Source organism: Heterodontus francisci, chromosome 9 (genome assembly GCF_036365525.1).
Source record: "Heterodontus francisci isolate sHetFra1 chromosome 9, sHetFra1.hap1, whole genome shotgun sequence".
NCBI classification, from domain to species: domain Eukaryota; kingdom Metazoa; phylum Chordata; class Chondrichthyes; order Heterodontiformes; family Heterodontidae; genus Heterodontus; species Heterodontus francisci.
The window spans coordinates 58,215,376-58,287,464 of NC_090379.1; the positions used below are offsets into that span (position 1 = coordinate 58,215,376).

Genomic DNA, 72,089 nt, shown 5'->3' on the forward strand with positions numbered 1-72,089 from the left:
AGCGTAGGGGGTTTTAACAGTTTCTAGCCCCTCATTATACTATAGCAGAAGGGCCTTACACAGTGGCCTTTCCCCATTGAGCCTTTGTGCCAGCTGCCCCAAGCTTTAGTCCTTCCTTCAGCATGTATTCCTGGACCTTGGAATGTGCCAGTCTGCAACACTCATTCGCCTGTCTCAATAATCGATAGGCACCTCACATGCATTGTGTTGGGAACTCCCTTGTATCTGGTGGTCCACAGGAATTGCCTGGCATCAGCTCTTTCCTCTGTTAGTGATTGCAGGTACATATAATAAGGACTAAAGCACACTAACAGTCAAGCTTTTAAACAGAAAGCTGTTAGGTAGGCTTTCATTCAGACTCAGAAGGTTAGCTGCAGAAGTGTAATTAGAAGTTGTTTTGTTTAAGTCAAACAAGATGGTGTGTAGCATGTACATTATTATGTATGATTACATGAAAGCAAATTGTAGAGCTTGAAATTGAGACTTGAAAAGTTAGGACTTTTTGCTCCAGAGCTTAGAAGGTTAAGGTGTGGCCCGATAACTTTCAAATTTAAGAAGGTTTATTTTAAGAAATGACGGATTGTTTCTATTAGTCCACAAGGTGTTAACAAGAGAGCACAAAATTTAAAGATAGTCACAAAAAGAATTAAAGGGGAAATTAGAAAATAATTATTCACAGAGTTCTTAGAATCATGGAATTGTTACAGAGCAGAAGGAGTCCATTCGCCCATCCTGTCTTCACAGGCTCTCCAAAAGAGCAAGTCACTTAGCGCCATTCTGCCGCCTTCTCCCTGTAATCCTGCACATTGCTCCTTTTCATATAACTGCCTAATTTCCTTTTGAATGCTTCAATTGAACCTACCTCCACCACACTCTCAGGCAGTGCATTCCAGACCTTAACCACTCGCTGCGTGAAAAAGTTTTTCCTCATGTCACTTTTGCTTCTCTTACCCATTACTTTAAATCTGTGCTCTCTCTTTCTCGATCCCTTCACGAGTGGGAACAGTTTCTCTCTATCTACTCTGTCCAGACACCTCATGATTTTGAATACCTCTATCAAATCACCTCTCAGCCTTCTCTTCTCCAAGGAAAACAGTCCCAACGTCTCCAATCTATCTTCATAACTGAAGTTCCTCGTCCCTGGAAACATTCTCATGAATCTTTTCTGCAATCTCTCTAATGCCCTCACATCTTTCCTAAAGTGCGGCGCCTATAACTGGACGCAATACTCCAGCTGAGGCCGAATTAGTGTCTTACACAAGTTCAGCATAACTTCCTTCCTCTTGTACTCTATGCCCCTATTAATAAAGCCCAGGATACTGTATGCTATATTAACTGTGCTCTCAACCTGTCCTGCCACCTTCAATGACTTATGCACATATACACCCAAGTCCCTCTGCTCCTGCACCCCCTTTTGCATTGTATTCTTTATTTTATATTGTCTCTCCATGTTCTTCCTACCAAAATGAATCACTTCACATTTCTCTGCATTGAACTTCATCTCACACCTGTCCGCCCATTCGACCAACCTTTCTATGTCCTTTTGAAGTTCTACACTATCCTCGTCACAGTTCACAATGCTTCCAAGTTTTGTATTACCTGCAACCTTTGAAATTGTGCCCTGTACACCAAGGTCTAGGTCATTAATACACATCAGGAAAAGCAAGGGTCCCAACACTGACCCCTGGGGAACTCCACTACAAACCTTCTTCCAACCCGAAAAACATCCATTAACCACTACTCTTTGTTTCCTGTCACTCAGCCAGTTCTGTACCCATGTTGCTACCGTCCCTTTTATTCCATGAACTATAACTTTGTTCACAGGTCTGTTGTGTGGCACTGTATCAAATGCCTTTTGATAGTCTATGTACACCATATTAACTGCATTGCCCTCATCAACCCTCTCTGTTATCTCCTCAAAAAACTCCAGCAAGTTAGTTAAAGATGATTTTCCCTTAACGAATCCATGCTGGCTTTCTTTAATTAACACACATTTGTCCATGTGACTATTAATTTTGTCCCGAATTATTCTTTCTAGAAGTTTCCCCGCCACCGAAGTTAAACTGACTGGCCTGTAGTTGCTGGGCTTATCTTTACACCCTTTTTTGAACAAGGGTGCAACATTTGCAATTCTCCAGTCCTCTGACACCACCCCCTAGCCTAAGGCAGACTGAAAAATTATGGCCAGTGCCTCTGCGATTCCCACCCTCACTTCCCTCAGTATCCTTGGATGCATCTCATCCGGTCCTGGTGTTTTATCCACTTTAAGTACAGTCTAATACCTCCTTATCAATTTTAAACCTTTCTGGTGTCTGAATTACCTCCTCTTTCACCATTGCCTGAGTTTCATCATCTTCTTTGGTAAAGACAGATGCAAAGAATGTGTAATCCCCTGCCACAATCTCTGAAGCAGAATTCATAAATCCTTTTCAAAAGGTGAATTAGGTATTTACTTGAAAATGAGGAATATTAAAGGTGATGGGAGCGAGCAACAGAATGGGATTAGACTTAGGGGCCCGTATGGCAAAAACAGTAGCACAAACTTAATGGACCAAATGATTTGTCTCTGTGCTGTGTTACGACTGACCACTCAAGTCAAAGCCCCCAATCAAAATATATGATTCTGATTATGGTGGGAGAAACATACCATTGATTCAGTCCTGTCCCTCCACAGATCGCCCAACATATAATTTTAAACTTTCCAAATTAAAGAAAGACCCAGTAAATTATACCATCTATTAACCCCTGAATGAGGCTAACCAAACCAGGTGTCTTTAGATCAACAAATTAACTGTTTAATTAGAAAAACTAAATTCTTAAACACTACTAAGATATAACAATATTTAAGATAGAAAAAAATAGGGTCCGTGAATATTTACACTCCTGCCAAAGTGAAACTTTTCAATGTGGAATAGTCCAAGGTTGCTTGAAGTCCACATAGCTGTCCAATGATGGGAAAAGGTGGTTCTTCAACAGTAGAACAGTCTGTGGTCTAATTCAGTGGTTGAATTGATGCTCTTCTTTTCCAGCAATGAATTTGAACAATTACAGTTCAGTAGTTAAAGGAATTTGGTTACTTTCTTTAAAGAAATTAATTTGGCTTAACATCCAAATTCTCAGAGTATAATAAATAGTATTTAGATAAACCAAGAGAGAGCTCTCATTCCCTTCAGTATATGCTGGTCCAGCTGTCTGTTTTCTCTGAGAGTTAGAACAGTCTATTTCCATTATAAGCCAGTTCAAAATTAAATTGTAACATTGTATCTCTTAATCTTCAGTCTCTAAGTTCCTGTATCCCAGGGCAACGAGAATGCATTCTTTGACTCAGTCTTTGGAGCTTGTTGCCTTAAAGCAGTACTGCTCATTTTCCAGCCTTAAAGGCACACCGCATTCTTCCCAAAAAAAACTACATGATCATAACAGCTGTAACATTCAATGCAGAGTCTAGGAGCGAAGGATAATTATTTTTTCTGCCATGCCGTCCGAACAAGTCTAAAACATTCTTGGTGTTGACTTTGTTAAACCAATGCAAAACAAATATTTATAAAATACTGATGGACGGAAACTGTATTGTTTGCGCCGGATGTTCATCTCCAATGTTAGATCGCAGCTTTCTTTGTAATATATAGCAACAGCACCCTCCCCCACCCGCAATAATTTTCTGGTCCAAGTTACAATCTTTACAAATTGTTGACATTTCCAGTTAACAATGAGAAATATGATTATGATTTATCAGGGGGTTATTTCACTCGGGCCAATACTAGCCCCACGATTCAAAGACGATTTTGTCGGGTTTATTTCTAAAATAAGTACATGTTGAAACTGAGTTCTGCAGCTCCACCCAGTTATTCTGCAGGGCAAATCGACGGAATGACTTTCAGAGGGTGTCGGCGGAGTTTTTTTAAAAAACTCGAGCAACTAAAATTGGTGCAGATCGCAAAGTTTAAACCAGGATTTCGGTCAGGTAATGGGGTCTGAATGGGGGAGGCACACATTTTTTCCACCGCAAACTCTCTAAACTGACGGAACCAATGCAGTTTCTGGATAATGAGTTTGAGTTGGGAAAGTTCAGTATCAACGGGTGCGGGTTATCCGGAGCTCAAGGTTTTACTCACTGGGAAACCAGTTTTGCTGGTTTTCCGGGGCGGGCTCTTCCTAACTTACTCACACCCTGCCTCTGTCGCCATTAATAAGCTCGTCACTTTCTCCTTGCAGAGTTTCTGCTCCGTCATCCTCAACTGAATCATGGTAAGAAACGTCAAAATTTTCCTGCTGTTAGTTTAGACTGATCTTCGTGTAGCTCAATAACTTTTGTTTTCAAACATTTAGCGAGAGTGAGCACTGTGACCAGCCGGGACTGGCGCTGAGCTGCAGCACTGTCTCTCCTTCCCTTTCTCTCCATCCCCCCATCCCTTTCTCTCCATCCCCCCATCCCTTTCTCTCCATCCCCCCATCCCTTTCTCTCCATCCCCCCATCCCTTTCTCTCCATCCCCCCATCCCTTTCTCTCCATCCCCCCACCCCTCTCTGGCACCCCCCCTCCCCTCTCCTTACCCCCACCCCCCGGTCCAGAAGTTGCCTCTATGTATAAAGACATGAATTTCACAGGCTCACCTTTCACAAGCTCAGGATGTCTCAAAGTGCTCTAAAGTCAGTGAAATTGTTTTAGAGTGTAGTCACTGTGGGCAACTGAAGATTGGGAAGGATGTGAATTTCCCTATAAGGTCGGGGAAGGCTACAGTTTGATTCTCGGTGCGAGTCAAATGCAAAACACTAACTATTGGAGATGTGAAATAAAAGTAGAAAATGCTGGCAACACCCAGGCAGCATTTGTAGGGAGAACAGACTAGTTAGTTCATGTTTCAAGCCTGATCCTGTTGTTAGAATATTTGGTTGAGTGTTTCTAGCAGTTTTATTTTCTTTTTAATTACCAGTCTTTTGGTTCTAAGCTGAAGGCTGTTCTATAGATCATTAACTTGAAGTACGAGAACTGCGTGTGTGGTCCGGGCCATTAGTTTTACAGGGATTTATCCCACGAGGTAGATTTTTAAAAAAAATTAACTCCGAGTAAGTTGCAGATGAATACTAATGTACTGAAAATACTCTCATCAACACATCTTTTCAGCACATGCTTTATTTTGTATCCAAGTAACTGCATACAACCAGAGCAAGAAACATTATAAAAAATTTGCACCTTTACCATCCATATGTCTGTGCTTGAACAAGTGCTGCAAAATGTCATTCTGATGCTACTTTTTCATACCACAGTGGCCATACTGCTGAAGCCATATGCAGTTGTGTGCCCTGTCCGTGCATAGGTTTTTTGGGGCGCGGTGAGCTTGTTATATTCAAGTTTTTGCACCTTGTTGATAATAGCTGCAGTTTCTGTTTCTATAGAACCCACATTGTTGTTGGGTGGTTTCTACAGTTGCTATTATGATATTTTTCTTTAGACAGTTGCTATCTTTAATAGCTGAGAAAGGTAACTACAAACCATCAGGAGCAATGCAATTGATCTGATAGGTATGGGTTGACATTTACAGTGATTCTTGTTACACCCATTCTAGTTATCTGGTCCTACCTACGTTCCAGCAAAGTTAAAGGCATGCAAAACTACCATAGAACTTTGCCTGAATAACTCTTTTTGGATAGTAGTTAGTCCAGCACTTCAAATTCTTCAGGAATGTTTGGTTCCTGATACTTATATTAAATCCAATTTTGTATCATCTTCCGCAACAGACTTATACTGTTGGAAATATAAATGTGTTTTATAATGCAAATGTTCATAGAATCATAGAAACTTAACAGCTCAGAAGGAAGCACTTTGACCCATCGTGCCTGTGCTGGCTCTTTGAAAGAGCAGTTGTGCTTAGTCCCAGATCCCTGCTTTTTGTCTGTAACCCTGCAAGTTCCTCACCCTGAGGTAGCTGTCCAACTCACTGTTAAAATTATTTGTGGAATCAGCTTCCACCACCTTTTTCAGGTACAGCATGCCAGATCCCAACAATGCTAAGTGAAAATAGTTCTCCTCATCTCCCCTCTAGATCTCTTTCCAATGATTTTGAATCCATAACCCCTAGTTATTGATCTATACACCAGAAAGAATTGTTTTTCCCTAATTTATGCTAGCCAAACCACTCCATCTTGAAAACCCCTATTATGTCACATCCTAACCTTCCCTGTTCCAAAGAGAACAGTCCTAACTTTTCCAACCTCTCACCCCTGGTAACATCCTAGTAAACCTCCTGTGTATGTAACACCTTTCCTGAACTGTCGTGCCCAGAATTTGTCCACAATTCTCCAGTGGAGACCTAACCAATTATTTGTAAAATTCTAGAATAATCTGTTTGCTTTTATATACTGTTCCTCTATTTGTAAACCCAAGTACCCCGTACGCTTGTTTTAACCACCTTATCAACTTGCCCTGCCACCTTTAAGGAAGTGTATATGGAACCTGATCATCTAAACTTTTCAAAATAGTGCCTTTTATTTTATACTGTCTTTCGAAGTTAGTTTTCCCAACGTCTTCACACTTATCTGCATTGAACTCCATCTGTCATACTTCAGCCCATTTCACTATCTTGTCTATGTCATCCTGAAGCCTATAACAATTCTCATTATGATCTACTACTTTGTTCAATTTCATTTCACATGTGCAAATGCTATAAATGCTGTTCTCTACATTGGAGTCCAGGTCCTTTTTTAAAATTGCCAAGAGCAATGGATCCAAAACTGACCCTTTGGGAACTCCACTGCAAACCACCTTTCAGTGTATAAAACTTCCATCCCCCACCATGTTTTGCTTCCTAAAACTGAGCCAGTTTTGTATCCATACTACTATTTTGCCCTTAATTCTATGCGCTTCCATCTTAATAATCTCCTGTGTGGCACTTTGTTGAATGCCTTCGGGAAGTCCATATATACCTTCTCTGTTACCTCAAAGAATTCAATCACATTAGTCAGGCATGATTTACCTTTAACAAATACTTAAATCATCATCTTCGTACTTCCCATATTTAGCAGTATTCTAGCAGAACAGAGTTGTAATCTGTGCTGTAATTTACCTGGAGTGCTTAACACTTCCTTTCTCTCGCTCTCTCTCCCTTTAACTAAATTCAAGATAATGGAATGCCCCCAGATAAGAAATGGTTGCTGATTGTTAAATTCCAGGAATTTTTCTTCTCTTGCCCTGCTCCCTTCAAAATGATCAGTTAAAACAAATCATGCCCTGGTAACTTCCATATTCATCCAATGTTTAGGTGTTGGTTCAGTTTTTCTGCACTTATGTCTTGTTATTTGTGTTTTAGTTCAATTCAAAAATGTAGAAATTTGTTCCTTAGTTGCAAAAATTCATTTTAATATGTCATCTCTTTGCTTTGTCTTTCAGGATGAATTATCTGTAAGTATATACATAATGATTTCTGCCAAGTCAAAGAACAAGTAAAACTTCAAAACACAAAGCCTAACTTTTACAGAAATTCTATTTTAGCAATGTTGAAACAAAATGTTTGCTGTTAATTAATGATTTAGTCTGAAGTTATGCACCTTTGTTTTTCCCTCCAATTTTTGTATCTTTTTTTGTCTGCCTTCCGTTTGTGCTCCATCGTGACCACTCCAGCTGTGAGTATTGGCAGGCTATCTCTTGCATGATGCTTTCTTACCGTCACTGCACCCCACCCTATCCCCAGTACTACCTTGCACAAAAAAGTTTGAGAAAAATCTGTGATTCACTGATAAGATGCCCTCTTGCTCAACAAGTGGGAAATTTGACAAAGAAAATCCTGCCAGATGATAGTGGGAGGTTGGAACTAACGAGAATCAAGCAGCATTGGATATTCTAGAATAGACAGGAATGTGGAGTGGGCCAGGAGCAGATGAGTGTGCTGACCAGAGTGAGCTACAGAGGAGTAGCAAACCAGATCTGTGTTACATGAGCAACTATGACTGCATATGATTTAATGTTGAGTCAAGAGGAGACCTTATAGTCACTGGATTGTTGTGACTAATTTTTTTTTGTCAAATTCTGCTTTGATTACCTGAGATTTTGAGATCTTTACCAGCATTTATCAGTTCCTATTGCTGATTCTCTCCATTTTTCTGTGAAAAATGTCAAACCGATCACCTTATTTGTAATTAAATATTACATTTAGTCCATGTTTGGAGTCATTGGAGCATAGGATTTCGATCTTTGCTCACATGTGCGTTCTCTCTTTTTCTTTCTTTCTCTGTCGGTGTCTGTCTATTAATCTCTCTCATACAAGCGTTATCCATCTCTCACGCACACATGGGGTCTCTTTTGCTCTTTTGGGTTGCTTCAATGTTGTCTGGTCATCCAATCCTTGAAGGTAGTCTTCCTTCCCACACTTGCCTGTGAGAAGTCAATTCCCCAGCCCAGCCCAATTCAAAACACTCTCAAGATTTCATTAGTTCTCAGGCCCTGACTAGAGTGAAAGGACAGAACCACAAGAGTTTTGGTGGGGCAGTGGATGGGTATGGGGGAAGATGGTGGTAAATGCCAATCCCCTAAGTTCCTGCTCTTGAGTGCTAGCTCAGGAGGTCTTTTTTTATTTTCAGACTGCGCATGAGCTTTTTACTGATGGTGGGCACTTCTTTAACTGAGGACTACTTAGTGGAGATTTTGAAATCATGAGGTGGCCAGATTCAACCAGGGGATTGTCTTGCACTAAGCTCCAGTGACATCCAAAGTTTGAGGGGGGAATAAAACTGTGATACACAAGCTTGTACGGTAACCACAAATGGAAGCTATGAACAAACCCTAATCCCATCCTTGCTATCCTCCCATCCTAGAATTAAACCTCGGAACTTGCTGGTCTGTGTGGCTCAGTGCGCTGATGGACATTGTCCTAAAACAGCTGAGCTATTGGGTCAGTTTCTTCCTTAATGGCACTCGTGGCTCTCAATTATGGGGAGACGGTGGCATAGTGGTAATGCCACTGAAGTAGTAGTCCAGAGGCTCAGGCAAATGCCACAGGACACAGGTTCAAATCCTGCCATGGCAGCTGGTGGAATTTGCATTTAATAATAAATTCAAGTCATTAATTAATAAAAATATGAAATGGTGCCATGAAACGATCATCAATTGTTATTAAATAAAACTCATCTGGTTCACTAATATCCTTTAGGGAAGGAAATCTGTTGTCCTTACCTTGTCTGGCCTGCATGTAACTCCAGATCCACAGCAATGTAGTTGACTCTTAACTACCTTTTGAACTGGCCTAGCAAGCCACTCAGTTGTTAAGCAACAAATGCTGGCTTTGCCAGTGGTGCCCACATCCCATGAAAGAATAAAAGAAATGTGGTCATAAATTTGCGCGAATATTAATACTATGAAAGTTGATTGCTTGTTTTCCTCCCCCACCACCAATAAAAGCTTCAACTATTTTTATGTATTTCTATTAACATTGATTATTTAAACATTTTCTAACCTATAGTTAGCTTTAAAACATGTATATATGTCTGTGTATATATATTTATGTATATATATATATATATATTTATATTTTAGTTGGAAGATGCATTGGATGTTGATTCCTCAAGTGCTGCCAAGTTGAATGCTGGTGGTACAAATCCACAGCCGGTATGGCCTGCCCCACAGCCTGGATCTTGGCCTGGATACAACCCCTATGCTCCACCTGGACAGCCAGGCCCCTATGCTCCACCTGGACAGCCAGGCCCCTATGCTCCACCTGGACAGCCAGGCCCCTATGCTCCACCTGGACAGCCAGGCCCCTATGCTCCACCTGGACAGCCAGGCCCCTATGCTCCACCTGGACAGCCAGGCCCCTATGCTCCACCTGGACAGCCAGGCCCCTATGCTCCACCTATGCCTGCTCCTTTTCGTTCCCCTGGAGCCCCTAATCAACCTGGTCAAAAAGATCCTGTGTTGGTAAGTATTGATCTTCTTTGAAATAAATGAATAATGTATGTTATGTATTCAATAAATGGTAGAACTTGTGTTCAGTGTGAGCTACATGTAACTGTAATTGAGAATCCTCAAATCTCCAATGATTCAGTCTTGTGCACTTTTGTAGCTGTCTTGTATGGATCAAGCTTCCATTCCGTTCCTTGTTCTGATTATAGTAAGAGTTATAGTGGCACTTACGGCCCATCGAGTCCATGCCAGCTCTCCACGGAGCTGTGCTGTCAATCCCAATCCCCAGCTCGATCCCTATAGCCCTGCAAGTCTTATTTCTCTCAGGTGGCCATCCAATTTCCTGTTGAAGTCATTGATTGTCTCCACTTCCACCACCCTTGTGGGCAGCGAGTTCCAGGTCATCACTACCAGCTGCATTTAAAAAGTGCTTCCTCACATTGCCTCTGCATCTTTTGCCCAAAATCTTCAATCTGTGACCCCTAGTCTTTGTACCATTAGTTAACGGAAACAGTTTTTCCTTGTTTAACTTATCTAAGCCTGTCATAATCTTGTACACTTCTACTAAATCTCCCCTCAATCGCCTTTGTTCTAAGGAGAACAAACCCAGCTTTTCTAACCTAACAATGTAACTAAAATTCCCTATCCCTGGAACCATTCTGGTAAATCTCCTCTGTACACTCTCTCAAGGACCCTCATATCCTTTCTGAAGTGTGGTGACCAGAACTGGATGCAGTAGTCTATTTGGGGCCTAACCAGAGCTTTATAAAGGTTCATAACCTCCCTGCTTTAGTACTCAATGCCTCTAATTATAAAGTCCAAGATCCCATATGCTTTACAAAGCAGTCTCTCAATATATCTTGCCACCTTCATATGTCTTACTGGAATTTATGTAGCACCATTAACATAGAAAACATTGTAAGAAACTTCAAACAGTGGTTGGGAGGAATTAAACAGATAAATAATTGTGATAGTAGAGTTAGGAAACGTAACTGAAAGCTGATCTGAAAATATGTATTTTGAGAAGATTTTAAGTTGAGATGGAGAGGCAGAAGGGAGATTTCCAGTTTAGGGCTGAGATAGCAGAGGGCAACGCCAGGAATGGTGGGGTGAAGAGTGCATGAGCTTCACAAAAGATCGGAGTGCAAGGATGAGAATGTGCAAGAGGGGAAAAGGCTGGTGGCGGTTGCAGAGAGAGGATGGACCAAAGAATGGAATGACCAGGATTTTAATTTCAGTATGCTGAGAGCAGGGAATTACTTTTAGGTCAGCAAAAACAAGGGTGCTGAGTGTGCAGAGAGGATACGGTGGCTGAGTTTTACATAAATTAATGAGTTGATGGAGATGGAAGGCCAGTAAGTTCGACATTGAAGAAATTGGACTGAGAGGTGACAGTCATGTGGATAAAGGTTTCAGGGTAAGGGTGGAAGTGGGCAGTGTTGCACAGATGGGAGTAAGCAGTCTTGGTGATAGATATGGTGTAGTTTTGGGTTGAATACAATGTCATGGCTTGCACAGTCAGATTTAGTCTGAGTGAATGGCTGTAGCAAGGTATTTTCAGAGTTCCTCATGTTCAGGTTGGAGGAAATTTTAACTAGTCTTCAAAGGTGGTCATGAGGTCAGGTAAAGTTGGGTGTCATCAGCATATATATAGAAGCTTACCTGGGGCTGAGGGACAGCATGTAGATGAGGAAGAATAAAGAGGGTGACCAAGGGTAAACCCGAGGGAGAATTAGATGTGACAGTACAGAGGCAAGAATAGAAATTATTAGAGAAGTAGGAGTGAAACCATAATGAGACCAATCCTGTGGAACTGGAGAGGAGAGGTAATTAAGGACTATGGCATGTTCACTGTATAAAATGCCGTTGGAAAGTTTCGAGACAGTCATGTTGTATGATCAATATCTGAGGATGCCATTTATGTCTTTGGCCAGGCAGTCTTGCTGCTGTATGGTTGAAGCTGGACTGAAGGATTTTCAAAAGAAAGTTTCGGAAGTGCTGGTTGTAAAGCTGAGATGCGACAACATATTTGAGGTGGTGAATGAACACTTGCAATTGCCACAATCTGTGGAATTTTTCACTGGAACTTATGTAACAATTCAGCGCAGCACCCTCTACAGGGAATCTGGGACCTGTGTGAACAGGGCAAGCAGCTGTGTTTCTCCTGACTGAAGAATATGCTACTCATTTAACCAGAGTCTGAACCAGGAATAGTCAGTTTAAAATATTGAATTCAATGTCAAATCAGGTGTAAAGCATAAAAGAGCGAGAGAGAAAGATTGGATGAAGAGACAGAAATAGAAAGTAAAAACATGTTTTTAAATCCAACAATAATTAAAATCTGAAAGAATGATACTCCGCTCTTGTAAAAGTTAATTTTCGGTACGAAAGAGAAAAGACTTGCATTTCTATAGCACCTTTCAAGACCACAGGATGTCCCAAAGCACTTTACAGCCAATTAAGTACTTTGAAGTGTAGTTGCTGTTGTAATAAATGTAATAAAGAGGATGTTCGGCAGTAGTTAAGACTTACCACACCTTACATATTTATTTACACTGAATAGACATGCCCTAAATTTTAAATTTTCTTGCGTGTTTAGTGGGTATATATCACACATGAATAGCAACTTCATGCTGTTCTATGTATTTCAGTGCCAATCTCTCAGTGAGATAGCAGTATGGTGCAGCTTCTGGAGGAGCAGGGATACTCTGAGAACAACTTTCTGATTTTCACATTTAACTGAGCATGTGCAGTCGCTGTTAGTTGCAGTCTGATTTACAGTTCAATAATAGTGAATGCTGTTAACCTCAAAGCTATGTTTACAGCAAAATTCAGCCTATTGAGAGTGCACAGCATAGGTTCACTCAGAATGCTGCTGGGAATGGAAACTATAGTTATGAGAAGCCTCTTGAGATAGTGGAAGTAATTTTATTGAACCTTCCTTGTGTTGGAAGTGCCAGTCTCTGCTGTACAACGCCCTCCTACACTTGATAGCTCTCTGGCTATTAAGGCTTAAACATAAATAATGGTCACATGGGTGTGGTACTGTAAGGTGACTATGACTGAAGCTATACACGAGGGATGAGTCAGTATCTTGCTGGGAAGGGAGGAAAGGAATTCTGCTTGCATCATGCAGTGTATTGTTCATTTATGTTTCATTTGATATGTAGTTTTTTGTTCATTTGAGACCACCATACATGGCTTGGTGTAGAGTGTGCCACTAAAGGGAGTCAATAATAAAGGTTCACTTTACAGCAGCAATCCAGAAGATAGTGCCATGTGTTTCTTCCAAAGATTTACAATAGCAGATCTACAATGTGAGATCTTAAACACCTGGAGTTACCATTTTATTCTGGATGAGTGACCTACTGAGACCACTTGTATGGTCCACCCATGGGAAGCTTTCTAATCCTAGCCAGTGCGTATGCACTTCCTTCAATATAAAGGAAATTGAGAAGCCAAACTGATAAAAGCTCCACCATGCATTGGCTTTTGTTGTTAGTGTCTGAATCTATCCTGGCATATAAACAAGATGAATTTGGCATGCTGTGAACCTAGTCCTAATTCAGAACTGTTTTCAGTGAACGTTCTGCAATGTAAATGAAATATTAATGGCACAACTACTGGCATATCTCTACATTTCCTATTCATAACCTTTTGTATTTATTTGGCATTTACAGCCAGTACCTTATGAACTTGCTATCCCAGGAGGTTGGACTCCACAGAAAATGATCAAGATAATAGGAACTGTCAAAAAGAACGTTGACAAGTAAGTTTTGATGTAGTCGTTTGGTAGTACAGAACTTGCATATTGCTGAAAATAGAGATATTTTGTCGAAGCTTTTCGTCTTGCTCTCATCAGGACAATTCACAAGAATACCAAATGTAAGGGAAACAACAAATTTATACTGTATGAGAAAAGAGTGCTGATTGGTTGGCAAGTGGACTCTGGTAGAGGCGTTGCCATGGAGAATGCACCAGTTTTTGATGACTGATAGTTAACTGCCAAACTTTGCTTAAAATTTAAACCATTTATTTGTTTAAAATTATTTAAATAAGTGACAGCCATTCGCTAGTTCATTCCTCAGCTCAATTCCTTGACCAGTCAGAGTCAAGCTGACTAGTTTCCATTCCTGGCAACATCTTCCTAAATCTCCTCTGTAGCCTCTCTAGTGCAAGCGTATCCTTCCTGTAATGCCGTGACCTGAACTGTATGCAGTACTCAAACTGTGGCCTAACTAGTATTTTATACAGTTCAGACATAACCTCACTGCTCATATTTAATGCATTGGCTAATAAAGGAAAGTATCCCCCATGCCATCTTAACCATCTTATCTGCCTGCTCTGCTACCTTCAGAGATCTTTGAACATGCAATCCAAGGTACCTCTCTGTTCCTCTACATATCCTACCATTTAATGTGTATTCCCTTGCCTTGTTTACCTTTCCCAAATACATTATTCCACACTTCTCCAGATAGAATTCCATTTGCCACTTTTCTGCCCACCTGACCAGGCCTGCAGTTTACAGTTTTCAGTATCTTCCTGCAGCCGTCAACTACACAGCCAATTTTTGTATTATCTGTAAGCTTCTGAAATGCAGGGGACATGATTAAGTCGAAGTCATCAATATATACCTAGTACTGAGCCCTGCAGAACCCCACTGGTAACGTTCACAAAAATACCTGTCAGTCATTACCCTTTGCTTCATGCTGCTGAGCTAATTATGGATCCAATTTGCCACTTGCCCTTGGATCTCATGGGCTTTTACTTTTCTGACCTGTCTGCTGCGTGGGACTTGTCAAAAGCCTTTCTAAAATCCATATCGACTACATCAAACACTATCTTCATCGACCCTCCTTGTTACCTCCTCAAAAAATTCCATCAATTTAGTCAGACATGACCTTCCTTTAATAAATGTATGTTGAGTGTCCCTGATTAATCAGTACATTTCCTCTCACTATGTTTATCCCATTCAATATTTCACACTCCCCCTCTTTTGTGAAGACTAAAGCAAAGTATTCATTGAGAACGTCTTCCCCCTCCATACACACTTACCTTTTTCGTCTTTCTTTAGTTGTCCTTTTTTTTTTGTATTTATAAAACATCTTTTGATTTTACTTGCCAGTACTTTTTCATACCCTCATGAAAGCTGTCCAGCTTCCACATTTTTAGCTGACAATTTTATTTTTATTGTTGAAATGTCAACTACTGTGATTTTGTAACAGAGGGGTTTGTTGCACTATTTTGCTGTTCGTCAGAAATGTGATCAATAGTAGTTTATCATTCACAAGTGAAAGATGCGTTCATTCATTAAATGGGCAAATGCAAAAGTGGCTGCATAAAGTAATTTAGTTTTATGTGAAGTGCTTTGAAACATTCCAGCAATAAAGTCCTGTGTAAATTTCACCTCACCCCAATCAGCTTGCTAAATAGACTGTGAAGACAGGTCAGTTGCAAACACGACTACTCATGTTGCTTGCAAGTAGCAATCATCAGATAGAAATTCTGACCGGTAAAATTCACAACATTTAACACAATGGTGCTGCATACGTGTTTGTACTATGTTACGGTTTATATTAGGATAGCATCTTGTGTAAATATAGCATAGCAAGAATTTGGTATGATTGTGTAGACCTTGGCTGATCAGAATTTCTACTCATGTTCATGGTACTTGCCTGGGGAATTACTGGCTTGTATGGGTGGCTGGAGAGCCTGAGAAACGACCATTTACAATATCAAGTATAACAGAAGTAGATCTTCTACAATCAGTGCTTTGATCCTGATGGTCTGGGGTAGGCTGCTGGGAAGTAAAATGGTGGCAAATTTCTGCTGCCAAGGATGGGACTAATTTCAACAATTTAAATGCAGTGTAAGTAATAAGAATAACTCAGTGCCATTATAATTACACCATACTGAAGTACATGTGTAGAAGTTGGCAATCACAGCCCTGGCCATCTCCTTCCATTGGTCCTGAGCAGCTCAGCCTGGGGGTGCGTGGGGTGGGGGAGGGCTCCATTCTAAACAGGGCCTCTCTCCTCTGACATCCAACAGTACCTGATGAGCAGGGGCTAGCGGGCTGTCTGTCCTGCAGCTGACCATGCAGTCTTTTATTTTGCAAAGCAAGTGTTTTTGTGCTGGGGAACTGGTAATGATACCTGGTCCTTAAATCTTGCAATAGCATGTTGTTTCTGGTCTTCACTGGGTGAGCTCCTCATCAGTGACATTCCTAATGCCTGGAGTTTGCCCTCCAAAATTGTGGTGGAGTCAATGTCCGTGATATCAGGGAAGGGGAGTAGGTTCATGAAACGCCCTCTTTCCAGGTAACTAAACCCCAACACCCTATGCACTCAATACCGATGAGAAAATTTGGGCTAGTTTTTCTGTTTGTTAAATGAAGAATAACAGAAGGTTATGCTGATCAGGTTAGGTGAAGTGGGATGGATGAAGGCTTGTGGCAAGGATAGACACTGGGATGGAGCTGGTTCAGCTGAATGACCTGTTTCCGTGCTGTACGTTCTACGTAATTAACAAAATTGCTTTTGTCTAATTTTATTTTCACAGGTTTGCCTTCGATATTCACTGCGGCCAGGATATTGCATTTCACTTTAATGTTCGTTTTAGGGAGGATGGCTATCAGCAAGTAATCGTTCGTAATTGCAAGATCAATAATGCTTGGGGTGGAGAAGAAAGGGCTGCACCAAAGTTTCCATTCAAACAAGAAGAAAGATTTGAAGTAAGTGAAATATTCCTGGTATCTTATCTCATGAGTTTGGCTGAAATTCATCAACCCTCTCTGTTATCTCCTCAAAAAACTCCAGCAAGTTAGTCAAACTTGATTTTCTCCTTAAGAAATCCATCCTTAATTAACTTGCATTTTTCCATGTGATTATTGACTTTGTCTCAAATTATTTTTTCCAGAAGTTTTTCCACCTCCAAAGTTAAACTTGTAATTGCTGGGCTTATCTTTACACCTTTTTTTTGAACAAGGGTGTAACGTTTGCAATTCTCCAGTCCTCTGACACCACCCCCGAGTCCAAGGAAGACTGAAAAATTATGGCTAGTGCCTCTGTGATTTCCACCCTCACTTCCAGCCTCATCTGGTCCTGGTGCTTTATTCACTTTAAGTACAGACAACCTATCTAATACTTCCTCTTTATCAATTTTAAACCACTCTAGTGTCTGACTTACCCCCTCTTTCAACATTGCCTGGGTTGCATCTTCTTCCTTGGTAAAGACAGATGCAAAGTATTAATTTTAATACCTCCGCTATGCCCTCTGCCTCCATGTGTAAATCCCCTTTCTAGTCCCTAATCGGCTCCTCCTTTTACCACCCTTTTTACTATTTATTTATCTATTTTAAAAAAACTTTGGCATTCCCTTTAATGTTATCTGCCAGCCAGACTGTTTTCATGCTCTCTTTGCTTTTCAAATTTGCTTTTACACTTCCCATCTGGACCTTCTATATTCAGCCTGGTTCTCAATAGTATTTTCTACCTGGCATCTGTCATTAGCATAGTTTTTCTTCTTTATCTTAATCTCTACCTCTTTTGTCATCCAGGGAGCTCTGGATTTGTTTACCTTACTTTTTCCCTTCAAGGGAACATACCTGGACTGTGCCTAAACGATCTCTTCTTCGTTCATCTACCGGTTTTCTTGCCAGCTTTTGACTCCAATTTATTTGCCCCAGCTCCATTCTTGCCCCATTGAAGTTAGCCTTCCCCCAGTTAATTATTCTTACCCTGGATTACTCTTTGTCCTTTTCCATAGTCAACCTAAACTTTATGATACAATGAACACCATCCCCTAAATGCTCTCCTACTGATAGTTAATCCACTTGGCCCACCTCCTTCCCAAGAACCAGGTCTAGCACTGTCTCCTTTTGTGTTGGACTAGCAACATACTGTTGTAGAAAATTTTCCTGAACACACTCTAGGAGCTCTTGCCCTCACTGCCCTTTACACTATTATTATCCCAGTCTATGTTTGGATAATTGAAGTCCCCCATTATAACTATCGTATAATTTTTTTGCACTTCTCTGAAATTTGCTTGCAAATTTTTCCCTCCACATCTTTCCCACCAACTGGTGGACTATAGACAATACGAAGCAGTGTAACTGCACCTTTTTTGTTCCTTAGCTCTAGCCAAATTGATTCTGTCCTTGACCCTTCTGGGATATCCTTTTTCTCCAGCACTGCAATGCTCTCCTTAATCAGTACCACCACCCTTCCCCCTTTTTTTCCCTTTCCTATCTTTCCTGAACACCTTGTATTCAGGAATATTTAGCACCCAGCCCTGTCCTTCTTTGAGCCAGGTCTCTGTTTCAGCCACAACATCATATTTCCACATGGCAATCTGTGTCTGTATCTCACCAATCTTATTAACCACACTCTGTGCATTCACATACATGCACATTAGCCTTGATTTAAACTTTATTACTTTCTCCCTTACTCTGATCCCACCTAATAACGGCGCAGTGACTAGCACCGCAGCCTCACGACTCCAGCGACCCGGGTTCAGTTCTGGGTACTGCCTGTGTGGAGTTTGCAAGTTCTCCCTGTGACTGCGTGGGTTTCCGCCGGGTGCTCCAGTTTCCTCCCACAGCCAAAGACTTGCAGGTTGTTGGGTAAATTGGCCATTGTAAATTGCCTGTAGTGTAGGTAGGTGGTAGGAGAATTGTAGGGATGTGGTAGGGAATATGGGATTAATGTAGGATTAGTATAAATGGGTGGTTGTTTGTCGGCACAGACTCGGTGGGCCGAAGGGCCTGCTTTAGTGCTGTATCTCTAAATAAATAAAAAATAAAATAAAATATTCCCTACTCTCGTGCCAGCTAGCTATCTCCTCCAGTATTCTGTGCACCTTGGTATTCCTCTCTGATACTTGCTCCTGGTTTCCACACCCCTGACAAGTTACCTGTTTTGCTTCCCTCCAATCTGAGCTCTCTCTCAGGTTCCCATTCCCCTGACAATTTAGTTTAAACCCTCCCCAACAGCACTAGCATATCTCCTTGCGAGGATATTCATCCCAGTCCTGCTAAGATACAACCCGTCCACCTCAGAAATCTGATGCCCTCCCTCCTACACCAGTTCTCCAGCCACATGTTCAATCACTGAGTTCTCCTATTGCTGTACTCACTTGCACATGGGACTGGGAGTAATCCTGAGATTACTGCTTTTGAGGTCCTGCTTTTTAATCTCCTTCCTAGCTCCCTAAAATCTGCTTTCAGGACCTCATCCCCCTTCTTACCTATGTCATTGGTACCAATGTGGACCTCTGGCTGTTCACCCTTCCCCAGAGGAATGCCCTGCAGCCGTTGGAGACCTCCTTGACCCTGGCACCAGGGAGGCAACACACCATCCTGGAGGCACGTTTACTGCCACAGAAACGCCTGTCTGTTCCCCTAACTAATGAATCCCCTATTACTACTGCTCTTCCACTCTTCTTCCTCCCGTCCTGTGCAGCTGAGTCACCTGTGGTGCCACAAACTTGGCTCTGACTGCACTCCTCTGAGGAACCATCACCCTCACCAGTATCCAAAATGGAAAACCGATTAGCGAGTCAGATTACCTGCCTGGTTCTCTGAGACTGCCTGGCGGTCACCCATTCCCTTTCTGCCTGCATGCTCCTAACCTGTGGTGTGACCACCTCCCTAAACGTGCTGTCCACGTCATCTTCTACCTCGCAGATGGATAACAGTGACTCTAGCCACTACTCGGGTTCTGAAACCCAGAGCTCAAACTTCTGCAGCTGGTGACAGTTCCTGCAGATCTATTTGTCTAGGTGTGTCCATGACTTCTCACATGTCACAGGCATGTACAAACTGAAGCAGGCCCAGAACCCAGCGGTCAATTAGACAGGGAGGTTAGCAACAACAAAATATTGTATTTATATACATCTTTAATGTGATGAAATGACCCAAGGTGCGTCCAGAAGCATTATCAAACAAAATTTGACACTGAGCCACATGAGGTGATATTAGGGCAGATAACCAAAAGCTTTAACAAAGAAGTAGATTTTAAGGATGGCTTAAATTAGGAGAGAGAAGTGGAGAGGTTTTGGAAGGGAATTCCAGAGCTTAGGGCCTTAGCAGCTGAAGGCATGACTGCCAATAGTAGAATGATTAAAATCAGGGTGCTCAAGAGGCCAGAATTGGAGGAGTGCAGATATGAGGGTAGTAGCTAGGGTGGCCGTACGTCTGGTTTTATACTGAACAGTCTGGTTTTCAGCTGCTCTGTCCCTGTCCAGTACTGGACGCCTTTATGTCTGATATTTTTAATTTGAAACTCCTCTAAAAACCACAATTGTTTCTCTTCATTGGAGTGTGTGATTCTGCACCCTCCACCTCCCCCCATAGTTGGTGATCTTGGTTTATGTGATTCCCACAATGACTGATGAACCCTTGGCCTGTACTTGAACTATCTGAGCGCTGGGCTTAGCCTCAGTCCCAAGCCACCACTGCTACTGCCCCACTCCAAGCCCAAGAGAAGTCCCACCCCGCCCCAAACTCTGACCCCAGCACAGACCCTGTCCTGGTTTGTGTCACTGGGGCCAGAGTAGCCAGCTTGTTGATCTTAAAGGGGCTGTGTCCTGGGAGAGAGACAATGTGGGGCTTGGCAGGGGAGTGTCCAGTATTCTTGAGCTCCATCTCTGGCCACCCTAGTTGTAATGCTGGATAAGATAGGAGATAGAGAATGATGAGGCTATGGAGGGATTTGAAAACAAGGATGAGAATTTTAAAATCAATGCGTTGCTTAACTGGGAGCCAATGTAGGTCAGCGAGCACAGTGGTGATGAGTGAATGGAACTTTGTGTGAGTTAGAACATTGCAGCAGATTTTTGGATGACCTTGTGTTTAGAGGATAGAATGTGGAAAGCCAGACAGGAGTGTGTTGGAATAGTCAAGTCTAGAGGTAACAATGGCATGATGAGGATTTCAGCAGCAGATGAGTTGAGGCAGGGACGGAGTTGGGCGGTTAGAGAGGTGGAAATAGGTGGCCTTAATGATAGTGTGCATGAATTAGAAGCTCATCTTAGGATCAGATGACACCAAGGTCGTGAACAGTTCAGCCTCCAACAGTTGCCAGGGAGAGGGTTGGAGTTGGTGGCAAGGGAACTGAGTTTGCGGTGGGGACCGAAGACAGTAGTTTCAATCTTCCCAATATTTAGTTGAAAGAAGCTTCTGAACAAGCAATCTGACAATTTAGAGACAGTGGAGTGGTGCTTAAAACAAGTAAGGTTTATTCACCCATGCCAGTTATGACTCAAAGTGGAATGAGCAAGGCAGTAACACTTTCTGCTCCTTCCTCTCCAAACTCCTCAAATGAATGATCTCCCTGCCTTTTATCCTTACTAGCTGGGAATTGTTCCTGATTAAAGCCAGTTATGTTAAAAATGATCTTTGACATAACTTCTTAAAGTTTTGTACCCCTATTGTGGATACAGAGCTCTCAAAAACCGATGGTTCACCTATCACACCCCTCCCCCTTTGCATATCTCCCTGCCAACAAAGAGCTAGGGGTTTGAGTGATTTCTGTTGTAAAGCACAACGTTCAGGAGAGGGATTCCACAATTACTGTGTGCTGCCCCATCTCTATGTGGAAATGTAAAGGCACAAGGTTGGAGGAACAAAAGCCAACGTGAAACCTAGGCATTCCTTTCTCCCCCAGATCCAAGTAAAATCCTGAATAATTCGAATTGGCTCTGAGCACAAGGTGTCCAGAGGTTCAGTGGGCACCATTTACCTTCCCAGATTTGATTAGACTTGTCAAATGGGCTGCCCTGTTGAAGTGTGGGATAAGTCATTGATAATATCCAACAAGGCCCAGAAAATTTCTTGTTTTTTGTCTTGGGTCTGAACCATTTCCTATTGGCCTCTACTTTGCCGAGTTGGGGCTTAACTAGTCCACTGTCCCCTACCCCTACCCCCACCCCCACTCCAAATAATGTGCTTCTCTCAAACCCAAACAGCATTTCCCTGGGTTGGTTTACAAACTTGCAATTAATGAACTATCCAGTATCACTTCTAATTTTTGTTGATGGGACTCCCAGTCACTGCTGTATCATCTATATCTCTAGATATATCATTTAGATATACAGCAGCATATTTAGCCATAGGGCCTCCAAATCCAATCCACGAGACCATGAAAGTTGCAGGATCCCTGTGCAGCACAAATGGCATCAGTGGTCAAAACTTTTAGCTATTACATTTTCTTTGGCTGAATCTGTATCCAAAGAATTGCCAAAGAAGTTGGCATTTCCTAGACGTTCAGTTACCTCATCCATTATAGACATGGGATAAGCAAACTTAGATGTGTAATTTACTTCTGTAAAATTTATTACAGAATCTCCAATACATTGGGTTTTGGTACTGTAACTATAGGGTTTGACCATTCAGTGAGACTATTACCCCTGCATTGTCCTGCACTCGTGGGAGACCTCCAGTCTCTTCGCCTTGGTTTCACCAAGACTGTTATGATATAATTTTTAATAATGAGACTTCCCAGGTTGTGAGGTTAAAAAGAATCCCTATTGCTTTCAACTAATTTTAGCAATTTTAGTTGCTGCTGTGCTGCCAGTTTCAGCCAGATGAATTTCTTGCATCTTAATTTCCAATAGAGGTTCTGGCACAGCCAAAAAGGTCTCCTGATCTCCCTCTGGTTTTAGCAGATTAATACAATAGATCTGCTCCTTCTGTCTTCTCCCAGGCTGACTAACTTTGTAATTTACTTACCCTACTTGTTTCACAATCTTGTGTGGGCCCTAAAGTTGAGCCACTGGTCATTGATTGCAACTTGAACAGAGTGCTGAGAGTTCAGTGAGTTGAGGGAGTTGGGGAAGGAGGTGCTCCTTTGCTTTTTCTAACTTTTTCAGTCTATAGGATTTGGTTCTTGCCCTACTACAGGGGAAAAAAGCTAGCTGTTTGGTGAGTATCTGGGAAGTGGTTAAGGTCTATTGTATTCCTAAGGTTTAAAATAGTACGGGAACTGGTGGTAAGATTAATAAAATATATAAAAAAAGAAAGTAAATAAAATAATTAAGTAGTTAATTAAAACACATTAAGGAAAGCAGGACAGGTGATCTCTCATGGCTGCAGCATGTGGGAGCTCCTGGATGCCAGTGTAATCCAGGGCAACCACGCCTGCAGTGTCCTCCAGGACATCACTGCAGGAGTTCCTCAGGATAGTGTCCTAGGCCCAACAATCTTCAGCTGCTTCATCAATGACCTTCCTTCAATCATAAGGTCAGAAGTGGGGATGTTCGCTGATGATTGCACAATGTTCAGCACCATTCGCGATTCCTCAGATACTGAAACAGTCCGTGTAGAAATGCAGCAAGACCTGAACAATATCTAGGCTTGGGCTGATTAAGTGCCAGGTAACATTTGTGCCACACAAATGCCAGGCAATGACCATCTCCAACAAGAGAGAATCTAACCATCTCCCCTTGACATTCAACGGCATTACCATCGCTGAATCCCCCACTATCAACATCCTAGGGGTTTACCATTGACCAGAACTGGAATAGCTATATAAATACCATGGCTACAAGAGCAGGTCAGAGGCTAGGAATCCTGCGGTGAGTAACTCACCTCCTAACTCCCCAAAGCCTGTCCACCATCTACAAGGCACAAGTCAGGAATGTGATGGAATACTCTCCATTTGCCTGGATGGGTGCAGCTCCAACAACATTCCAGAAGCTCGACAGCATCCAAGTCAAAGCAGCCCACTTGATTGGCACCCCATCCACAAACATTCACTGCCTCCACCACCGACGCACAGTGGCAGCAGTGTGTACCATCTACAAGATGCACTGCAGCAACGCGCCAAAGCTCCTTCGACAGCAACTTCCAAACCCGTGACCTCTACCAACTAGAAGGACAAGGGCAGCAAATGAATGGGAACACCACCACCTGCAAGTTCCCCTCCAAGTCGCACACCATCCTGACTTGGAACTATATCGCCGTTCCTTCACTGTCGCTGGGTCAAAATCCTGGAACTCCCTTCCTAACAGCACTGTGGGTGTACCTACCTCACATGGACTGCAGCGGTTCAAGAAGGCAGCTCACCACCACCTTCTCAAGGGCAATTAGGGATAGGCAATAAATGCTGGCCTGGCCAGCGATGCCCACATCCCATGAATGAATAAAAAAAAGTGTTTGTGGTTCAAGGAGCTTCAGCTCAGAGTCACTGAGCTGGAGGCCGAGCTGCAGACACTGCGACACATCAGGGAGGGTGAAGTTGATTGGACACTTTGTACCAGGAGGTGGTCACACCCCTTAGTATAGGGTCTTCTGATTTGATCAGTGGTCAGGTACAGGAGAGTGTGGCTACAGCTGAGGCAGGTAAGGGGACCCGGAGGGCAGGCGCCTCAGCCTTTGCAATTGTCCAACTGGTTTGAGGTACTTTCAGCTTGTTTGGATGAGAGTGGAGGCTGCGGGGTGGATGAGCTATGATTATGGCACCGTGGTACAGGACGCCATTCAAGTTGGGGGCAAAAAGGAATGTCGTGGTCGTAGGGGACAGTATTGTGAGGGGGATTGACATTGTTCTCTGCAGCAAAGAGCGAGAGTCCAGCAGGATGTATTGCCTGCCTGGTGCCAGGGTTCGGGACATCTGCTCGGGACTGGAGAGGAACCTACAGTGGAAGGGGGAGGATCCAATCATCGTGGTCCATGTAGGTACCAACGACATAGGCAGGACGAGGAAGGAGGTTCTGCATTATCGGTATGAGGAGCGAGACACCAAATTAAGAACCCGGAACCTCAAAGGTAATAATCTCTGGATTATTACCTAAACCACGGGCAAATTGGCATAGGGCAAATAAGATTAGAGAAATGAATACGTAGCTCAAAGACTGGTGTGGTAGAAATGGGTTCTGGTTTGTGGAGTACTGGCACCAATACTGGGGGAAGTGGGAGCTGTACCATTGGGACAGTCTACAGCTGAACCATGCTGGGGCTGGTGTTCTGGCAAGTCTCATAACTAGGGAAGTAGAGAGGGTTTTAAACTAAATAGTGGGGGCAAGGAATCAAATTTGGGAAGATGTGATAAATTAAAGAGTAGACACAAGGCAAGAGAGAAAGGTATTAAAATGGGAAATGATAAACTGACTGTGAGAGTACAAATCTAAGAGTAAATCAGCAGTCAAGGTTAGACGTTACAAAAATAATAAAAGGACAAAACTAAAGACTCTGTATCTGAATGCATGTAACATTCAGAATAAAACAGATGAACCGATAGTGCCAGAATCACAGTAGTGACCTCTTTACTGATAAAGTTATGGGCTTTAAAAAAAAAAAAAAAAATAGCCTCCATATGGCTCACGGTTTGCATTAGGTCCATAAAGTAATTCCTCCCAGAATCTGGGTTTTGGTTTTCCAGACTACAGTCCATAGGTTTCCCAATATTAGGATATTGTTTTTCAATATGTTCTAATTCATCACAATACCTTAACAGCTCATCACATTTAATGCACTTTCAAGGCTCCTTGCTGCACTTTAGCAGCACCCCCTTCCCCCATACAGTTTTACTGGGATCACCACATATCTTCAGGCTAGGAAGCCGTCCTAGTGTCCTGGAAGGGGACAGCTCCTCAAGTTGTGAGCCAGTGCTTCCACACCAGATGTTGCTCTACATCTCCTGGGCAACCACCAGCTGTCCTTGTCTAATCTAACTCTTGACATTTCATGGGTAGAGCTCCGATGAACCGATCCGTGATCTTCACTAGGTGATTTGTCTTGGACTGCAGACTTCGCCGGGCCAGGTGAATCTGGTCATACATCTGTTTTCTCAGAGGTTTCCCCACCTTACAGGTCCAGCCTTGAAACTGTCAAGCTTTCACCATGGAGTTATTCCAAAACAGGCCAGGATTTCAACTGCATTCATCGGTTCCAAGCTGAAGTATGCCTTTTGGGTATCTTCCCAAAAAAAATCACAATCTCTGTCTAATGTTCATTCAACCATTTTTCTCGCTCAGCACATCACTCAAGGGTCAAAAGGTTCACCTCCAAATCATCGTCCGAAGTCATCTTTTGCAATACTAAGCTAAGCCGGATAGGCTGTCATTAGAAGGATAGGTTTTGGGTCTGTCACCTTGGATCTTTCTGACACTGACCTCTGCATCAAATTCTGAATCTTGACCTCAGTTCTTTCTGCTATTGCTGTCATGATCCAATTTGTTTCTCGCTGGAGTTCTAGAATCTTGTTAGTCTACTCCTGTTGTACCAACGTGGCCTGTATGAACGCTCTCAGAATTTTCTCCAGGGGCCTTTCTCAAAGTGCCAAAATATCACTTCTGATGCCACACGTAACAAGCTGAAGCAGACCCAGTGGTCAATTAAATACAGACTTAGAGCTGAAAACAAGTGAGATTTATTCACCCATGCCAGTTGTGTTTTTAAGTGCAGCAATGAACAAGACAGTAATAGGAATTACTTTCCAGTCTACACCTTCTAACTCTCAGTTCCTTCATCTCCAGTCTCCTCACTTGAAGTGAACTATTTCTCTTTTATCCTTACAGGTTGGGAGTTGTTCCTGATTTAAAGGCATTTAAGGTTAACAATTTCTTAAAGCTATACCACCTTACGTTGGTGATTCTGACACTATTGGCCCTATTTTATCCCAGTGACAGGGGTCCCAGCGGTGGACTAGATGGCGGGATGGAGGGGAGAGACCCCACCTCGGCCCTCTATCGGACCCCTGGTGGAATTCCACAGTGGGCAGCCAACTAACTGCCCACCGTCGGGAACTCCATCCCTTTTAGGTACAAGCTCCCGCCTCCGGAGCTGTCGGACAATCAGAGAGTCGGCAGCTGTGCAGTACCAGCAGCACTGGGGGAGCAGTGGCCACTGCTGGTACTGCAGGATGCCTGCAGTGACAAAGATGAGGAAACCCCAGGATGCAGGTAAGTGGGGTTGAGGACCCTGGGGCCAGTCAGGCAGGCCCCAGCAAGAGGATGGGGGGATGTTTTGCTGGGGGGAGGTGGGGAGGGTAGAATCCTGCCGTTGATACAATTCTTGAAGCTGTACGCCTGTCGTGGAAACAGCTCGCCAAAGCCTGCGACTCATGTATCGTCCCTCTCTCACTCTGTTACATTAACTTTGGTGCTGGGAGCACAAAATTTGTACATTATGTAGAACTCCTTTCTCACAATGCTGTGTTGTACATCTTATAAATTGAACATTTTCTGAGACACTTTGAATTGTGGGACTAACTGAACTCCATTGCTAACCCTCTCAAGACTGATCCTTTGCTCGCCCAGCAACTGTACATGTGTTTTTCAGCAAGCAACACCCAGATTGTGATCAAGAGTGGGATGACCTGATTTTTATCTTCCCTATCCCAGTGGTGCTGTGGGAATTGAGGAATCATTACTGTTGCCGCAGTCGAGATCAGCCACCTCATAAATGTTATTAAGATTTAAATGTGTGCCTTGTGCTCCGTGATATTGGTGATTAGTTACACGGACTGGGTTTAATTTTTTTGACCAGTGGTGAGTTAGCTGATCTCAGAAGACTGGTGTAGGTAACTGGGCAACAGGAATGGTAGCATGGTTATATTGCTGAAATAGTAATGCAGAGTACGTGTGTTCAAATCCAGCCATGGCAGTTTGAGAATTTGAATTCAGTTTTTGTTCAAAACATTGGAATGAGAAAAGTGTTTTACCATTAAAAGCGAACAGTTTCAGACTTGTAAAAATGCAAATGGTTCACTAATATCCTTTAGAGAAGGAAACCTATTGACCTAACCTGATCTGGCCTTGTTGCAAATCTAGTCGTCTTCAACTTGGTTGACTTTTAAACTGCTCTCTGAAGGGGTCTAGTAAACCACTCAGTTGTACTAAACCGCTACAACTGAGACTCATCAGCCATTGTCAGGAGTAACTCGTGATGTGAAAGATGCTATCTAAATACAATTTGGTTGTTCTTTAATGTAGCAAATAGAAATAAAATTGTATTCAGTAGCGGTGGATGATCAACAAAGCATAGTAATGTTTGAAAGGAATAAATCAATTTATTGTTAATTTCTCCAGATACTGATTCTTGGTGAATCAAATCAATACAGAGTGGCTGTGAACAATCAACATTTGTTGGAATTCAGACATCGTTACAAGACTTTAAAAGACGTTACCAAGGTTTCCATCTATGGTGACATTACTCTGCATGCAATGTTTATGATGTAAGCCCCCAGAAATTGTTTTAATATGGTTATCAGTCTTATATATATGCAACAATTGACACTTTTTATTGTATGTGCATTGTTTTTATGTCCAAACTAACAGTTGATTTGGATTAATTTGAAAGCTGTAACAACTGAATATTCTGATGGATTCCCAAACTTAGAATGAAGCAGAAAAGGTTTGTTAATTGCATTTACTTTACAATACCATAGCTACTGAATCCATCCCAGAATTCATAAAAGCACTGAAATGGGCCATTCAACACATCAAGACTATGGAGGTATTTTCCCCAAATGAGATATTTGGTCTAATCCCAGTTCCTCTTGTTTTCCTTACTATTTAATATTTCTCTTTCAAGCAACATCTAATTGCTTTTAAAATAATTCATGGACTCTTCTTCATGGGTTGAGAATTTCACATTCTGACTACCCTCAGCAAAGACTTTTTTCCAACTTCATTTTTTCTTGTGTATGATCATGTTAAATTTGTGTTTTCAGTACAATCTGTTATTATTTATCTTTATTGTAATCCTTTAAAATCTTGAAGACCTTTATTGGGTCATCCCTGAAGCTTTTCAGCTGTGAAGGAAAAAAAATCCTAATTTCTCAAGTTTTCTGTCTTCATAATTGTAACATCTTATCCCCTCGTATCATCGTCGTGAATTTATGCTACATATCTTCCATTACTTTCATATCTTTACAGCTACACACAGTGCTCCAACTCCACCCTAAATAAGGATATAGTTATTCATCAGAACTCACCAGATTATTGCTGCCGTAGCTCACTCCAATGCAACTGTTCTTTTCTATGTGTATATATAGCTTTTCAACTTTGTGTATCCCACCATAGCACTATGACTTTAGCAACTTCCAAATATGTCAACTATGACCGAATGCCTGGGCACAATAAAACGTGACGTAAAATTGAGGAACGTGATCATATGTGTAGAGCGAACAAGCTTTATATTTGTTGATGTAATAAATAAAAATGACCAAAATATAATTGCATGTGTACAGTGGATCAATTTGATATTCATTTGTGCCTGAGGCTCACCTGATGTTGGGCCTTGCACCTCATTTAACTGACACCGGGAAGCAGAAGACACCTACCTGGATGCCTCAGGCAGCTCGCTGGGGATGAGACTTCAAATATCGGGCTACTGCAGCCATCAGGTAAGTTGCTTAAAGGGGAAGGTGATTGAGCCGGGATTGGGGGTGGGGGCGACAAGGAGAGGAAAGAGAGTAGGAGGGTGTTGGAGGTCGTGATCGGCTTTTACGTGGTGAGACAAGGCTGACTTATACCAGTATATATTGTAACTGGTGCCAGCAACCATCCAGTATCTCGCATGTGACCATTCTGATTATTTGAGGCAAGAAAATGAGATTTGGAAACTGTTAAACAATCAGGTTCACACTTGTGCTTGATTCTATCTACACGTTCACACTTGTGCTTGATTCTATCTACACATGCGCACTTGCCATCAGAGGTCATTGAGTAACGATCCAGAGCTGGAATTCTGACTTCTTTTCCCCTTCCCTAATTCTGAGGCCAATTTCAGGGCTCCACCACTACCTGGCTAAGATCAACTCAGCATAGTTTGGGAGCCCAATTTGGGATCATCCTGAGATGAGGGGATTGTCCTGTGAGGAGAGATGGAGTAGACTGGGCCTATATCCCTTGGAGTTTAGAAGAATGAGAGGTGATCTAATCGAAACTTATAAAAATTCTTCAGGGCTTGAAAGGGTAGATGCTGGATGGATGTTTTCCCTGGCTGGGGACCCTAGAACACTGGGTCACAGCATTAGAATAAGGCGTTTGCCACTTAGGACTGAGATGAGGAGAAATTTCTTCATTCAAGTGTTCTCATTCTTTGAAATTCTCTACCCCAAAGAGCCATGGATGCTCCGTTAGTGAGCATATTCAACAGCGAGGTCAATATATTTTTGGTTACTAAGGGAATTAAGGGATTTGGGGATAGGGTGGGAAGGTGGAGTTGAAGTAGAAGAACATCTGTGATCTTGTTCAAAGATGGAGCAGGCTTGTAGCACCTATTCCAATTGCTATTTATTATGTTCTAGGATGACCACACAGTGAGAATTGTTGGGGCTGTTAAATTGGCGGGCTGAAACACTGAACCAGGACAGCTGCTTCTTTGTCTAAATGAAAGGCTTTTCCTCATTGGACTTGTTCTGAGAGTGTGCTTTCACTGCTTTGGAGGTGATTTCTGCTACCTTGGACTTATTTGGCTTTAATCTATGCTTCCCAGCTGTCAGCCTTCACAGCAGCATAGGGGCAGCTTATGCAGCTCTTCCTTGGACCTCTGATGAGGAACAAGAGCAGCAGCCTCAGAAACAGGAGCAACACCAGCAGGAACAGTGGCAGCCTTCTCAGCCACCTGTCATTCCTTACGACAGAGAGGATGAACACAGAGCTACAGTTCGCAGGAGGCAATATCCCCAGTACAGGTATCGAGGCAGAAGATCATCTTTCTCGACTGACACTGCCACAGTGCCTTAGGAGGCTCAGATTTTCTCAGCAGGTCATTCTCCTGGAACAAGACTTCCTGCAAAGTGGACCAGCTGGGCATGCATTGCAGTGGCAATCAAGGTCATTGCAGCCCTGAAACTCTTCACTTGCGGCTCCTGCCAGTGATCTGCTGGTGACATCCGCAGGATTTCACAACCTGCTTTGCACAAGTGCATCTCCCAGATGACTGATGCCATGTTTGCCAGGACCAGCACTTATATCCACTTTGATACTGATAAGACCAGTCAGAATACAAGGGCTCTTTGATTTGCTGCAATGGCTGCTGGCAATGAAGGTGCCCTCAGATCAACCAGCAGTATTCATCAATCAGAAGGGATTCCACTCCATTAATGTGCACCAGAAGATAATCATGCTTGTCTGTGCAAGATATTCAGGAAGCTGCCATGATTCCTTCATTCTGCCCCAGTCAAGTCTCCCAAAGCTCCAAACAGACTCAGCAGATGGGTCCTTGGAGATGAGGGATAACCATCGAAGGATGTGGCTGATGACAACTGCAAAGAACCCTACCTACAGGAAAGGTACAACAGAAGCCACATGAACATGAGTGGTCATTGAACAAGTCATTGGGTTGCTGAAGATGTGATTCAGGTTCCTGGACATATCTGCGGATACCCTTCAGTATGCACCAGCAAGGGTGTCCAGAATGGTAGTGGGGTGCTGCGCTTGGCACAATATGGCACAGCAGAGAGGGCTGGAGCTGCAGGAGGAGGAAGGTGAGGACCACTCTTCATCTTCAGAGCAGGAAGTGGAGGAGGAGGAAGAGAGGAGCAACAGGAAGGAGAGAAGCCTGATGCAGCCAGGAGTCCTGCAGCCTCATACCTAGCTGCTAGAGAGGCACGATTCAGCTAACCTGAGACTATGCGGTCATGAGAGTCAATAAAGCTGAACCCACTGATCACTTCTGATCACCACCACCACCCCCCCCCCCCCCACCCCCAACCGTGCCCAACACAAAGTATTCCCACAGTCAATAAACTTCCATTTCACTGATACCCACTGCTCTTGTCATACCATTTACCTCGACTGATGCCCACTTGGCAGGCAAGCGGTAACAATGGAGATGACTGGTTAATGCAGACTTGAAATAAAGTTTATGGTGCACTAAAGTTCACAATTTTGATATATTCACCTACTTTTAAACTTCAAAGTCTTTCTTTTCCTATTACTTCTATGTGGTGCAAGCCCTGCAGCTTCAGCAGAGCTAGAGGCAGGCTATTCGTTCCCCTGCTTTGACTGCTGAGATGTTCATTGCTGCCATCTTCTGGGCTTTGGAGCCGGTGAGAGACTGGTCAAAGACTGCCCCATCTGCATCTGTGCAGGGGTAGACTCGGTCAGCAGGGAAGGAGACAGCCTGTGGGAGTCTGACTGAGGTGGAGTGGGTGGGGGGGGGGGGGGGGGGGTGGTGACAAGGAGGTAGGAGTGGGACCACCTTGAGGGACAGTCTCCAATTCCATGTACCCTTTCGCCATCTTCCCTCATAGCCCACCTGCACTTTTCTGCAAGAGAGCTGGAGAGCACTTTGCTGCACTTGGGTAAGGCAAGGCTTTCTTCCATTCTATTTAAACTAGCAGGCTTATTGTGCAGGCCATTGATGAGGGCAAGCATATATTCGGTTAGCTGCTGCGTCTGATGTTCCATGCAGGTTGACCACTCTTTCCATGGAGGTGGACAACAGTGCAAAGACTTGAGATATCATGGCACTCATATGAGAGACTGACTCTCCAATCTCTCTGCAATGGTGTGCACTGCCTCTGGAAATGCTGACAGAACCTCACATTTTCTGTTGCTGCTCCAGAATAGTCTTCTTGGCCAATGACTTCCGAGGCTCAGCATCTGTGTCCAGCTAAGCAGAGCTTGAAATGCCCTGAGCCCTCTGATGGAGACTGTCCACAGCTGTCCCTTTCTCCACCATCTGCTCCTGCTCACTTATAGATGCGGCTCATTATGTGACAACCCAGCTACCTGCCTTAGAGGCCCCACTGAGGTATGCGTATCTGTGTTGATGAAGGGTGCGCATGAGCCATGTGATGATGCTTCCCCAGAGTGAATGACCTTCTCTGAAGACTCTTTGGCCTCCTCCTGTACCATCTCCTGCATGCTTGAAAGACCTGTGGGAGATGAGGGCCAGTAATCAGAATTGACAAGGTGTTATGATTCCGTTAGAGACCATTAACTTTTAAAAAGAGAAAGTCGAATTCGCAGTTATTACTGAAAGAATTACGCCACAAGATTTCATGTTTTAAGCAAAAAACTTTATTGTACAAGATGTAAACATAACAAAATACAACTAACTTACTACAATTTGGAAAACACAAACTTTAAACTTAAAATCTTAACAGAACATGAAGACATATACTTTAAACTCTAAATCTCAACAGAACACTTCTATTTGACTGTTACTTCCACCCCAAGAATTCCCCTATACTTTACAGGATCTTTATGGTTTGTTCACTTCTCCTGGGACCAATCCAAGATGTACCACAGCTCTTAGGCATTCACTTTGACTTTCCTTAACTTCTCAACTGTCTTCTGAGGTATGTGATCTCCTGAGGATTCTCCTGCTAGCATTCAGCTAGGCAAACCTCCAACTCTCTTTCAATACCTCACAAATCTGGTTTTCCAGCTTGAGCATGGACCTTACTCAAAACAGAAACACCTCTGAGATAAAAAAAGACACCTGACTAACCGGCACACCCTGCATCATCTATCTCCATAGCGTTTGTTACACATGGGATGTCCCAGGTAGCAATTTAAACTAATTACTTCCAACTCCCAAAATATCTCTGATTTTGGATACCCACATGAATAATTGACATTGCTAACAATGACAGAGCAATTCCTTCCAGACTTTCCGGCTTCAACACCCAACTGAACAAGCCCACCTCTGATTTATGGCTCTCACCTCTCTAACTCGGTCTCTGTAAATGCTCATGGAGTGACCTTTGAACTTTAAGTCTTGCAGCTACACATTTAATTCCCCAAAACTATAAGTGACCTCTAAAATTTGAATACAAACAATGAATTAGATGATTGTAACAAAGGGGAAAGGGTTCAAAATCATCATTGTACAGGTGATCATATTTCAGTTACAGGTGACATCACGTCAACATGATGGATTGTTGTGTGCCATTTGGCTGTAATTTCTAATTCTGTCAGCAGGTATCCGAAAGACCCCCATTTCTCCATCTCCAATGGCCAGGCATTCCGACAATCTGCTGTTTTCTAGTGGGTTGTCCTCTGTAGCAGTCAGAGTGGCATTGACTGGAAGGCCACCCCTGGATCTCTGCCTCTCCCTGAGGTTCTGTACTCACGTCTGCAAGGAGAGAAAGCAGAGCATTATGAGTGTGAGAAATGGATTGTGTTAAAAGAATGGAAAGACAACCTCTTTGGTAAAGGCCTGCTCGGGTCTGCAAATGAGACCCGACCCGAGCCCGGCAGAACTCCATCCGAACCCGAGCCTGAGCCTGACCTGGCCCGAGTCCTTCCATTTTTTTCTGTGCCCGACCCGACCTGACCATCCATTTTTCATTTTGTTCTTTACCTGCACAAGCTTAAAATAACTGTAGCAAAACCACCTTTAAAGTCCAAAAAGTAAATTAACATTAGAGTCACTTACCTGAGGTGGTGATAGAGCATGTCCGATCCAGCTCAACCCTACTTGAACCCAAATATCGGAACTGGAAGTGCGACCCGGCACATGTCGTCGGGTCCCGTCGGATTCTGGTCAGGTAGCAGGCCTTTACTCTGTGGAGGGTGACTGCGAGGCATGGGTGTGAGATGGAAATAAGATAAGGGTGAATGTCAGTGTTGGCTGCTCAAATGGGGATGTGAGGCTGTGCCTTTAGAGAGAAGAATGGGTGAAGCAGCCAGTTGTGTTTGTCTGATGAGTACTGTGCAGCAGAAGGCTGAGGAAGTCAGATGAGGGGTTGCCACTTGGATATGGCATGCCCCTCATCTTTCCTGCTCTGATCCAGTTGTTGAATCTCTTTCAGCACTGTTTCCATGAGCACACTCTTGCTGCTCATCTCCTCTCCCACTTCCAGCCACGCCTGCTTCATTTCAGAAGCTGGCCTCTTCCTTCCACCTACTAGGAAGAGTATCTCTCTTCGGACCCAAACAGCCCACAGCATGATCTCTCCTGGGTGCCTCAGATAACCAGTGCCCAGCTTCTCACGTTGAGGCTCCATCATTGCAGTTCCTTCTGTGTCCTCACAGTTGTAACATGGATCCAGTCTTACCCCTGCTGGGATCCCTTTAAAAAGTGAGGTTTGAACAGTCAGGTGCAGAATGTGATCACGCCCGTCTGCTCCAATTGGTCGGGAAACCCAGAAACAGGATGCTAATACCATAGCTGAATTAAAAAGCCAGGGTAAAACCCCCTCCACTAACTTCTGGATTCTGAACCCACTGCCAGCCTCCCCAGTGCAAGCAGATCCATCAGTTAAAATTCTACTCAATGTTGCCTAGTTCTGCTGGAAGGAGTGTTCATATCAGGTCTCGCTTTCTTCTCTGCCTCCAGAGGTTGAACTTGTGCTGTTTTGTATCTTGCCATTTTAGTTGTTTATATTCTTTTTAGTCTCATTGTTGTGGGAGATTGATAGCTTGCTAGATCTAATCAAGCGCTTGCCTCTCATCTTGTTATTTGCAGCCTGTTCGTCTCGGTATTGCGGAAGATTGCTAGCTGCTACATTTCATCAAGGGCTTCTTGTCCTGTTAAATATGCTGGGATACTCAGCCTTTCCAATATATAAAATATCTAAGTAGGCATGTATAGCATTCTAGGGTACATCTTATGATGAAAATAGGAAATTCATCTCAAAACATACAAAATTATTGAAAGTATTTCATCAGAATTCTGATGTACAGCTTACACCCAAAATGTTAACTTGTCAATTCTCTCTATGGATGTTGACTGGTTTGCTGAGTGTTACATACGCAGAATTTACAGCACAGAAACACACCATTTGGCCCAACTTGTCTGTACCAGTGTTTATGTTCCACACACCCTCCACCCAATCTATTCAGTTTCACCCTATCATCATAAACTTCTAATCCTTTCCCCCATGTGCTTTCTAACATTTTCTGTTTGTATTTCAGATTTTCAACACTTATAGATTTTTGCTGCTTTTTAACAATAAAAGCATTAATTTTGTACAATGAAGAAGTCCAACTTTAAGTTTTTAAAATCAATTATATGAATAAACACATAAAAAATCAGATCACTGGATGCTGGAAATCTGAAATAAAAACAGAAAATGCTGGAAATACTCAGCAAGTCTGGCAACATCTGTGGAAAGAGAAACAGAGTTAACATTTCAGGTCAATGACCTTTCATCATTTAATAAATATATAAGTGCATTTTGGTTTACAGTAAAGTGAACACTTATAAATTCACTATTTCCCTCAAAGTGTTGACTATGGAGGTGAACAGTACTAGAACAAACTAAATATAATCACAAGGTGGCAGTGTCAGCACATCAACACATGATCTGAAACTACTCTAAAAAGCAATCTTGTTTAATGCTTTCAATCCCAAAGCGTAATTTTTGGCCATAACTGATATAGTGAGGTGAAACTCAGCCAGGGTCCATGCACCAGATTAATATTCAGTGAGCCTTGACATAAAGTGAGGGGAGGGCTTGGCTCTCCTGTTCATTTTTGTTATTGTAGATAATGCTTGTACTATTAAGTTTATCAGAATTACATAATTTCCATGGAGAGTCGTATTTCAAAATGTCTCTGTAATCACCAGTCAACATTAATAAAAATGGCAAAGTGGCCTTGAAGCTCTGAATGGCCTATTCCTGCTGCTGTATTATGCTCACTGTTAAGGCTCATGCGTGAAGAATAGTGACTTGAGCAAGGTGTTAAAGGATAATTAGTGCTTTTGGGGAGGAGGCAGTCTTGGTGATTAAGTGCATAAAGAGTCGAAAACCCATCTCAGGGTCAAATAGGATGCCAAGGTTGCAAACAGTCTGGTTCAACCTCAGAAAGTGCCAGGGAGAGGGATGGTGTTGGTGGCTAGAGACTGCAGTTTGTGGCAGGGACTGAAGACAATGGCTTCGGTCTTGCCATAATTTAGGAGGAAATTTCTGTTTATCTAGTACTGGATATCAGACAAGCAGTGTGACAAATTAGATGCAGTGGAGGGGACAAGAGAGATGGTGATGAGGTAGAGCTGGGTGTCATTAGCATACATGTGGAACCAGGCACTTTGTTTTGAGATGGGCATCATATAGATGATAAATAGCAGGGGCCACGGATAGATCCTTGGGGGAATACCAGAGGTAATGATGCAGGAGCAGGAAGAGATGCCATTGCAAGTGATTCTCTGGTTATAAATGGATAGATAGAAATGCAACCAAGCAAGTGTAGTCCCACCCATCTGGATATAGGGGAGATGTTGGAGGAGGATGGTGTGGGCAGTCATGACAAAGGCTGCAGAAAGGTTGAGAAGGACAGAGTGGGAATAAGAACAAAGAACAAAGAACAGTACAGCACAGGAACAGGCCATTCGGCCCTCCAAGCCTGTGCCAATCTTGATGCCTGCCTAAACTAACACCTTCTGCACTTCCGGGGCCCATATCCCTCTATTCCCTTCCTATTCATGTATTTGTCAAGATGTCGCTTAAACGTCGCTAACGTATCTGCTTCCACCATCTCCCCTGGCAGCAAATTCCAGGCACTCACCACCCTCTGTGTAAAAAACTTGCCTCGCACATCCCCTCTAAACTTTGCCCCTCTCACCTTAAACCTATGTCCCCTAGTAACTGACTCTTCCACCCTGGGAAAAAGCTTCTGACTATCCACTCTGTCCATGCCGCTCATAACTTTGTAAACCTCTATCATGTTGCCCCTCCGCCTCTGTCGTTCCAGTGAAAACAATCCGAGTTTTTCCCACCTCTCCTCATAGCTAATGCCCTCCAGACCAGGCAACATCCTGGTAAACCTCCTCTGCACCCTCTCCAAAGCCTCCACATCCTTCTGGTAGTGTGGTGACCAGAATTGCATGCAATATTCTAAGTGTGGCCTAACTAAGGTTCTGTACAGCTGCAACATGACTTGCCAATTTTTATACTCTATGCCCCGACCGATGAAGGCACGCATGCCATATGCCTTCTTGACTACCTTATCCACCTGCGTTGCCACTTTCAGTGCTCAGATCTTTCTGCCTGTCAATACTCCTAAGGGTTCTGCCATTTACTGTATACCTCCCACCTGCATTAAACCTTCCAAAATGCATTACCTCACATTTGTCCAGATTAAACTCCATCTGCCATTTCTCCGCCCAAGTCTCCAACCGATCTATATCCTGCTGTATCCTCTGACAATCCTCATCATTATCCGCAACTCCACCAACCTTTGTGTCGTCCGCAAACTTACTAATCAGACCAGCTACATTTTCCTCCAAATTATTTATATATACTACAAACAGCAAAGGCCCCAGCACTGATCCCTGCGGAACACCACTAGTCACATCCCTCCATTCAGAAAAACACCCATCCACTGATACCCTCTGTCTTCTATGACCGAGCCAGTTCTGTATCCATCTTGCCAGCTCACCTCTGATCCCATGTGACTTCACCTTTTGTACCAGTCTGCCATGCGGGACCTTGTCAAAGGCTTTACTAAAGTCCATATAGATAACATCCACTGCCCTTCCTTCATCAATCATCTTCGTCACTTCCTCAAAAAACTCAATCAAATTAGTAAGACACGACCTCCCCTTCACAAAACCATGCTGTCTCTCGCTAATAAGTTTGTTTGTTTCCAAATGGGAGTAAATCCTGTCCCGAATAATCCTCTCTAATAATTTCCCTACCACTGACGTAAAGCTCACCGGCTTATAATTTCCTGGATTATCCTTGCTACCCTTCTTAAACAAAGGAACAACATTGGCTATTCTCCAGTCCTCTGGGACCTCACCTGTAGCCAATGAGGATGCAAAGATTTCTGTCAAGGCCCCAACAATTTCTTCCCTTGCCTCCCTCAGTATTCTAGGGTAAATCCCATCAGGCCCTGGGGACTTATCTACCTTAATGCTTTGCAAGACACCCAACACCTCCTCCTTTATGATAATGAGATGACTCAGACTATCTGCACTCCCTTCCCTAGACTCATCATCCACCGAGTCCTTCTCTTTGGTGACTACTGATGCAAAGTACTCATTTAGCACCTCGCCCATTTCCTCTGGCTCCACACATAGATTCCCATCTCTGTCCTTGAGTGGGCCAACCCTTTCCCTGGTTACCCATAGTTAGGGGAGGTGGTGATATAGTGGTATTGCCACTGAAATAGTGATCTAGGGTATTGCTGTAAGAACATGGGTTCAAATCCTACCGCAACAAAAAGTGGGCTTTGAATTCAATTAATGAAAATCTGGAATTAAAAGCTAGTCTAATGATGGCTATGAAACCATTGTCAATTGGTGTAAAAGCCCATCTGGTTCACTAATGACCTTTAGGGAAAGAAATCTGCTGTCCTTACCTGGTCTGACCTACATGTGACTCCAAACCCACCATGATGTGGTTGACTCTTAACTACTTTTTGAAATGGCCCAGCAAGCCACTCAGTTGTATCAAACCGCTACAAAGTCAATAAGGAATGAAACCACCCGGCATTGACCCAGGCACCGGAAACAACAATGGCAAACCCAGCCCTGTCGGCCCTACAAAATCCTCCTTACTAACATTTAGCAGCTTGTCCCAAAGTTGGGAGAGCTGTCTGACAGACTAGTCAAGCAGCAGCCTGATATAGTCATGCTCACGGAATCACACCTTACAGACAACACCATCACCATCCCCAGGTATATCCTGTCCCATCGGCAGGACAGACCCACCAGAGGTGGCAGCACAGTGCTATACAGTAGGGAGGGAGTTGCCATCGGAGTCCCCAACATCGACTCCAAACCCCATGATCTCCCATGGCACCAGGTCAAATATGGGCAAGGAAACCTCCTGCTGATTACCACCTACTGCCACCCCTCAGCTAATGAATCAGTACTCCTCCATGTTGAACACCACTTGGAGGAGTACTGAGGGTAGCAAGGGTGCAGAATGTACTCTGGGTGGGGGACTTCACTGTCCAAGCATGGCTCGGTAGCACCATTACTGACCAAGCTGGGTCTGCAGCAGGTGATAAGGGAACCAACAAGTGAAAAACATACTTGATTTCATTCTCACCAATCAGTTTGTAACAGATGCATCTGTCCATGACAGTATTGGTAGGAGTCACCACCAAACAGTCCTGTGAAGACGACGTCCCGTCTTCACATTGCGGATACGTTCCATCATGTTGTGTGGCATGACCACTGTACTGAATGGGATAGATTTCAAACAGATCTAACAATGCAAAACCGGGCATCCAGAAGGCACTGTGTGCCATCAGCAGCAGAATTGTACTCAACCATTATCTGTAAGCTCACGGCCCGGCATATCCCCCACTCTACCATTGCTATCAAACCAGGGGATCAACCCTGGTTCAATGAAGAGTGCAGGAGGGCATGCCAGGAGCAGCTCCAGGCATACTTCAAAAAATGAGGTGTCAACCTGGTGAAGCTACAACCCAGGACTACTTGCATGCTAAACAGCATAAGCATTATGCGATAGACAGAGCTAAGAGATCTCACAACCAACGGATCAGAGCTAAGCTCTGCAGTCCTGCCACATCCAGTCGTGAATCATGGTGGACAATTGAACAACTAACTGGAGGAGGTGAATCCACAAATATCCCCATCTTCAATGATGGGGGAGCCCAGAACATCAGTGCGAAAGATAAGGCTGAAGCATTTGCAACAAGCTTTAGCCAGAAGTGCTGAGTGGATGATCCATCTCAGCCTCCTCCTGAAGATCCCAGCATCACAGATGCTAGTCTTCAGCCAATTCTATTCACTCCACAATCTCAAGAAACGACTGAAGGCACTGGATACTACAAAGTCTGTGGGCACAGACAACATTCCGGCAATAGTACTGAAGACCGGTGCTCTAGAACATGCCATGCCCCTAGCTAAGCTGTTCCAGTACAGCTACAACACTGGCATCTACCTTACAATGTGGAAAATTGCCCAGGTATGTCCAGTACACAAAAAGCAGGACAAATCCAACCCAGCCAATTACCACCCCATCAGTCTACTCTCGATCATCAGTAAAGTAATGGAAGGTGTCATCGACAATGCTATCAAGTGGCACTTGCTTAACAATAACCTGCTCAGTGATGGTCAGTTTAGGTTGTGCCAGGGCCATTCAGCTCCTGACCTCACTACAGCCTTGGTTCAAGCATGGACAAAAGAACTAAACTCAAGAGGTGAGCTGAAAGTGACTGCCCTTGACACCAAGGCAGCAGTTGACCAAGTATGGCATCATGGAGCCCTAGCAAAACTGGAGTCAATGGGAATCAGGGGGAAAATTCCCTGCTGGTTGGAGTCATACCTAGTGCAAAGGAAGATGGTTGTGGTTGTTGGAGGTTAATCATCTCAACTCCAGGACATCACTGCAGGGTTCCTCAGGGTAGTGTCCTAGGCCCAACCATCTTCAGCTGCTTCATCAATGATCTTCCTTCCATCATAAGGTCAGAAGTGGGGATGTTCGCTGATGATTGCACAATGTTCAGCACCATTCACGACTCCTCAGATACTGAACCAGTCCGTGTAGAAATGCAGCAAGACCCGGACAATATCTAGGCTTGGGCTGATTTAAGTGGCAAGTAACATTCGTGCCACACAAGTGCCAGACAATGACCATCTCAAACAAAAGAGAATCTAACCATCTCCCCTTGACATTCAATGGCATTATGATCACTGAATCCCCCATTATCAACATCCTGGGGGGTTACCATTGACCATAAACTGAACTGGAGTAGCCATATAAATACCATGGTTACAAGAGCAGGACAAAGGCTAGGAATCCTGCGGCAAGTAACTCACCCCCTGACACCCCCAAGGCCTGTCCACCATCTACAAGGCATGAGTCAGGTGTGTGATGGAATACTCTCCGCTTGCCTGGATGGTGCATCTCCAACAACACTCAAGAAGCTCAACAGCATCCAGGACAAAACAGCCCACTTGATTGGCACCCCATCCACAAACATTCACTCCCTCCACCACCGACGCACAGCGGCCGCAGTGTGTACTATCTATAAGATGCACTAGAGCAAAGCACTAAGGCTCCTTAGACAGCACCTTCCAAACCCGCGACCTCTACCACCGAAAAGGTCAAAGGCAGCAAATGCATGGGAACACCACCACCTGCAAGTTCCCCTCCAAGCCATACACCATCCTAACTGGGAACTATATCACCATTCCTTCACTGTCACTGGGTCAAAATCCTGGAACTCCCTTCCTAACAGCACTGTGGGTGTACCTACCCCAAATGGACTGCAGCGGTTCAAGAAGGCAGCTTACCACCTCAAAGGCAATTAGGGATGGGAAAGAAATGCTGTCCAAGCCAGCGATGCCCACATCCCATGAATGAATAAAAAAGTCAGAGTGAGGAGAGGAAGCAGGAAGGGAAAGAGGAATGGAGCGAGGCAGAGGAAGGAAATAAGGAGGGAAGGGAAAGGAGGAGTGGAGAGAGGAAGAAAGGGAAAGGAGAGGAGAGGAAAGAGGACAGGAGGGAGGAAGAGCTGGTGAGGAGTTTGGAGAAAGGTGGTTGGGGACATTTGCTTCAATCAACTATTTGATGTTTAATTGGGGTGGTGGAGAGATGTGATCGGGTGAAGAGGCTGGATTGTGGTGACCAAAATGATGCACAGTGATTAGGAACCAGTTATTTGGCTCAGGTGTGTAGGCTCCAATCTCCTAAATGGGGTGGAAGGGTGAGGGGATGGGGAGAGACATTGTGACATGACTTTTGTACAGTCCAATTACCAAAATGACTGTCATTGTGAGTGGAAGGTATTACTTGCCTGAGGCAGGTGAGTAACAATCAGCTTAGTAATGCTTCATGTGGGAGGACAGGTTCTTTGGCTACAATCATCTAGGTATAGCTCACTTTGTGGTGTAGGAGGTAATTATAATATTTTAGCTCATTGTATGGGAGAGCTCAAATGTGGATTGAAAGGTTCATTCCAGATATCACTGCCACAAAGAGTAATTAAGGTGAATAGCATGGAAGCATTTCAGAGGAAGCTAGATAAGTATATGAGAAAAAAAAGACTTGCATTTATGTAGTGCCTTTCACAACCACCAGACATTCCAAAGTACTTTACAACCAATGAAGTACCTCTGAAGTGTAGACATTGTCACAACCGAGGCAGGAGGAATGCACAGTTTATTCTCGTCCCACTTCTCCACGAGTCACAGCATATATTTTTTAATTTTCCCACTTACAAATACAGTCAATTATATACTCTATTTTTCCCAGAATAGAATACACTAACCAGGTTTCTTTAATGAACAACAAAATTATCCGTTTATTATAGAACAAGTCTTAACTAGTAATGAAGTAAAGCATAAACACACAGATTTAAATTTTGAAGTCCCCACTCTACCTTAGCTTCACACACGCACACAAACATACATACATACACTGGTTAACTGGAAAAATAAAAGGGATTTTTTAAAAATTCAGAGCTCTGTTACAGACAAAAAAAGACACATGCTGATTACTTGCTCATTTTTGAAGAAAACAGCAGATGATATATGCTGTTCCAAAACTGGCATGTAGTCTAACTTCCAAGTACTCATTGATGGGTCACTGAAATCTTTTAGAACAGTTCTTTTCAGGCAGTGTTGAAAATCAGTCTAGCAGGCTTTCTTCAAAGAGAGGAGATGAGATGAATTGACACAGTGGACTTCTCAGGGTCTTTCAGAGATGCTGGAAAATGAGCTGAGTTGTGGTCTTCTCTCCTTCCTCCACTTCATCAGAAGCAGGCCAACTTTATCAGCTGCTCAGTCCAGAAGGTACAAACATACGAATTAGGAGCAGCGGTAGGCCACTCGACCCCTCAAGCCTGCTCCGCCATTCAATAAGTTCATAACTGAATTGATTACTCCACATTACCACCAACCCCCGATAACCTTTCACCCCCTTGCTTATCAAGAATCTACCTCTGCCTTAAACATATTCAAAGACTCTGCTTCCACCACATTTTGAGGAAGGGAGTTCCAAAGACTCATGACCCTCTGAGAGAAAAAAATTCTCCTCATCTCTGTCTTAAATGGGCAACCCCTTATTTTTAAAGAGTGACCCCTGGTTCTACATTCTCCCACAAGGGGAAACATCCTTTCCACATCCACCCTGTCAAGACCCCTCAGGATCGTATATGTTTCAATCAAGTCGCCTCTTATTCTTCTAAATTCCAGCAGATACAAGCCTAGCCTGTCCAATCTTTCCTCATAAGATAGCCCGCTCATTCCAGTTATCAGTCTAGTAAACCTTCTTTGAACTGCTTCCAATGCATTTACATCCTCCCTTAAATAAGGAGACCAGTACTGTACACAGTACTCCAGATGTGGTCTCACCAATGCCCTGTATAGCTGAAGCATAACCTCCCTACTTTTGTATTCAATTCCCCTCGCGATAAACAATAACATTCTATTAGCTTTCCTAACTATGTGCTGTACCTGCATACTAACCTTTTGCAATTCATGCACTAGGACACCCAGATCCCTCTGCATCTCAGAACTCCGCAATCTCTCACCATTTAGATAATATACGTTGTTGCTATTCTTCTTGCCAAAATGGTTAATTTCACACTTTCCCACATTATATTCCATCGGCCAGATCTTTGCCCACTCACTTAACCTATCTATATTCCTTTGCAGCCTCTTTATGTCCTCTTCACAACCTACATTCCTACCTATCTTTGTGTCATCAGCAAATTTAGCAACCATACCTTTGGTCCCTTCATCTAAGTCATTTATATAAATTGTAAAATGCTGAGGCCCCAGCACAGTTCCCTGTAGCGCACCACTCGTTACATCTTGCCAACCAGAAAATGACTCATTTATGCCTACTCCCTGTTTCCTGTTAGCCAGCCAATCTTCTATCCATGCCAATATGTTATCCTCTACACCATGAGCTTTTATTTTTTGCAATAATCTTTGATGTGGCACCTTATCAAATGCCTTCTGGAAATCTAAGTACAATACATCCACTGGTTCCCCTTTATCCACAGCACATGTAACTCCCTCAAATAACTCCAATAAATTGGTTAAACATGATTTCCCTTTCACAAAACCATGTTGACTCTGCCTGATTACCTTGAATTTTTCTAAATGCCCTGTTATAACGTCTTTAATAATAGCTTCCAACATTTTCCCTAAGACAGATGTGAAGCTAACTGGCCTGTAGTTTCCTGCTTTCTGTCTCCTTCCCTTTTTGAATAAAGGAGTTGCATTCGCTATTTTCCAGCCTAGCGGAACCTTCCCCGAATCTAGGGAATTTTGGAAAATTAAAACTAATGCATCAACTATCTCACTAGCCACTTCTTTTAAAACCCTAGGATGAAATCCATCAGGACCCGGGGACTTGTCAGCCCGCAGCTCCAACAATTTGTTCAGTACCACTTGCCTGGTGATTGTGATTTTCTTGAGTTCCTCCCTCCCTTCCATTTCCTGACTTACAGCTAATTCTGGGATGTTACTTGTATCCTCAATAGTGAAGACCGATGCAAAATACCTGTTCAATTCATATGCCATCTCCTTATTATCCATTATTAATTCCCCAGACTCACTTTCTATAGGACCAACGTTCACTTTGGTAACTCTTTTTAAATATCTGTAGAAACTCTTACTATCTGTCTTTATATTTCTAGCTAGATTTCTCTCATACTCTAATTTTACCTTCCTTATCAATCTTTTAGTCAATCTTTTCTGTTTTTTATATTCTGTCCAATCTTCTGACCTGCCAGAGTTCTTGTGCAATTAAATACTTTTTCTTTAAGTTTGATACTATCTTTAACTGTTTTAGTTAACCACGGATGGCGGGTCCCCCCCTTGGAATTTTTCTTTCTCATTGGAATGTATCTATTCTGTGTATTCTGAAATATCCCCTTAAGTGTCTGCCACTGCATTTCTATTGACCTATCCCTTAACCTAATTTGCCAGTTTATTTTAGCTAGCTCTGCTTTCATGCCCTCATAATTGCCCTTATTTAAGTTTAAAATACTGGTCTTGGACCCACTCTTCTCTCCCTCAAACTGAATGTAAAATTCAATGATATTATGATCACTGTTATCTAGGGGGACCTTAACTATGAAATCATTAAATAATCCTATCAGGTCCAGTATAGCCTGCTCTCTGTTTGGCTCCAGAACATACTGTTCCAAGAAATTATCCTGAAAACATTCTATGTACTCCTCATCTAGGCTACTCTACCCATCTGATTTTTCCAGTCTATATGTAGATTAAAATCCCCCATGATTATCACCGTACCTTTCTGACAAGCTGCCATTACCTCTTCCTTTATACCCTGTCCTACAGTGTGGTTAACGTTAGGTGGCCTGTACACCACTCCCACAAGTGACTTCTTGCCTTTATGATTTCTCATCTCTACCCAAACTGCTTCTATATCCCTCTGAATTTAGCTCATCCCTCTTTATTGTGTTAATACAATAATTAATTAACAGAGCCACCCTTCCACCTTTTCCTAGCTTCCTGTCCTTCCTAAATGCCATGTACCCTTCAATATTCAGGTCCCAATCCATGTCATCCTGCAGCCATGTCTCTGTAATGGCTATCAGATTGTACTTATTTATTTCTATTTGTGCTCTCAGTTCATCTATTTTGTTTTCAATGCTACGTGCATTCAGATACAGAACCTTTAGTTTTGTCCTTTTATTATTTTTGTAACCTCTAGCCTTATCTGTTGATTTACTCTTAGATTTGTACATTCTGTCCCTTCCTGTCATAGTCTGTTTATCATTTCCCATATTAATACCTTCCTCTCTTGCCTTGTCTCTACTCTTCAATTTACCATATCTTCCCAAATTTGATCCCTTGCCCCCACTATTCAGTTTAAAACCCTCTCCACTACCCTAGTTATGTGGCTCACTAGAACACCAGCCCCAGCAAGGTTCAGGTGTAGACCGTCCCAACGGTACAGCCACCACTTTCCCCAGTACTGGTGCCAGTGCCCCACGAACCAGAACCCACTTCTACCACACCAGTCTTTGAGCCATGCATTATTTTCTCTAATCTTATTTGCCCTATGCTAATTTGCATGTGGCTCAGGTAATAATCCAGAGATTATTACCTTTGAGGTTCTGTTTCTCAATTTAGTGCCTAGTTGCTCATACTGACTATGCAGAACCTCTTTCCTTATTTATTTATTTAGAGATACTGCACTGAAACAGGCCCTTCGGCCCACCCAGTTTGTGCCGACCATCAACCACCCATTTATACTAATCCTACATTAATCCCATTACCCTCTCACATCCCCACCTTCCCTCAATTCCCCTACCACCTACCTATACTAGGGGCAATTTATAATGGCCAATTTACCTATCAACCTGCAAGTCTTTGGCTGTGGGAGGAAACTGGAGCACCCGGCGAAAATCTATACAGTCATAGGGAGAACTTGCAAACTCCGCACAGGCAGTACCCAGAATCGAACCCGGGTCGCTGGAGCTGTGAGGCTGTGGTGCTAACCACTGCGCCACTGTGCCGCCCATTGTCCTACCTATGTCATTGGTACCTACATGGACCACGATGACTGGATCCTCCCCCTCCCACTGTAAGTTCGTCTCCGGCCCTGAGCAGATGTCTTGAAACCTGGCACCGGGCAGGCAACGCAGCCGTCTGGACTCTCGCTCTTTGCTGCAGAGGTAAAACACACACTGACCCTACAACCAAAAGCCTGCAAGTTTGCTGCTCTTTCAGGTGCATGCTGCTGCCCCCAGGCTTGTCCTATCAAGGCACGTGACTGACTTCTCTAGCCACATCTTCCCCTGTTACCAGGGTTTCTATTCTATTTTTAACTTGAGTCATGTGACAACCAGTACATTGTTGCCAAACCAGTTGTTTCAGTGTCCCCTTGATGACTGTCTTGAAAAAAAAACTGGTCCAACATATATTCAATTTGACTATGAATTCCTCAAAAATTGATTTAACAAAAACAAAACACAATCACTTCCATAACTGCATTGTTGTAATGTAGGAAAAGCAGCAACCAATTTGAGCACAGCAAACTCCCACAAACAGCAATGTGATAATGGCCAGATAATCTGTATTGTGATGTTGATTGAGGGATAAATATTGGACCGGACACCAGGGATGACTCTATTGTTCTTCTCCAAAATAATGTTACAGGATCTTTTACATCCACCTGAGAGGACAGGTAGGGCCTCAGTTTAACATCTCATGTGAAAGACAGCATCTCCAACAGTGCAGTCTGCCCTCAGTATTAATTCCTCCCTTCCATGGTGGTAACCTAATGAGGAGCAGTATTACCACTCCTAACCAACCCTTCATGGATAGCGACAGCCCTAGCAGGAACATTCAGCAGGTTAGCGATGGAAATCCTGCCTGCTACTCACTTGCAGAATCCAGCCTCTTTTGTCAGAACACAATGCTGGCTGGGTTTTTTAGGGTGCATAGTGGTGCTTGTACACTTGGTGAGGCCTTGTTCTTTATCATCTTTTCAGGATAAGCGGATCCACAGTGTTTTGCCATCATTTTCCATCAGGCGATTGGAAAAAGAAGCAACAGTGACATGAGGAAAATCTTTTCTATGCAGCGAGTGGTTAGGATCTGGAATGCACTGCCCCAGATTGTGGTGTGGGCAGATTCAATCAAGGCCTTCAAAAGAGAACTGGATAATTATCTGAAGAGAAAAAATTTGCAGGGCAAAGAGTAAAAGGCAGGGGAGTGGGACCAAGGTGAGTTACTCTTGCAGAGAGCCAGCACAATCATGGCAGGTCAAATGGCCTCCTTCTATACTATCACCATTCTATGATTCTATGATGATTTTGTTTTAACTTCAGAGCTGATTTGTGGACTTTTTTTCAATTTTTCCCATTTTCTCATCTTTGTTTGCTTGGGTGTGCCTCTCAGTGCTTCAGTTATGCACACTTTTTTTTTTCTTTTGCACTCCTTTCTATTGGCATAGAGCTACAGCACGGAGCATAACCTCGGATTGCAGCATTAACTGAATGCATGGTGAATGGAGTGGGAATTTGAGAATTTGGTAAGCGGTGGGAATTCAGCGCAAAGGGGGAAGGAGATGCTCTTTTTTGCCTTTAACATTTGTAGTGTTAGTGTAAGCTTGAAGCAGTAAACATTTTAAAATTTGGCTATGTTATAATGCTTGGTGCAAACTAGTGCATTCAAAAAATCCTTAAAACAGATGAAAGTTAATTCCTTATAAATAAACATAAACAGTAGTGTAAACTAGAAACTAGGACTGGATTTTATGGGCCCCCCCGCAAGATGGGGTCGGAGGCAGGCCAGCAGAAGGAGGCAGGGTGGGGGTGACAGAGAGTCCATCACCTCCCTGTCGCCAAGCGATTTTGTCGGGGGCAAGAATGGCCGACGACAGCCTTTCTACCCAGAACCCAATTGAGGCCCTTAAGCGGCCTTTTCACAGCCAATTAAGGGCCCTTTCCCCCCTGCCACTGTGATTTAACTAGCGACAGGGGTGCCTCTGCCACACAGGGAGGTCACCCAGTAATACCAGGCACCCTTTCTGCAGGCTTGGCGGGGTGGGGTCCCTCCTCCGTGGGCAATCTGTGGCCCACAGAGTCATAGAGAGATACAGCACTGAAACAGACCCTTCAGCCCACCGAGTCTGTGCCGACCATCAACCACCCAGAGGACCCTGCTGGGAAAAACACCACCTCCCTGGAACCACCTTCCCCCCGTCACCCGGTACCTAATGCCCAACCTCCCAACTCCCCCTCGCCAGGATCTTCCGGACTGCCCCCAGCGTCCCCGCCTCACTTACCTGAGGTCCGGGTCTCCAGCACTAGGCCTGGGTCCAAGGCTTCTGCAGTACCAGGGACAGGGAATCCAATGCCGGCCACATAAGTGTTGGAACAAGATTGCGCTGGGGGCTCAGAAAGGCCGAGATGGAATTGCCCCTGCTTTTTTAGCTTGGCCCCAGGAGCCCTGCCGACTCCACAAAATCCAACCCTGGGGGCTAGAAATTGGTGTGTAGCAGATTTTGGGCACGGGGTTCATGATTCACGACCTGTTGTTTAGATCATGTTAAGCAACATGCAAACATGGGGTTCCACCTCATCTGAATGATTAGAGTGTTGGCCTGAGTAGCTCCATGCTGCCTGTGCCCTCTGCGCTTTGCAGGAGGCCCCGGTAGCATTATTTGCAGACCACATGATGCAGCCAGCCTGCTCCTCTTAAAGCCTCACAGCGAAGGAGCACACCTGAACTGAAGGCTACTGAAAATCAACTTGAAAGAGTGCAGGAATTACATTTGCACAATACACAAGGGAGCACATCCCCAGTTTCGCGACCCTGCCTTGTCGGCTCCGGTGAGCGAGGTGGACTCCAGGAGGGACGTTATGTTTCCCCAAATGGACAGGAAGCCCTCACGCACCAGTCTGAGGAGGGAGTGGGAGCCTGTCATCAGGGAGGTTAATGCCCAAAGTCTGGCTCCCAGGACATGGCAGCAGTGCCAGAAAAATTACAATGACCTCATACAGGCGGTCAAATGAATCTCATACCTGCTGTACCACCAACCTCTCACTTTAAACAATGCACCATCACCCTATTCATTCACCCAGCAGCACTCCCTGACAATCAGGACTCACACATGGCAATTACAAACTGCACCTCATCTACACATACCTCCTAATGCTGCCAGTATCACACCCACCTCTTGCTGCCTCCACAGACCTCCAGCTAGGTGGGCACATCACCCAAGCACAGTGCCATACAATAACTGAGGGATTGCCCTCTCTGTTGCAGGGAAAAATAGCACACAACAACCGGGAGACCCAGAGAACTGGAGGCGAGATGGGTGGGGTCCAGATCATGGGCTCCGAGGTGACACCGCCCATGGCATCTGGCACTGCAGAGGCCATCCAGGATGACAGTAAGTGACTGCCTTATGCCCCTTCTGAACTCCATCCTCACCCTCATCCTAAGATGTGTCATCAAGTGGAAGATTCAGATGATATGACCATGGAACACCCACTTGCTTCCCCACCAACATTTCCATCACCCAAACCCTTTCCTTCTGCTTGTATGCTTTCAGATGCCCAAGAGCTGCTGCCTGGATAGCAGAGGCAGGAGGATCAGGAGGGGGCACCCTCACTTGATCTGACATTCCCAGTCACCAGCTCAGATACTGGCACTCCACGAACTTTAGACGTTAGTACAAAGTGAGGATCTGCACATGGTGAGTCGCCAGGCATGAATGGACTGCAGCCAGGCAAGGGAAAAGGATAGCTCCTGTGCTAGCTCTCCGGAGGGTGAGGGTGCAGATGAGTTCTGCTACAGGAGACTCAGATGAAGACTTTGATAAGATGGCATAGAAGAGAATGGCAGTCAGTCTCCTGTCACTGTTTAGGAACATGGAGGAGTCTGCTCCAATGTGGCACAGGTCATCACACAGAGCTTGGAACCCATCCTTCCCAGTGTGAAAGTGGTGGCCAATTCCATGGAAGCACTGGCATACCAACCCATGATGGAGTGTCTGGTGACTGCTGTCTCAGCTGCCACTGCAGCACAGGCTGAATCCTCACAACATCTTACTGAGATTGTGTAATGTATCTGTGCTAACAATACAAATCTAAGTGCAAAAGTAAGTTGTGAGAAGGGCATAAACGGCTGCAAAGGGATATAAACTGGTTAAGTGATTGGGAAAGAACGTGATACATGGAGTATATTACGGACAGGTAGGGATGAAAGGGATGGTTTCCCTTCTTTCACCTCTCAACTGCCCGAAGACAGCGTTTTGTTAAAAAATGTGTTTTATCCAGAGCATTTTAATGGTCAACAAACAGACAGATTTTCTCTTAAGTTTAAAAGAAAGATAAATGTTTATTGTACAACACACAAAAATGCAACTTCACCCACTCTCACATGCATACAGATACACACACACACTCAAGAAAAGATAGAGTTAAAAAATAACATGCATTTAGGTCTGGTTGTTTTAAAGAGTCCTCTGATAAACTTGCTTTTCCCTGGGATGAAGACTTGAGATGGTGCAGGCCTGTATTCTTTTCCCTTGTTCACTGAAGAAAGACTTGGGAGGTTTAGGAAGATGGATGCATTGTTGCAGACTGCTCTTGTTATATTCCAGCCAAAGGTCACTGGCGAAGGCCTGGTACAATTTCTCAGGTAGGGAGTTCAAGGCCAAACTCCAATAGCTGCCTACGTGTAGTTCAAAGCTGGTAATGTTAGGCAGAGTCCTGTCTCTTCAATGGCATTGATGGATCTCTCTTTTCCGTTTTGTTCGCCCAGCATATACCTTTATTAAGCTCCTTATCAGAAACCTGGTTTCTGTCATGTGACCAGAGTTTCTCTCTCACTGTTCTCATAAATGGTGTCTGATGGTGGGGCCATAGTTAGACAATGGGGTCTGGGTGTCACTCATCTTCATAAAGTGGATTTTTTTCATATCTATTCTCTTCCGTTTGAATTTGGAGTCACCAAGTCTGCAATATCATTGTTAACCCAATTCATTGGAGAGAAGCAGCCATTAACACAGAATGGGTCATTTACATTTTAATGCCTTCTCTAAGGCTTGCCCAGACATAAAGGTTGGCTCAGGGTTCTTGCACTTTCCATGTGTATTAGTAGTACAAGGTAAGGTCATCTGATCTCTTGACTCCATTTTGTTTTGTAGGAAAGGTGTCCGTTTTGGGTTTGTTTCATAAGTTCATTATATAGTTCATAATTTCTCCTTGCGTGAGTGTGACAAGTATAATGTGAGGAAGTGTGAAATTATCCTCTTCAGAAGGAAGAATGGAAAAGCAGAATATTTTTTAAAGGTGAGAGACTAGTAAATGATGTGCAGAGGGATTTGGATGACCTTGTCCATGAAGCACAGTAGGTTAACATGTAGGTACAGCAAGCAATTAGGAAGGCAAATGATATGATAGCTTTTATTGCAAGGTAAGAAAATCTTACTACAATTATATAGGGCTTTGGTGAGACCACAACTGGAGTACAGTTTTGATCTTCTTACTTGAGGAAACGTATGTCTTAGAGAGGGTGCAACAAAGGTTCAATAGTTTGATTCCTGGAATGAGAGGATTATCTATAGGGAGATATTAACTAGAATGGGCTTATATTCTCTGGAGTTTAGAAGAATGAGAGGTGATCGAATTGAAACATGTAAGATTCTGAGAGAGCTTGACTGGGTAGATACTAAGAGGCTATTTCCCCTGGCTGGAAAGTCTAGAACTAGGGGGTCACTGTCTCAGGTTAAAGGGACAGTCATTTAGGACTGAGATGAGGAGAAGTTTCTTCACTCAGAGGGTTGTAGATCTCTGGAATTCTGTGCCCAGCGGGTTATGGATGCTCATTCGTTGAGTATGTTCAAGACTGAGATTCATTGACTTTTGGGCATAAAGGAAATTAAGGGTTCTGGGGATCAGGCAGGAAAGTGGAGTTGATGTAAAAATTCGGCCATGATCTTATTGAATGGCGAAGCAGACTTGAGAGTCCGCATGGCCTACTCCTGCTCCTACTTCTTACGTTCAAAATGAAACGACCTTTTATAATCATCTAACAACCTGTTTTTCTTTTAAGCAGATTACTGGTCTTTGAACCAATACGTCTCTTTGTGCTTGGAGTGATCCCAGTTGCTTTTTTTCTGATTCTATTAAAATGCTTACTCATCTTTCACTTTTCAGTTCTGAAGAAGGGCCTTGGTTGGACTGTTGACCCATATGTATGCTCCATGATAGGTGACTGTCCTGCATTGTGTTCCTAGCATTATCCATTTTTGTTTCAGATTTCCATCAGTTTGCTTTTTAATCTCAGTTCTCTGTTGTATTGGAATAGTATATCACAGACCTTACAATTAACTCTGAATGGTAAATTCCTCACTGGATAAAATGTTGGGTGCCTATCATGTTCTGCTATCACCCCAGGTGGCAGAAAATACCACAATACCAAATTAATTCAGTCAGGCTTCCCAGTACTGTCTAGTTTTATTTATAAGTAAAATTATACGCAGAAACAAAATGGCTAAGCAAAATATTATAAAGTATGATAATCAAATGTATGTTGCATACCAAACAGATTGTTTTAAAACAATGAGTCTGTTTTTTACAGGTTCTCTTGGCAAGCTATTAAACAGATACAAAGGGTACTTTTACGAAATTGTGTTCCTGTTGTGCAGCTTTTCCCATGGGAAGCGTATATGCAGGATCTGGGAATGTGCTGCCCTTGATTTTCATGCCCAAATTTCTGATATGTGCTTCTGACAAGCAAAAGTTAAAAAATAACCCTAAATTTTTGGTGATATATAAAAAGATTTTGAATTCAAGTTGTTATAGTCGTTCAGTAGTACAGAACTTGAGTATTGCTGAAACTAGAGAAATGTTGTCAAAGCTTTTCGTCTTGCACTCATCAGGACAATCCGCAAGAATAACCAATGTAAGGGAAAACAACAACTTATTGCTTGAGAAGAGAAGTGAATCAGAGTTCACTTGCCAACCAATCAGCACTCTGTTTTCATGCAGTATAAGTTGTTGTTTTCCCTTACCTTGGTTATTCTTGCGGATTGTCCTGATGAGTGCAAGATGAAAAGCTTCGACAGCATGTCTCTATTTTGAGCAATATTCAAGTTGTTGTTCTTACAACCTCTGGTAGCATATAAGCATAATTCTTCTTACAGGGCTCTTCCCATCCCCAACTTGTGGTAGAGGTACAATGAATAGAAAAACTGAAAACACTAAGGAACAAATATTTTTTACTTTGAAGTTCAAACATTGGTCTGGATTTTGCAGCCAGTGTCAAACAGGTGGTGTTCCCACCAAACTTGTAAAAAGCTGACCATAAAGATTTAGGGGCTCCAGAGAGTCGACTTCCTCTATTCTGGCATGACTTTGAATCTTGTACCACCTACAGAGGATCTGTGGTATTCAGCAACAGTGAAGTCCTCAGGCAGGCTGATCAGCCAATCAAATTGGAGAATTCTCACATTCAGTAAAGTAGGAAGTTAAAAAGTAGGGATTATAATTCACATTTTAATCATTGTACAGGAGTGAAACAAAGATTTGGACATACACATGGGATAAAAGTAGAAGCTGAAATATTATAAACAAACTTTAAAAAAATAATTTTTATTATTAAAATCATGGAATTTTTAAATTTTCTTCTGAAGAAATGAGACGCTACACTTCTAAAATTATTTTTTTCAGAGCAAAAGAGGTTGTTTAACAATAACAAAAATAACAACTGCTTGTAATTATAAAGCGCCTTTAACATAATAAAACATGTCAAGGCACTTCACAGGAATGCTATCAAGCAAAATTTAACACTGAATTACATAAGGAAATATTCGGGCAGATGACAAAAAGTTTGGTCAGAGATATGTTCTAAGGAGGAAAGAAAGGAAGAGATTTGGAGAGTCATAGGGAGGGAATTCCAGAGCTTAGGGCCTTGGCAGATGAAGGCATGGGCACCAATGGAGGAGCACATATATCTTGGCGGGTTGTAGGGCTGGAGAAAATTGCAAAAATAGGGAAGGGTTAGGCCACAGAGGGATTTGAACACAAGGAAGAGAATTTTAAAATCGAGGCTTTACTTAACTGGGAGCCAATGTAAATCAGCAAGCACAGGGGCAAAGAGTGAATGGGGCTTAGTACAAGGACACAGCCAGCAGAGTTTTGGATGATCTCAAGTTTACGGAGGGTAGAAATGTGGAAGATCAGCAAGGAGTGCATTGGAACAGTCAGGTCTAGGGATAACAAAGACATGATTGAGGGTTTCAGCAATAGATGATCAGAGGTGAGGTGGAGTCAAGTGATGTTACAGAGGTGGAAATAGGCAATATTAGTAATGGTGTGGATAAGTGGTTGGAAGCGGGGTCAAATGTGACAACAAGATTGCAAACAGTTTGGTTCAGCCTCAAATAGTTGCCAGGAGAGCTAGAGTCAGTGGCTAGAGAACAGTGTTTGTAGTATGGTCTGAAGACAATGGCTTTGGTCTTCCCAATACTTATCCAGTACTGGATATCAGACAAGCAGTGTGACAACTTAGAGACAGTGGAAGGGTCAAATGAAGTGGTGGTGAGGTAGAGCTGGGTGTTGTCAGCCTACATGCGGAAACTGACACTGTACTTTTTGGATGATGTCACCAAGGGGGCAGTAATTATGTCTTAGTACGCCATTAAAAACTCAGTTACACCTCAATCAATAAGGCTTAAAATTTTCAATGCTCTTTACAGTGAGAATGGTGTATAAAAATTTGAAGTTCATGTCAATTCACTATGTTCATTCCATCTGCAAAGACTGCAACAGTGCACCCTGTGGAGGAACAGCATATCGCAGATGGCAAATTCCAGATTTCTGCTTTTAATTGCCCACGTGCCGAGAAGTTGCTGTCAGTTTTACACAGTATCAATGTCGAGCGTTGGCAGTTTCACTGTCAGTACGACTGCAAATTCCAGGCCATTATAGTTGCAATGATCAGGCAAACAAAATGTTAACAGTTTTAACACCTTATTTATGACTGAAAGAATGACAATTTTCTTTTGCTACTAAATTACGTTTTCTGTTAGGCAATATAAGTTGGCATTTAAAAATGCTACTCTGCTAAGGGAATGTTTTCATCAGCTATAAAGAGAAAGACTTGCACTTACATAGCACCTTTCACAACCTCAGGGCATCCCAAACCACTTTACAGCCAATGAAATACCTTTGAAGTGTAGTCACTGTTGTAATCTAGGAAACACGGCAGCCAATCTGCTCCCACAAAAAGCAATGATGATGATGACCAGATTATCTAGTGATTTAGTGATGTTGGTTGAGGGATAAATTTTGGCCAGGACCCCGTGGATTACTCCCCTGCCATGGGATCTTTTACATCCAGCTGAAAGAGCAGGTCTCATCTGAAAGGCGACACCTCTGTCAGTGCAGTACTCCCTCAGTACTTGCAGCTATCTATTCCTTACAATCTGAGTGTAACTGTCTGCTATCTTATATCCAGAGAAGAGAATTATTTCATAATTATATATGTATGCACACAAAGACAAAATGTCTTTGTTTTTGACACGTAAAATTTTTTAAGTGTTTGAAAATGGATTCACCCATGATCCAGTTGCTAGTTATCTTACTCTAAGTGCAACTTCCAGTTGATGACCATATGTGCACGTGTAACAAACCTGCTAGTGCATTCACAGACTCTCTTCCTTTTAAAAAGCCTGTTCGGAAATAACTTTTGCTTTCCAGTTTTGTAGGTCAAAATGACCAGAATGGCTACTGCTGACACAATTGGCCACCCAACTGTTATGGTACTATGCTGTACCAGCCAAAATATCCCAGTTTCATTTAGTTTCCGATTTTCTAAACCAGAGCAGCAGTTGTGGCATTACAGTTATCCTAGGGTTGCCAACCCTCCGGATTGTCCTCAAATTTCCAAGTTTGAAGATTAATCTCCTCAATACTCCTGCAAGCAACCCAGGAGAAAAATCATCTGGGTATTTTCTATTTTCTCTCAGTTCCATCCTGGGTCCAATAAGACACAGACAGCACTAATTAATCCAGCCTATATCCCTGTTCATTAATTAAGTCACACAGGCATGTGGTAACTGCTGACAATCACGGGTGAGTTAGAGCTAATGTCTGTTCCACATCAGGCACTCATTGATCCACTGACAGGTGAATGGCTAGATCCTGAGTGGTTGCATTCACTGTCTATCATACGAAGTCTACTCTGTGTTGCAACTAGATAGAAAACTGTCATTCAGAGTGAGTGATCAATGGCTCAGTGCAGGGGGGAAGGGGTGGTGTTGGGTGAGGTGGGAGGTAAGAAGTCATGTGATGAAAATCCTGGAATATGTCCATCCAAAATTGCCAACCTTAACTTAGCCTCAGCACCCCCAACTTGGGATGGGAAAAATCAATCAGTGCTCCTACTGCTAACTGGAACATAGTAACTCCTGATGTAAAGTGCATATGTTGAGTTAAGTCAGGATCATGTTTGGTGATGCTATCACATATTGAAAGGTCTTTGAGCAGAAACAATAACTCTGTTTCTCTCTCCAGAGAGAGAGACCTGCTGAATATTTCCAGCATTTTCTGTTTTTACTGGTGACGCTCTCCATCGTCATCATCCACTGACATTCACACTCTAGATCAGGTGTGAATAATGGACACTTGGTAAGTTATTAGAGCCTGCAGGCACTTGTGGAACTGTATTCCAGCAGAAGTTACTACCTTTGGGTCAGGGGATAAACATCAATTTTATTTCCTTTATAAATTAACATGTTTTCCATCACACTGAATATTTACTTTTACATTGAGGGGTAAATAAACTTGTCGAAGAACATTACAACAGGAGTAAATATATCCCCATTCTGGTTCAAGCATCTCTTGCTAAAGATGCTGAGTCAATGCTAATTTCAAAGCAATATATTTTTAATGATGGAAACAGCAAGCAATACTCATTGTGAAAGCAAATATCAGGTCATGAATTACTTATACTCCTTCATTCTTGTGTGCTTTTCACAAATTTAGCTCAGCCTTGGATTCCTTCTTGGATTCATAGCATAAGTTGCTCTCATAAGTAGTGTGAGCATCTTACTTTTGTGTGAGTTAATTAACTCTCTATGACAATGTAACCTAGAGGTATAATAATAGTAACCCCTTGTGAATTGGAAACTTCTTCTAAGTAGATCAAGCAAATACTTGTGAAATTCGAACATCCAGGACTTCTGTGCATTGCCACTTTCTGCACTGTACCTTCGCCCCACAGCTGTCTGTGCTATACTCTCTTTCCCACTGTACTATTACCTCATCCCCACCTCCATAGCTCTCTGTACTGTAGTCTCACAGATCTGTCAGGCCCAATTCATTTTGTCTCCTTTCCTAGAGATTTGGGGGTGGAAAGAAACCTGCCTGAAAAGAAGGTGCACAGGAAACAGATCGAAGACTTTGAGAAAAACTGCACCTACAGACAGAGGTGTGTGTATCTCACTTTGGAGAAGATTGGTGTAGGTGAAGGTTCTAACTCCTGAAGGACGATGGGACAGCAGTCCATGAAATCACTAAAACACCTAAATACCTGACTAACCATCATGCTGGATGCTTCCTCAGAAGCACCATAAACACAGTATGTCATGTCTTAAATGGTAGTGCTTAAAATAAAGTACAGTGATCAGCAACACTATGCAGCCACTTCTAGTTTCGGGCCCGCTAATGATGACATTTCACACGCATACACTGGACCCCCGGTGACACCATACCCCGTGCATATCCTAAAGGACTGGATCCTCGATGACATCACTTCAGCAAATAGGCTGGATCCTTTGATAACATCACTTCTTCATACGCAAAGTTCAAAGCTCTAGGAACTCCATACTACATCTAGCTGCTTTGCTGTAACTCTTGCTCCTGAAATGCTCGGACAGATTTAGAGTCTGTGCCGTGAACATGTCTTTCAAAAGGCACTGTGTGTTGTCTACATTTTGTAGTAGAATCCAATGCTGGCATCTGTTTGCCCAATATCTGCCTGCCATGCTAAAGCTCACTGAATAATTGTGCCTGGAGTGCATGAGATGACAGGTTGATGTACTATTCACCTTGCAACAAACAAAATGTCTTAGATATTCTTAGATGTTCCTAATCTGACCAGTGACAGTTGGGGTAAATCTAACACACTTCAACACAACCCCAATCAGCTGCCTCCTCATAAGAAGAAATAAGAAACCACACCAACCTGTTCCATACAACAGACTAGATATGTGCTTTCTGTGGCCATCTGTGTGTTAACATTAGCATTGCACATTGCCACCTACAATATTAACACAGTGTTGTCCAAACATGTGGGGGCAGGCAGTGCTGTGCATTGTCTGAACTCTGGTGGTGCTGTGTGCTGTCTGATCTTTGAGGAGTGTTCGCACTATGTGTTCTCTGAGCTATGGGCATTAGTGCAGTGTTGTCGGAAATTTGGGGAGTGTTAGCACTATGCATTGTCTTAACTATGGTGCATTAGCATTGTGTGTCTAAACTTAAGGAAATGTTAGCACTACATTGTCTGAACTCTGAAGGGTTACATCTGCAGTGCCACTAGACATTGGCAACTATCTCTCTGTTGATAACAGAACTTGAACTTGATTGTAGCACTACCTACCTCAAACCTGACTGCTACTGACTGAATCAAATTACACATTACATGCAGATTACTGGGTGAGTGGTGTCCAATTACACTTCACACGTCTCTGTGTTTTCTCTGTATCTGGACACTACAGGACACAACGTTATCCAGAAATCCATCCTTTGTTATATAGAGCTATTTGTGACAATTCCCCCTCCTTTCCTGAAGTTGATAACTGCTTGCTGGAGTCCAGTTGACAAATGCTAGGAGCCCTCCAGCACCTCATCCAAGTGATCATTATTTGTATTAGTCTTGACAGTGCAGGCTATTCACTTTCATTGTGGGTGACATCATAGGTAAAATGAAACCTATCCTCCTCCTACATCCAAACATGTACCCCTGCAGACATAACCCTTGAGTTCAGAAAATGCATAGTGCTAACATTCCCTTAGGTTTAGACAACATAAATGCTAATATACCACAGTTAAGACAATGCACAGTGCTAACGTTCCCCAAATTTCAGACAACACTCAGCGCTAACGCCCACAGCTCAGACAACACCCAGTGCTAACATTCCTCAAAGATCGGGAGAAGGAACTCTTGCCCAAAGTCACCTTCATAATTGTAGCACCCAAGTGCCAACCTGGCTGAGATAAACTAACAGCACAGTGTCAAGAAAACACAATATGCCAAATGAGGGATTTTTAATTAATCGTTTGGAAGCTTACATTAAACTTTTAATGGGAAAAATCCTGCAGTTAACTTTTTAAAAAACTGGCAGCCAAGATGGCCAATTCAATTTGCACCGGAAAAAACACCTTTTCACATCCCAGAGACCACCGGCGACAGAGGTCTGAGCAGCATGGACCCAGATCAATGGTTTGCTCTAAGTGATTGAATTACCCAAGATTGCTTCATTAGCCCGACATTCAAGGCAATCCTAAACCTTGACTTTGAAACAGCAAACCCCCTCCAAGTGTAAATATTGGCATCCTGGACCCTGGAGAGCCAATTCCAAACCTTGAATATCATTAGAAGGATCCAATCAATACACTGAGGCTGTCATGTGACTGTCCATTTCTGTGAAAGCTACAAGTTTCATTGAACAAACACATATGGGCAGTAACTCAAACTATGCAGCAGGAGAAAGGCTGTGTGCCTTTCCCTCTCTCTCGCCAGATAACCCAAATTTGAACCCTGTCTGCGACTGTGGACCCTCCAGACCTACAGATTGCTACAGATAGAGGTCAGGGGAACAGAGCCACCTACAAGTCTGCCTCCAAGAACACCTTGAGCCAAGTGGGCCAGCCACAAAGTGCACTTTGACCAGGCAAGGACTTCAAGAATACAACTGCAGCCAGAAGACCACCAAATCATCCAACTTCTTCTTCTTCTTTGGCCTCCTTGTCTCGAGAGACAATGGGTAAGCGCCTGGAGGTGGTCAGTGGTTTGTGCAGCAGCGCCCGTAGTGGCTATAAAGGCCAATTCTAGAGACTTCACAGACAGTGTATTTAACTTCCATTTATTTTGGACTCTAATCCAACCACAAAATCTACTTTTCCCTCTGAAATCTATTTGTGTGTGTGTGCGTGAGTCTTGTGTGAATGTGTAGCATAAATTTATTATTTATTTTAGATCGGTTTTAGATTGTTAAGTATAATAAACTCACCTTTCTTGTTTAAACTCTGGAAAATCTGTCCGATTTGTTCTTTTATGATCACATTAAAGGTAAAAGGTAAAACACTCACTGAGGTGGTCAGCACAACCACTGTTTAAAAAAGGAATAAACCCTATTGCAGTCAAATCAGAGGAAGGACAAGAGTGGAGCCAAAGATTCCCTCCTCAACTGGCCATAACAACAGTTGGAAATGAATGTCAAACCCTTTTAATCTGTTTGGCCCAATTACTCACGACATAATCTGACTTGGCTATGATGAGATTTTGTTAGGAAAGATTGACCAGACTATGGTATGCAACACATTTCCCATATTATGCCAGACATGCTTTGGCCAATTGTGGATCCTCCAAGGGGCAATAGCTGGTAACAGGGCAACGCAGTGGTTAGCACCGCAGCCTCACAGCTCCAGGGACCCGGGTTCAATTCTGGGTACTGCCTGTGCGGAGTTTGCAAGTTCTCCCTGTGTCTGCGTGGGTTTTCGCTGGGTGCTCCGGTTTCCTCCCACCGCCAAAAGACTTGCAGGTGATAGGTAAATTGGCCATTGTAAATTGCCCCTAGTGTAGGTTTAGTATAATATGGGTGGTTCATGGTAGGCACAGACTTGGTGGGCCGAAGGGCCTGTTTCAGTGCTGTATCTCTAAATTAAAAACAGTACAAAGAAAGTATTTTTAAAATTTGTTTTTTTTTCTTGCAATTGCTTTTATAATTGCTGGACATAGAGACATATTGTTGAAGCTTTTCGTCTTGCACTCATCAGGACAATATGCAAGAATAACCAATGTATGGGAAAACAACAACTTATACTGCAGTGCTGATTGGTTGGCAAGTGAACTCTGATTGGTAGAGGCGTTGCCATGGAGAATGCACCAGTTTACAGTGACTGACAGTTAACTGCCAAGCTTTGTTTGAAATTTAAACCAGGCAGCTTGACTCGGATTGATCAAGGCATTTCCCTGAGGAATGAACCAGCGAATGGCTATCATTTATTTTGTTCAGCTGAAACAGGCGCAATGTGCATACATGTTCTTTCTGTCTGCAGAGAACAGGGCCCTGTGTATTAATATATGTAGCTTCCATTACGCGCAAATGCGCCACACTGTGAGCCCTACTGACAATCTTAAATTGGTTGTCGGTGTAATTCTTAGCACACTGTGGATAATTTAGCAAATGTTGTTCAATTGCGGAATCACATCTAATGTTGGACACTGTGTTTTGAGTTTTGCAAGCACGGGCTGTTTGGGTATGGCCTGTATCTTGCCTGTTGCGAACAGTGGAAGGGACATGTTGTTTGACACGATCCGCCAGTCTTTGGGATGTACAGCCGATGCACCTAGCATCACACTGGCGTTGAAATTCATATATCACATTACCCATTTGTGTGATAGGCAGGAAGTCTTTTTGGCTTGACGGCAGAATCCTGTTAGTGGCGAAAACCACACGTGTTGCTACTGCATAGTAGCAGCGTGAAACAGCTAGCTTTACCTGTTGCTCAAAATACAATGCCAGTGTGAGGCTGGGTGTATTGGTCATACATCCCAAAGACTGGCGGATCGTATCAAACAACATGTCCCTTCCGCTGTTTGCAAGGGGCAAGGTACAGGCTGCACCCAACCAGCCCATGCCTGCAAAACTCAAAACACAGTGTCCAACATTAGATGTGATTCCGCAATTGAACAACATTTGCTAAATTATCCGCAGTGTGCTAAGAATTACGCCGACAACCAATTTAAGATTGTCAGTAGAGCTCACAGCGTGGCGCATTTGCGCGTAATGGAAGCTACATATATTAATACACAGGGCCCTGTTCTTTGCAGACAGAAAGAACATGTACGCACATTGTGCCTGTTGCAGCTGAACAAAATAAATGACGGCCATTTGCTGGTTCATTCCTCAGGGCAATGCTTTGACCAATCAGAGTCAAGCTGCCTGGTTTAAATTTCAAACAAAGCTTGGCAGTTAACTGTCAGTCACTGTAAACTGGTGTATTCTCCATGGCAAAGCCTTTACCAATCAGAGTTCACTTGCCAACCAATCAGCACTCTCTTCTCATGCAGTAGAAGTTGTTGTTTTCCCTTACATTGGTTCATTGGTTATTCTTGCGTATTGTCCTTATGAGTGCAAGACAAAAAGCTTCAACAACATGTCTCTACTTTCAGCAATTCTCAAGTTCTGTACTACCAAACGACTATTTTATGATTCCTTTAAGGTTCCCTATTTAGCATTGTCCCAGAGAGAGGTCAGGCACTATCATCCCAGGTCTCTATTGATGCTGCAGTCAGCTACTGGGAGATACATGACAGCTACCATTCAAGAGCCCCATGGTTTTCATCCTTCATGTGGCTTGGCTCCTTGCCTTCACTCAGCACCTTTACCCAATAACCAAGGCAATTATCAGAAGCACGCCATACAAGGAATCATTGTCATAACCTGTATCAACTTGTTGGTACACGAGAACACTAAATATATTTAAAAATAAAAATAGAAAAGATGGGAATACACAGTATTTTTGAATAGTACAAGAAAAATCAATTTTTTTAGATAAACGCATATAATTTTGTATTTTGAAATTGCAATTTTTTTCCACAAATTTAGCTTAACCTTACAATACTGCATAGTATTGAAGAATTGAACCTTTGAGTGCAATTTCAACTATGCTCACAATCAGTACTAATATGTTTCTTCATGATGCAAGCATGTGATTATGTCTGTTTTTCACAAATTGCATTAAATTTAGTTAACATTTGCTCCTGGATATTTTAAAATATTTGAGCCTTTGAATAACCTCACCTTTCAATGCAGTTGTGAAATGTTTACATTTTAATCTACTAATTTAAGAGAAATTCTGTTTAGTTGCTGAACGGGCACATTATCAGTGATGTGCCTGCAACGTCTGCCCAGCATAATAGTCACGAAGCCGAAACCACTGAACCAAATTGCCCCATTAGAGACAGCCAGTAAGGCCTTTCAATGTCTGGAGTAATGGGACGTACTTGCTCTGGCCATTTCTCTTTGAAGATTCAATCCAGTTCCTCCAACAGAAACAGCCTTCAACAAAAGCAAAGTACTGCAGATGCTGGAAATCTGAAATAACAACAGAAAATGCTGGAACCACTCAGCAGGTCAGGCAGCATCTGTGGAGAGAGTAACAGAGTTAATGTTTCAGCTTGATGGTCTTTCATCAAACCTAAAATGCCAACTGGAGTCGGGCTGCGAGGTGGGAGGATTTGCAACATGCTGGCAGATAGCGTCAGGAGGGGAGCCCGATGTCTTCTCACTGCCATGGGATATTCTCAGGGGCAGAAACCTCAGCAACAGAAGCTGGGCGGCCAATTAAACCAATTAAGTGGCCAATTAAGGGCAACTTTCTGCTCCCGCTGGCATTTCACCGGTGTCGGGAGGGGCCGCTGCAGCACGGGAAGACCGCCAGGTAAACGCTGGTGGCCTCCCAGTGGGGCCCTTACTTTACGGCTGCTCCATGGCCCACAGAGCGTCCCCCTAGCAACAATGGCCACCACCAGAGGGTGCATTCCTGCACCTTCCGGTCACCAGGGCCTGCCTGTTCCCAGCTCAGTTAAAAAAACTTACTTGGCTGTCGAGGGCGCCTCAACATGGAGGCACCCTCTTCTTCCTGTAGCCTCAGCAGCGGCCACCTCTCTCGGTGGTGCTGCTGAGGCTACCAGCCCTCGGATTGGGCCGGTAGCTTTTGAGAGGTTGACTGCCATCCTCAATTGGACGGCGATCCAAGTGATGGCCTCTAAATTGACCATCGCTAGTAAAAGTCACCAGGATCCTGTGGTTCACCCACGCAGGGTCGGGCCCGCTTTCAGTCCCAGTGGTGGGACTACCCACCCTTTTGAAAAATTCAGGCCATTAACTCTGTTTCTCTCTCCATAGGTGAGGACTGAACTGGTGAGTATTTCAAGCAAATTCTGTTTTTATTTCAGTAACAGCCGCCTGCCTGGTTTGGGCCTGAGTGCTGGGCAACCATGTAAGTGTCAGCCTGAAAGTTGTTTCAGGTGGGCAAATGAGTATATAAGTTCCCCACTAGACTTTCAACTTCCAGTAACCTGTTTTTGATGCGAGAAGCTGGCAGCCAGTAGTTGAAAGTCTTGCCCAATATATTTGTGGTGAGAACGGATCTGTCCCAAGTAAACTGGAATCAAAGATTGGTAGGCAACACTGTAACAGAACAATGGGCTGCCTTTAAAGAATAGATGGTTTGAGTACAATGAAGGCACATTCCCACAAGGAGGAAAGGTAGGACAACAAAAGTCAAAGCTCCTTAGATGACAAGAGTAAGATGAATCAGAAAAAAGGTGCATATGACAGATATAAAAGCAAAATACTACAGATGCTGGAAATCTGAAATAAAAGCAGAAAATGCTGGAAATACTCAGTGACTACATCAGTGACTCTTGCGATGTCCTTTGTCACTTTTACAGTTTCCAGTTTCCTGGCCCTATATGTCTCCTTTTCACCATGGACGTCCAATCCCTCTACACCTCCAACCCCACCAGGATATTCTGAGGGCTCGTCGCATCTTCCTTCGACGAGGCCCAAGCAGTCCCCGTCCACCATCACCTTCCTCCACCTGGCTGAACTTGTTCTCACAATGAACAACTTCTCCTTCAACTCCACTCACTTCTTCCAAATGGGTACCGCATGGGTCCTAGCTATGCCTGCCTTTTTGTGGGATAAGTGGCACATTCATTGTTCCAGTCTGACTCAGGCCCCCCTCCCTCACATCTTTTTCTGGTGCATTGATGACTGTATCACCCTGAACTGGATATTTTAACGACTATGCTTCCAATTTCCATCATTCTGCTGCCTTTACATGGCCGATCTTTGACTCTTCCCTTCCCTTCCTTGACTGCTTTGTTTCCATTTCTGGGAGTAGGCTACCAACAAATATTCACTATAAGCCTACTGACTCCCACAGCTGCCTTGAGTACACTTCCTCACACTCCACACCCAGTTTCTCCAGCGCATCTGTTCTGATGTTGCAACCATCTAATCAATGCTTCTGATATGTCTCCCTTTTCGCCTAACTGAAGAGTCCTCCCCACCAGGGTTGGCATGGTCCTCAATCATTTTTTTAAAATTCATTCATGGGATGCAGGCCATGAGGTTACAGATTGTGGTTGAATACAATTCTACTGCTGCTGATGCTTCATAGTGCCTCATGGATGTCCAGTTTTGAGCTGCCACATCTGTTCTGCATCTACTCCATTTAGCATGGTGGTAATGCCACACAACATGATGGACAGTATCCTCAGTGTGAAGTCAGGTCTTTATCTTCACCAGGACTGTGCGATGGTCACTAGTACCAATACTATCATGGACAGATGCATCCGCGACAGATAGATTGGTGAGGGTGAGGTCAAGTAGGTTTTTTCCTCTTGTTGGTTCCCTCACCACCTGCCACAGATCCAGTCTGGCAGCTATGTCCTTCAGGACTTGGCCAACTCGGTCAGGAGTGATGCTACCGAGCCACTCTTGGTGATGGACATTGATGTCCCCTGGCCAGAGTAAATTTCTGTGCTCTTGCTGTCCCAGTGCTTCTTCCATGTGGTGTTCAATGTGGTGGAGTATTGATTCAGCAGTTGAGTGAGGGCATAAGGTGGTAATCAGCAGGAGGTTTCCTTGCCCATGTTTGACCTGATTCCATGAGATGTCGTGGGGTCTGGAGTCAATGTTGAGGACTCCCAGGGCAACTCCCTCCAGACTGTATACCACTGTGCTGCCACCTCTGGTGGGTCTATCCTGCTGGTGGGACAGGACATACCCAGGGTTAGTGATGGAGGAGTCTGGGACATTGGCTGTAAAGTATGATTCGGTGACTATGACTATGTCAGGCTGTTGCTTGACTCATCTGTGGGATAGCTCTACCAATTTTGGCATAAGTCCCCAGATGTTAGTAAGGAGGACTTTGCAGGGTCGACTGGCAGGGTGTGCCGTTGTCGTTTCTTGTACCGAGGTCGATGCCGGGTGTTCCATCCGAATTTATTCTTTTTTTGATTTTCCGTAGTGGTTTGGTACAACTGAGTGGCTTGCTAGGTCATTTCAGCGGCAGTTAAGAGTCAACCACATTGCTGTGGGCCTGGTTACATGTAGACCAAACCAGGTAAGATTTCCTTCCCTGAAGGATGTTAGTGAACTAAATGGGTTTTTCCGACAATCTGGTAGCTTCATGGTCACCATTACTGAGAGTAGCTTTTAATTCCAGCTTTTATTAATTAATTGAATTTAAATTCCATCAGCTGCCACAGTGGAATTTGAACTTACGCCCCCAGAGTATTATCCAGAGTTTCTGGATTACTAGTCCAGTCCCTCAATCAACATCACCAAAACTGATTATCTGGCCATTATCACATTGCTGTTTGTAGTACAAATTGGCTGCTACATTTCCTACATTACAACAGTGACTACGCTTCAAAAGTACTTCATTGGCTGTAAAGAGGTTTGGGAGATTCTAAGGTCATGAAAGGTGCTATAGAAGTTCAAGTGTTTCTTTCTTTCTCCTGTTGACTGCGTGTAGAAGGGACGTTAATGCTGTATCTGAGAATAAGGGGAACCAGTCTGCAGGTCTTCCAGCCATTTCATCCAGTTTCAAGCTTTTCATGCTATCTGTAGCCATAGTGATCCATTCATTTAAGTAGTACAGTGCCTTTAAATGGCACCAGTCATGCCCAATTCCCTTCATCCCAAACAGGTGTGCAACCAGTACAGTGCAGGTAATGTTTGCTTCATACTTGTCTCATGATAATAAGCTGACAGCACAAATCGCCCATGTTCCCTATGACTAAGTGAATTGGCACATATCATTTACACCCAAACCCATACACACGTTCTGCCCCGGGTAGAATCGAATTTATAGGCCCATCTCTCGAGTGCAACTGGCTTCGGAAAGGTCTATTGCCATAAGGCCCATTTTGTCAGGTTTATGTAATTCTTTGCTGACCCAGGATTTCAGGGCATGGCATAAAACTACAATCTTCTGTGAAAAATATGTAAACATTTTGATTTCCTATGCCAGTTGGACACACATTTGCAGAAACATAGCTAGAGCAATAGCAAAAGCAAATGTTCATTTCAGAACCATATCCAAGCATCAATCATTGGCTCCAGAAAAGGAGAGAAAAAGTGGAAAAATTAAAGGGGAGGAAGTTTTAAAAAGTACCATTTTAAGATAGTGTTAGATAAATCAAACCCTAACGTATAAATCAATATACAAAAATGTCTTCACCTTTAGAAATGGTTCACTAGAATGAAGATATTTGACATCCATCATATGCCATTACCTGAGTGAGAATTGGCTACTTTTTGATGGATCACTGTGTATGAAGCATGATTAACAGCTGATGATGTAAGAGAGACCTGATTATTTCATCTGGGCAAAACTTTCCTCTTATATGGAGTTAATGCTAACCTTGGTGTCTCTTAACATTGTTAAATTGGAAGCGAGTCTATTTATTTTAAAATGTGACAGAACTTGAACTTTGTCATACTCTTTTAGTAAAAAAGTAATTCCTGTCTACTTTATCATTTAAATACATGTTTAAATTAGACTAACTAGAATTTGTAAGTATACAATAAAAATTAAGTATTTGGTATAGTTGATACATGCATATCACATCATATTGCACTTTATGTAATGTGTAAAGGCAGCCTACTTGCACCTCCATAATATCGCCCATCTCTGACCCTGTCAGTTTATCTGCTGCTGAAACCCTCATCCATGCTTTTGTTACCTCTAGACCTGACTATTCCAATGCTGTTCTGGCCAGCCTCCCACCTTGCACCCTCTGTAAACTTGAGCTCATCCAGCTCTGCTGCTCGTATCCTACCTCACATCAAATGCCATTCATCTATCACCTATGACTTACATTGGCTCCCAGTTTAGCAACACTTCGATGTTAAAATTCGCATCCTTATTTTTAAATCTGTCCAAGGCCTCAACCTTCCCTAGTGTCAGCCGTGGCTCAGTTGGTAGCAGCCTCGCCTCTGAGTCAGAAAGTTGTGAGCTCATCGTTCCACTCCAGAGACCTGAGCACTAAGCTGACATTTCAGTGCAGTACTAAGGGAGTGCTGATATGTCGGAGAGTGCCAATTTTTGGATATGTTAAACCGACGGCCTGGCTGCCCTCTCAGGTGGAAGCAAAAGATCTCATGGCACTATTTTGAAGAACAAGGGAGTTATTCCTCGTATCTGGGCCAATACTCGTTTCTCAATCCACATCCCAAAAACAGATTATCTTCTTACTATCACATTGCTGTTTGCAACAGCTTGCTGTGTGCAAATTGGCTGCTGCATTTCCTATAACAGTGACTGCGTTTCTGAAAGTACTTCATTGGCTGTAAATCACTTTGGAACATTGAGGTTGTGGAAGGTGCTATAGAAATGCAAGACTTTTTTCTTTTTCCCCTTTCCCTATCTCTATAACCTCCTCCAGCCATACAACCCTGAGATCTCTGTGCTGCTCCAATTCTGGCCTCTTCTGCATCCCTGATTTTAATTGCTCGATCATTGGTGGTCGTGTCTTCAATTGCCCAGACTCCAAGCTCTGGAATTCCTTCTCTAAACATCCCCGAATCGTACTTTTTTGTTCATTCATGAGATGTGGGCTAGGCCAACATTTATTGCCCATCCCTAATTGCCCATGAGGAGGTGGTGCTGAGCCACCTTCTTGAACTGCTGCAATGCATGTGGTTGTAGGTACACCCAGTGTTGTTAGGGAAGGAGTTCCAGGATCTTGACCTAGCAATGGTGAAGAAATGGCAATATATTTCCAAGTCAGGATGGCGTGTGACTTCGACATGAACTACAGGTGGTGGTGTTCCCATGTTCCTGCTGCCCTCTACCTCTCCTGTCCTTCACATCACTTCTTAAAACCTGTCTCTTTGATAAGCTTTTAGTCACCTATCCTAGCATCTCCTTACGTGGTTTGGTGTCAAATTCTGTTTGGTAATGCTCCTGTGAAGCACCTTGGGATGCTTTATTCCATTAAAGGTGTTATATAAATGAGAATTGTTACTTTTGAATTACAATTACCTGTACTTGACAGAATATATTAGAATTTAGAGATGGCTGTGGTCTTGTGAAAGGAACTTGGTAAGTTTTCAAATCTGAAAATACAGCGGTTTGCCGAAAAAAACTATACAATGGGAATGACTATTAGTTGACTGAAGCAGTTCTTCTGTTTTGGCTCTTCCTTGATTTGGGGACCCAGAAACAATCCCAAATAGTCCTACATTTTGTAAAGCGATTCTCTTATAGTGCAGCCGGTGTATATAGGATCATAGAACGGTTACAGCATTGGAGGCGTGTCAAACCTATGCCGCCTCTCTGCAAGAGCAATCCAGCTAGGCCCCCATCCTTTCCCTGTAGTCCGACAATACTTTTCCCTTCATGTACTTATCTAATTCCATTTTGAAAGCCTTGGTTGAATCCACCACTCTTTCAGGCATTGCATTCCAGATCATTACCACTCAATGCATAAAAATGTTTCTCCTCATGTTGCCATTGGTTCTTTTGCCAATCGCCTTAAATCTCTACCCTCTGGTTCTCGACCCATCCACCAATGGGAACAGTTTCTATCTACTCTGTCTAGGCCTTTCATGATTTTAAACACTCTATCAAATCTCCTCTCAACCTTCTCTAAGGAGAACAACCCCAGCTTCTTCAATCTACCACATAACTGAAGTTCCTGATTCCTGGAGCACTTCTAGTACATCTCTTCTGCACCCTCTCTTAAAGCCTTCATATCCTTCCTAAAGTGCTGCGCCCAGAATTGGACACAATACTCTAGTTGTGTCATACCAGTATTTTATACTGGTTCATCATAACTTCCTTGCTTTTGTATTCCATGCCTCTATTTATAAAGCCCAGGATCCTGGACCACACTGATCTGAAACATTAACTCTGCTTCTCTCTCCAGATGCTGCCAGACCTGCTGAGTATTTCCAGCACTTTTTGTTTTTATTTCAGGTCAGTCAATGTCTGTGGAAGGAAGACACGCTACCTTTTCAGGTGTAATACTTCAACAGAACTTAAAAAAATACACCTGAACAGCTTTTAAAGAGAAAAGGAATTAAGAGATGGGGAGGACAAAAAAAAACATAGAGGTAGGAGGTGGGGCAGTCTGTACCCTTGATGTTGACCTGCTTTTTCCTTCTCAGTCTTCTGCATTCCCTTCCACTTTGTCAGCTGTTCCTGTTTCCATTTCAAACTTGCTTCATGGTTCATTCCACCACCTCAGCTAGTCACAAGTTCTCTGTGGTAATAATAGAAAATGTTGGAAATACTCAGCAGGTGAGGCAGCATCTGTGGAGAGAGAAACAGATTAACATTTCAGGTTGATGGACTTTCATTAGAACTGTGTTCCCTAAAATGTCTTTGGTGGTTTATTTAATTATGCTAAATTTCTTAAGATGTTAATATCACCAGCCATTTAACCATTTTGTTTTCGTTTTAATCAGCTCACTTCCTTTAGTGTGTATGTTTTCCCCTTACATCTGTAATTTTCTCTTCACAGACACTGACTAACTTGCTGAGTATTTCCAGCATTTTCTTTTTTTGATTTAGTCAAATATCTTCGGATGCCTGCTCAATGGAGAGAG

General features: G+C 43.2%; 1 protein-coding gene across 2 annotated transcripts; it reads left to right on the plus strand.

The window, feature by feature from the left end:
- Window positions 1-3,662: 3,662 nt before the first annotated feature.
- Window positions 3,663-29,070, plus strand: LOC137373799 (galectin-3-like). 2 transcript variants are annotated; one of them, XM_068039182.1, is made up of 6 exons: window positions 3,663-3,964; window positions 4,216-4,248; window positions 9,526-9,906; window positions 13,572-13,660; window positions 16,453-16,624; window positions 27,922-29,070. In XM_068039182.1, the coding sequence occupies exons 2-6, from the start codon at window positions 4,246-4,248 to the stop codon at window positions 28,069-28,071; spliced, it is 795 nt and encodes a 264-aa protein (XP_067895283.1). In that variant the 5' UTR covers window positions 3,663-3,964; window positions 4,216-4,245; the 3' UTR covers window positions 28,072-29,070. The 2 variants fall into 2 exon arrangements, with proteins under 2 accessions (XP_067895283.1, XP_067895282.1); XM_068039181.1 differs by lacking the exons at window positions 3,663-3,964; window positions 4,216-4,248 and adding an exon at window positions 7,524-7,619.
- The last annotated feature ends 43,019 nt before the right edge of the window (window positions 29,071-72,089 follow it).

Bases quoted from the DNA above. Each gene is read 5' to 3' on its own strand.
- LOC137373799 (XM_068039181.1), top strand. From the start codon at position 7,539: ATGCACCTTTGTTTTTCCCTCCAATTTTTGTATCTTTTTTTGTCTGCC. The intron at 13,661-16,452 runs GTAAGTTTTGAT...TTATTTTCACAG, and splicing joins GTCAAAAAGAACGTTGACAA to GTTTGCCTTCGATATTCACT. The intron at 16,625-27,921 runs GTAAGTGAAATA...TAATTTCTCCAG, and splicing joins AACAAGAAGAAAGATTTGAA to ATACTGATTCTTGGTGAATC.